The sequence below is a fragment of the Triturus cristatus genome, chromosome 9 (genome assembly GCF_964204655.1).
Source record: "Triturus cristatus chromosome 9, aTriCri1.1, whole genome shotgun sequence".
Lineage (NCBI taxonomy): Eukaryota > Metazoa > Chordata > Amphibia > Caudata > Salamandridae > Triturus > Triturus cristatus.
In genome coordinates this window covers 957,835,716-957,907,804 of record NC_140592.1, presented here as the reverse complement: position 1 = coordinate 957,907,804, position 72,089 = coordinate 957,835,716, and the positions used below count along the sequence as shown (strand labels likewise).

At 45.7% G+C, this 72,089-nt stretch overlaps 1 protein-coding gene across 1 annotated transcript; it reads right to left on the bottom strand.

Annotated features, from left to right (window-relative positions):
• Positions 1 to 42,937: 42,937 nt before the first annotated feature.
• LOC146799147 (endogenous retrovirus group PABLB member 1 Env polyprotein-like) lies at positions 42,938 to 44,476 on the bottom strand. Its single transcript, XM_085628052.1, has one exon. The coding sequence runs from the start codon at positions 44,474 to 44,476 to the stop codon at positions 42,938 to 42,940; it is 1,539 nt and encodes a 512-aa protein (XP_085484178.1).
• Between the last annotated feature and the right edge of the window lie 27,613 nt (positions 44,477 to 72,089).

Here is a 72,089-nt window from a genome sequence, read left to right as displayed (position 1 = left end):
AAGAGGAAGAAGCCCTCTATGGAACGGGGGCTAGTGACCTGTTCCTCTAAAGGGTCAATTCAGAACTATGTTCGGGCCTCCAGTGCACCCTCAGAATTGTCCCTGGCAGATGTGGCTCTGAAGTCAGGGGCCTCTGAAATTATCATCCCAGGGTCTCCTGCCGTTTCAGCAACTAAATCCCATAGCTACTGCTTTAGGCAGTATCCAACAGGCACGGAGTGCTACAAGAGCCAACGCTCACAGTCATGCCCAAAGCTACCAATTCAAAACTATGTGAAGGACGTACACATGTACAACAATTGGGTTCAGGTACCTTAGTTGCCACCATAGGCTTTAGCGTAAGCTCCGACTTGACTTATGAGCCACGTAACGGTAGCCCGCACTTGGTCACCAAAGAAAATATTAAGAAAGGAGCCAGTAACAAATTCCTGGAAAAGACAAGCAATAAAATTATGACAGCTGCTCAAATTCTTTGTTTCAAGGACCCTGGGAGCCCTCCCACCACACAATTGATCCTTAGAACTAATTCTTGCATAGCATTGAATTCACCAACTACCATTGTACCAATAGACAGGTCACGAACCCGGCATTCTATCGGATTGCATTCTATTGGATCGCTTTCTTGCTACTATTGAGGCCCAAATCAATGATACACTAAGTCAAACCCAGAGTCTGAGCAGAAAAGGGAGTAAAGACAGCCCAAACTCCAGTATGGCTTCTAAAAGAACCTAACACTGGCAGATATAAGTGCGCTGTAGAACACCATGGCTAGGCTCTTCTCTGGCAGTCCAGTAAAATGGAGCTTCAGATTGACTTACTTCAGTCACTGGCAACACACTTGGCAGACCTAGGGAGCATACTTACCAGACTGGACTCTAAAGTAAGTGTCTTTGTCCATGGTCTCCTATAATCAACAAGTTAGGAGTTGAGCGCTTTGGTAGAGGTCACCAAGGCCAGTTTTGGAAGGTTGGAGATTCCAACACAGGAAATATGCCTCGCACTGGAAGTTTCACATAAAGGGGACCCTGAAGCCTTCTTAAGAGGGGGGTTAGTCACTAAGATCACACTTCAAACTGGGGCACACAGAGGCAAGCGTAAGGCACATAGCACAAGCATGCATTGTGGAGTGGGGAAGCGGCCAGAGGCTTGGTGATGCTTTAACTACAGGAGTCCAAGATCCTGCAACACAAGCCTTAAGTACTACAGGTGTTCCTGCAGTGGCCACTCTATCAAGGAGGGCTAAGAGTGAAACAAAAAAGCAAACGAAGAAGCAACATTTATTAAATCGAGCGACCTCCAAATTATCTCAGTGTAAATCAACCAAATTATTCCCTATATTTGCGCAAGCATGTAAGGCTCAAGTAGCTACAGGTATCAGTCAAGGTCAACAACCTGCTCAGCAGGATTAGCTCTATTGCAGCATCTCTACAGGAGAATTTACCCACAACAATGGCTTCAGGGCCAGCAGGATCTGTCTATGTCTCTAGGCCGCAACCAAACATTTTGAGGGAGCATCAATGCAAACTGCAAAGGATGAAGGCCGAAGGCACGTAAGAGGCAAGCATTGGTCCAGTTAGTCAGGGTCATGATTCAACACTAGGCTCTATTACAGGGTCAGCAATTGAGAATCCTGTTCTGGGAGTAATATTCAAATATCCCTGAAAGTTAGAAAGCAGGGGGGGACAACCACCGGGGCTTGGAGTGCCATACCAGTAACCCAATAGTGAGCCACCTACAATAGAATGGGCACTGCTGATAACTGCACAACCACAACACAGTGTCTGCGATGGATGTATTGTAGTGTAGTTCCTATATCCCTGATAGGCTCTGCGCATTGGGATAATATACACTATAGATTTGACATAGGACTGAGGTCAGTATGTCTCTATCGACTACATTCAACTTAATTACTTGCGTGTGCCAGCTAACTCAGAGGTCACTAGAAACTTCTCGAATATACAGGAAGGGATTAGTTTCTGACAATTGCATAAACATGACAACTTTGTTTCCCTTAGAGTCGGAACAATCTCAGAACTGTGGAAACAATAGATAACAGTTTCACTCAGTCAATCGTGCATGCTTCGTTTCTACAGAGTTGCACAGAAATAGAGAGACAGGCGTTTCAATAAAAAGTGTTTATTGAACAGTCTTATTTCTCATGCAAGAGATATGAACAGCTACAATCGTAAGATAGGCTACGAAGTACAATATGTACAGAGTTAGCAGTAAGATAAAATAATACTGCAAAAGTATGGTTTGTAGCTATGACATATATTTATAAAATACATACATAAATAACACAGGCTAAAATATGAATACTCATGTGATGCTTCTAAATAGTTCTACCCCAGTGTACCTAACCTAAGTGTAGTACGAGGTAAGGAGTAGGTGCTGTTTTCTAAAGTATAGCTAGCTATAGCTATAGTTTGGCCAAGAGGTGCAAAAAGTTTCTCTAAGTTCTAGTCTGCTCCATACCTTAGAATGTGCGAGATTGGAATCTCTTTCCGGGACTCGATATCTAACACTCCTCAAGGGGAGTCAGAAACACTGACAGCGTCTTGTCAATGCATCAGGCTGGAACTCGATCTCCTTCCGAACTTGCTGTGGCGATCCGCAAGTAGGCAGTCGAGCTGGACTGTACGGGAACCGTGGTTTGCCAGGGAAAGTGCAGGTATATTTATACCTTGAAGGTGTTTAGGAATGCCTATATTGACGTAAAAGTTGGGCATCAGAACGTCATGAATGAACCCCTAAGGAATAGATGTTCATGCATACTAAATGAGTAAATTCCTAAAGGCTTAAGAGTCTGGTTTTCCAAGAACTTGTTGTGACGTGGATGGACGGATATAGGAGACCATGCTTGTATTTGGTTAGCATGGACAATGTCTAAATAAGGGCTGGATTTTCTATGCCTAAATAAGGGCAATATGAAATGTACCTATACAAGGGCATAAATCGGGAAACCTATATACGGAATCTAAATCTACCCACAACAGTATGGGATCCGAATCCACTCAAGTCAATGCCCTTACAGACAGTCCAGTTGAGCCACTCACAGCAGAATGCAAACTGTGGCCAAGCGCACAACGATAATTTCTCATCAGTGGCGAGAAAAGACGGGGATCCGAATCAATCTAAGCCAATACCTTTAGAGCAGGCACAGATGGGTCATCAGGGAGTGGTGGGCAACGACCCCCCCCCAAATTAGTTTTTATACCTAGATATTGTTCCAAGGGATCTCAGGAGATGCTTAATCGTGGGAACCTTCTGGAACTGTGCAGCTAAATTCCAGGTCTCAAGAACATTACCTCAGAGGGCCTGTTATGGGTGAAATTTGAACCGCTATTTTTAATCTCCAACTGGGAAATCTCAAGAACAGTATGGAGGAATGAAGCCCTTAGGGAAGTGGTGTGGGGCATCAAAACCACCTTTGTAGACTGAGGTATTGACTTGGACAAACCCACTACCCCAAAATATCCGTATGTACTACTGTACCCTCCCAATCGGAAATCTACGCAGAGTATCCTTAAAGAAACAACAGGCGGAATTAGAAGATGGGACTCTGAGGATATTAAAGGCTCCAAAGCCTTAAGGATTGTACACACGCCTAATCAAAGAGACGTGCAATTTGCACCTACAAGGGGAGTTCATCAGGAGATGGAGAGGTAGGAGAAATACATGCATAGGTCATTGGTCCATGGGTAATAGCCCTGATTATGGTGATGGTCAAACAACATGAAAGAAAAATGATATCCCCATGGAAGTTAAGCCACTCAGTAAGTGTGATCAAATCAGAGCTGAAACATGGCAGGGCTCAATAAAATCATTGAAAGCTTTGATGTTCGGGCTTACCTGGAATCAGGAGACAAATTATGCTCCCAACAAAAATGGGCCTTGGACCCAACGGCCTATTAGTGCAGCATTCCATTTGAGTCTATTTGGGTGCCTGTCGGAAGGGTTATCCATCTTTATTAAGCATGCTGTCAACATGGAAGCAAAGGTTCGTGAGAACAAAAGTAAGGCAGTTCAAATAATCCAAATCCAGGGTCTGGAAATTAATCACAAACATACAGGTCTGATCTTGGTCAACTGCTATCTTAATGTTTCAAGGAAAGTAGGATGAGAGCAGTTTAGCAATCTCCTTGAACGTCTCGATGGCCTCCGCTTAGATTACCCCCAACATGAATTTATAATCACAGGGGACTTTAACATTAGAGGCTTGGGGGAGACAAGTGGAGGAACACACAAGTCAAGAGTAGGATCAGTAATTATTGACTTTTTAAAGCTTCACAAGTTTGTATCAGCTCAGATGGCATTCGAAGAAGCAAACAATACCCAGGCACTCCCTGGCCTGGCAGTTTGGGATGGTCTGTTCCCATGGGAAACAGGGTCAAGACTGGTTTTCATGTGACCACAACCCTTTGAAGTGCACTTTAAATCTAGCCGTACAACCAGCAGATAATATCAATCAGATAGACGCTTCAATAGGAGGAGAGACTGTGAAGCTAGCAAGGAGAGTCAAGTGGCTGTTCAAATATAGTCACAAGTTAGACGCCTGGATAAAGGCAATGGAATGCACATTACATTCTAAGCAACAAGAATGAGTCCTAATGGAGTTGGAAAATCACATGGACAACCTTAGAAAGATCTTATTGGGCCTGGACCATAAGCCCAAACTCTCACAGGGGAATCGGATGCCGGCAAAGCCAGGTTTCCAAAGTAAAGCAATCACTCTGCCAAATCCCAGAGGGCGCACCTATTAAATTAATCAAATACCACAGTTGCAGCATCAAAACGGGTCAGACTGGCACACAAAAAAATGTAAGGGAGCATCAGAAGGAAAGGCAGGACAAGGAATGGGCCACAGTATTTTAGTTGTTGAAAGACTCTAATCAGGCACGTTTCTGGGCCCACATCAGCAAATTTAAAAATGGCAGTCTGTCCAGGGAAAATGGAGTTTCAGGTGCAGCCTGGGTATGGCATATTGTTGAGCAGTATGTGGATCAGGCGGCCATTACAACCAGCACTGGTCTGACTGAATCTACCTCCCGAAGGTAATTTGGCTGCCAGCAAGCCCAAGCAACACAAGCTAGATGGCCAGGCTGAAATGGTGGATCACCACAGGGAGGACAGTCAATTAGGCATAGGAAGTCTAACAAATTCCTGGAAGGTTGAAAAAATACTAACACAGCGGAAATCAGATGGAGCCCATGGCCTGAACAGCCTTCCATCTAGTCTATTCAAGGTAGCACACACAATTTGGGCTAGGGTGTTGTCAGCACTGTACAATCACTCCTTCCAAAGCGCTAATATTCCTGAAGGTTGGAGAGGACCTATCTTATGCCCCATATTTAAAAATGGAGATCGGTTGCTAGCTGCAAATTACAGACTGGTCGCTTTACTGGACATCGCCGCAAAAGCTTATGCCCGAACCCTTCTGGATCATCTTGATGGTTGGGTAGCTGAGGAGGGTCTCCTGCCTTTTCCAGTCAGGCATCAGGGCTGGATCCTCCACTATAGACAATATACAAGTACCATCATTCCCCAGGAATAGTTTGCTCCAGAAGAACAGCCTTCCCCTACTGTGTTGTTTTATAGACTGCAGTGCAGCCTTCAATAGGGTGGACAGGGCTACCCTTTAGAGAAAGTTGGATGATGGGGAATGTCTTCAAACCTTTTAAATGCAATAATTTCCCTACACACAGAGACGTGGGTACGGTGAAAACAAGTCCTTCCACGGGCAGACGGAAATTTGTTACTAATCAGGGGTTAAAACAGGGAAGGCACTAGTGGTCAGTTGCTTTGTTCCACCCAAATTAAGCTCAACCACTATGCAAACTATTCAATACGCCAATGACATACTTGTCATGGAACATACCAATAGTGGACTACAAAGGGCATTAGATGCATTGAGCAGATTCAACAAGGACAATCATCTACTGGTGAACCAGGCCAAAGCTAAAGTTTTACTACTTGGCAGCTACAGGCGTAAGAAGACGGCTACATAGCGTCTGGGCAGTAACAGAATCTACACAGCCAGGCACTATAAGTACTTAGGGGTATGGTTTAGCAAAAATATTTCAGCCACAGCCCAAATAAACAACCTTAAAAAGAAGGCGGCTGCCATTACTTACGGGATTGGTAAACTAATCCGAGTACTAAGCAGCGCCTCAGCATCCCCTATTCTAAGAGTAATGAAGGCAACATTTATTCTAACCTTACAGTATGGCCATCATGCCAATCCCGGGACACTCAACACCGCTCTGGAACAATGCTGCAGTAGAGCTGATAAGAAAATATTATAGCAACCCCAGTACACCCATTGTTCAAGATTGAGACTAGAGCTGGGCTGGGCCTAGCAACACAATCGCTTGAGTGCAAGGCATCCTTGCTAAAATAGTACATCAAGTGCAGGAAGGTGCCCAAGAATACCATTAAAAGTCTTTTAAAAAACATTTATGAAAGCCATGGTAGTCCGTGGTTCGTGCAACAAAAGGAAGCGATCCTATTACTTAATATTGAACAAGCTACTATAGAGAAGGACAGTATTCCATTCTTCGCTTGGAAGATGGCAATCAACAGACAAATAAGTTATAGCATCGGAGCAAGATGTACAAGTGGTGAAAAGCTCCATGGTGGCGTGGCCTTTAAAGGACTCTCACCAAGTGGGGAAACCACAACCCTATTTCTTGGACTCAATTAATGCAGCCACTCAGGTCCAAATACTGTACACAGGGCCGGACTGGCCGTAGTGGGCATCGGGCAATCCCCCGTGCGCCGCACAGGTGGGGGCCGTTTTTGGGCCCCTGGGGGCCGTTTTTGTTACAGGCCGTTTTTGCAGCATAGCTGCAAAATCGGCCCTGTAACAAAATCGGCCCAAAACCGGCACTCGCAAAGAGCTCGGCGGCGCCCAGAAGCCCCCAGGGGCCGGCCGAGCACTTTGCCAGGGCCGGTTTTGGTTCCCAGTCCGGCCCTGACTGTACATAGGATTACTTTATCTTTGAGACTTTAACCCACGGCAGCCTGGACTGGGCATCAATCAAGCCTGCAGGTTATGCCACAAAAGCCAAAAACATGTGTTCACTTGTTGTGCTGCTGCCCCACATTAGACCTGGAACGGACACTTTTGGTAGAACCAGTTTTGCTGTCCGAGGGAGTACGGACTTGTACGCAGGCATTACTTTAATAGCAGGTCACCTACAGCTCTGGGGAGACGTGTTAAATATGTGAATAAAGTTAAACAGCTGCTCCAGCAAGCAAAAGCAACAGTGCCACAGCGGGAACAAAGACAGACTTTAATAAGGACTAGCACCGAAATCTTTATTGTTAATCAGTTACCTCAATAGCTCACAAAAGTTTTTACTGTTAAGTAAGGTTTTACAATTGATTGTGAATTCTTAACATGTTTGCAAGGGGCTAGAAACGAAACAATTAGGATCCATTTGATGCACAAGGCACCTCAGAATTACATCAGCATTTAATTGTACTCTTAGCGCTGCTCTTATGCAAGAGGCACAAACAGCTTTCAAGGGCTAAACTAGGTTTTACAATCGCCTGTGAAGTTTTATTAGGCTCTGCAAGGGATTAGTAACCAAATGATAATATAATGCACTGGGGCACTTTAGTTTTCCCAGGAGATAAATAAAAGGCCTCAACTTAAGAATGTTTTGTTAAGAAAGGACGTCTGATTCCTTGTGGCACTCTTAGACAGCACAATGTACTTTAGAATTACGAAAACCCAGGATATATCTGCACTGAATACGAGGCACAAACAGTTTTTAAGCTTTAATCAAGGTTTTATAAATGTTAACATGGTTTGCAATAGGCTAGAATTTAAATAATTAGGACCATTGGCATAGCATGATTAGTTATTTAACGCACAAGGAACCTTAGAATAACATCAGCATTTAATTGTACTCTTAGGACTGCTCTCATGCAAGAGTCAGGTGATCAATGCGTCGGTGCTGAACAGGAGGCAAAACAGCTTTTAAGGGCTAAAACTAGGTCTCACAGGACTTAGAATTGACCATGAAGTTTTAGTAGGTTCTGCAAGGGATTAGCAACTACATGATAATATATAATTCACTGAGGCACTTTAATCTTCCCATGAGATAAATAAAAGGCCACAAATTTTTGTTAAGATAGGACGTCTGTTTTCTTGTGGCAATCTCAGATAGCACAATGCACTTTATAATCATCAATACTCAGGCTATCCTTGAGCTGAATATGAGGCACAAACAGCTTTTAAGGTTTAATCAAGGTTTTATAAGTCTTAAAAATGTCCGTAAAACGACATCAGGGCCTGTTAGGGACATGTAACTAAATAATTAACTATAAATAATCCGATCCTTGTCATTTTACCTTTGTTAGCATCATGTATTTGTTTTTTGTCACCATGGTCTTACATTGGTTCATTCAATCTACGAATAATTCTGCTTAATGGGAAGTTAAATTAATTGTCTTACTCGATTAATTTGATAGAATTTTGGATACAGGGATTATACCAAAAAAATGGGGCAATTATCAGGCCTATACATAAAAACGGAGCGATAAATTAGAGAAGGGGAAATGCCTGAAGTATTTACTGTCACTTCCCAGTTCAGCCATGATCCAAGCAATAAGATTAGAAACTGGCATGATTTCATGGAATATGCTGGCCGCAAAAGCCCTAATAAGATTCTTGGGGAAACTGAGTGGGGAGGATGGCCAAAAAAGGTCTCAGTGGTACAAGAATGAAATTGTGCAAAGTTAATTTAAATGGGCAAGAAAGGTTAGGACTAACCTGCCTACCCTTTGCACTGCTATGAAAGTAAAGTAGCTTCCACAGTCTTTATAAATAGAAATCTCCAAGTCTGAGCTAAAAGCGCTTTGCAAAGAATTGTCCAATGAAAGTGACTACCAATACCTAAGAGCGAAAAAATCTGTGCATTTTATGGTAAACGCGTAGTGGAATAAAGTGAGTTATCCATATGTGGTCACCCTACCAACTCCGTTGTTAGGAAACGAAGTGCTGAGAGTAAGAATTGGACTCAACCCTTGTAAAATAAGTGATACGATAAAAGCAAAAATGATTGATATAGGAGGGAATTGTGCTTGTGAGTTGAACACCAAATGGGATATGTTGCATATTTTGTTGGATTGCTTAAAAATCAAACAACAGTGGAGACAATGGTTACGCCTGCTATTCTTGAAATATAGAAGGATGACTCAAGGGCATGCAGCTGAATTTTTAACTGAGATGTGCTTTTTAGACATAGCATGTGCTATTGGAAGATTCATGAGGGCAGTTAGTGCAGCGTTTATTGAGAACGAGTAGGAGTGCGGATGTATTTTACAGAATTATTTGCAAAGTTTATTGGAATATATATTTTATCTGAATAATTTACTTATGGTTTTATTAGATGAAAATTATTACTATATATGTATTTGTTACCATATTTTAATGCTGTATTGTGTAAAGCCCATTGGTCTAAATTAACATATCTTTGATTGATTGATTAATTTCCCTGTGATATGTTTTATTTTATGCTGTAATTGTTAAGGTTTTTAGTTAACTAAACAACAAAACTTAAATGCCATGTTCTGTTTTTGTAGACAACCAAGTCTGCCTGTCTTGGGAATGGGGCGTACTCATCTGGTAAGGGCTGTGATGAGAATGGCGATCAAGGGGGTAACATCCATAGGCTAATGACGAACTATCCCATTGTGGCTCTCTTAATGAATGTCTTGGGGCCATATGTAGGTAGAACCGAATTTGCGATTCTCAAATTGCGTTTTTTGGCGAATCGCAATTTCAGAATCGCAAATTCCGATGTAGGTATTTTTTCGCTATTATTTAGCGAATCCCAAAAAATCGCAGAATAATATTGCGATTACCCAAATAGCGATTCCTTAATTGCAAAATCGCAAATAAGGAATCGCAAATCCGGGAATCTGCAATTCAGGTGCAGAATGATGACATCACACCCAGGAAGTGTGACTGCCCATGCTGCACCTGATTGCCAGCAGCTGTGATTGAGCCAGTAGCTGTGTGAGAGCCTGTGTGAAGAGGAGAACAGTTTTGCTCACCTTTTGGAAACAAGCCAAATGGAGTCCCAGGGGCCTGAGAAGCAGCATGATGAACCAGCAAGGAAGAGGAAACATACATTCAGTGACAGGGAGCTGGAGGTCCTCACACAGGAGGTTATCACCAGCCATGATCTCCTTTTTGGGAAAAGTTCCCTACGAGTTTCAGAGGCCAGAAAGCGCAAGATATGGAGTGACATCCAAGAGAAAGTGAATGCCATTGGTGTCACACACCGCAGTGTCGAGGACCTACGAAAAAGGTGGTATGACATGCGGCAGAGGTCAAAGGAGAGGGTGGCCACAAGACTTGCAGAGGCCAAAAAAAACGGTGGGGGGCCTTCCACTGCAACAGAACCAACGCCCCTGGAGGAGCTGGTGGAGGGCACACTGCAGCCTGAGAGTGTGAGTGGAGTGGCTGACCTGGACAGCTCCGAACACACAGACACCAGACAAGGTAAGATGCATGCCAAAACTCCCTGATACATCCCCCACCCACCCACAACCCCCAAAAGGCAACCTGACTGCAACTCCAGTACATGTCACACAGCACACACAGAAATGCATTATGGGAGACGTAGTCACATGCACTGATAACTGTGCCAGTGAGACACAGCCAGGTGGAATAGGAAGGACTCCATCATGCAGATAGTGAAAAAGACAGATAGTACCCATGTGAATTTATTGTGTAAAACTAATGCATTACAAATGCCAGACAGGACACAGAACTAATGTGTGTCATTCAATCCACAGCACCACCACCAACACAGGATAGTGAGGCTGAATGCGAGGCAACAGCTGAGATGGAGGACGAGGCAGGCCAGGAGGAGCAGGGCGAAGCCAGAACTGCAGGCACAGCACCATGCAGCCGCCGCAATATTGTACCACCACTACCACTGTTGGAGGCACAGACACCAGACACAGCAGAGGAGCAACAGCCAGTGCACAGGCAGCGTGCAGAACAGCACCAAACACAGTCCCCTGAACACTCCAGAGTAGGGAGAGGGATGAGACGCAGGGCACGCCCGTCCACCAGCACTGCTCCTGGTGAAGAGGACACGGTGTTCTCGGGCCTCGAGGGCAGCATGCTCAAGCAACAGCACCTGCAAGTAAAGGGGATATGGTCAATCCAACGGCAACTGGCTGCACAAAACCACAACATGACCGAGTTGCGCGCAGGTGTAATGGCTATGACTGGTGCATTAGAGGGCCTGTGCAGGGAGATTGCGAGGGACAGGGCAGCCCGGCGCCGGGAGAGACATCACCTACACACACGGCTGGACCTATACACCAGGGCAGTGAACCGCCAGTCAACCGCCACATCCCTGCTGGCCAGAAGATGTGTCAGCATGCAGCGCAAGATGGCCCACTGCTGCCAGGACGTTGGCAGTGTCCTGGTGCAAGTTACACATGCGGTGGACCAGATGCGCGCAACTGCCACAGGTGGCATAGGCACACTTGGTGCCATGGACACTGATGAACAGTCAAGCAGGAGCAGCATCACTCCCCCAATTCCACAGGACCGACGCCGGAGTGCACGCCAGGGCAGAGTGGATGATGACTCCAGGGAGGACACTGCGCAGACACAGCGAGGCTCAACAGGCCGTGCACGTAGGAGGTGAAGGGACACAAGGGACTAATGGCCATGTGTGACGCAACACAGTCCATGATGACTCAGTGGCTGATGGTAGTTATTGCACTGTGACATAAACATGTGCATGCAGGGACTATAAAGTCACAATGTAAGATACCTTCATTCCTGAAGATAAGGAAATAAACATCCCTGTAAGAAACCAATCTGTTGCATCGTGTCCTCATTACTCATTTAGAAGTAGTTTTGTGTGATCTCATCTCATCTCATGCGCCCGCAGCAGCACCATCACCACCTGTCGGACCGCGATGTGGTGCTGGTCCATCCTCATCTGATGATTCAGAGTCTGTCAGCTTCACTGGGGTTCCTTTTTTGGTAGCGATGTGTAGCATTGCACAGGCTACCACAATTTTGCAACATGTCTCAGGGCTGCACTGTAGCGCTCCTCCACTCTTATGGAGGCATCGAAAACGGCTCTTTAGGATTCCAAAGGTCCTCTCAATGGCACAGCGCGTGGCTCTGTGTGCGCTGTTGTACCTCCTCTCACCTGCAGTTGCTGGATTCAGGTACGATGTGAGGATGTAGTCTCGTACAGCATACGCACTGTCACCTGCGGGGCATAAGAAGATTCAGGTTCAATAGTGTCCTGCCACTGCATCACTCTACTGCCTCTGTGTGTGTTTGGCATGCCTTTACCTAGCAGGTAGCCCTCTCCAAAATCACCATTTGTGAGTCTTCGATGTAATGCACAGTGGTGAAACATAAATGAGTCGTGTGTGCTTCCAGGGTATTTGGCCACAATATCAGTGATTATATGTTGGGCATTACACACTACCTGGACGTTCAGGGAATGATATGACTTTCTGTTGCGAAATACATACTCATTATGTGATGGGGGAGAGATTGCGACATGTGTCCCATCTACGCAGCCAATGACATGGGGGAATTGGGCAATTTGGTAGAAATCCTGCTTGGTCTGATCTAGTGCGTGTGGTGTGCTTGGAAATTGTATGTGGTGATGCAGCCTCTGTACCATTGCATCCAGGAAAGCGTGGAGGAAGCGCGACAGTGCACTTTGCGAGACACCTCCTGCTGTGGCAATGACCCCCTGAAAACTCCCTGATGCCAGGAGGTGCAGTGAGCACAGCACCTGAACATGGGTGGGAATGGAGTGTGCCCTGCGTGTGGGGTGTTGAAGTGTGGGCGTCAGCTCCTCTATTAAATCCAGGATGCTGTGTGGGTGCAGCCTGTAGTTCACATGGATCTCCTCATCGGTCCGTTTGAAGAGGGTGATGCGTGCTCTGTAGATCCTTTCCTGGCGTCCCCTTCTCTGCATGGCATCCCTGATTCGCAGCCTCCTGGCTATCACGTACAGCCCAGCCATGGTGGGAAGTCCCTGTGGCATTGTGGGCCTGTTTAAATAGGTTGCACTTGGTTACCACCTGCTCAGAGTTGGTGGTAATTGAGAAGTGCTAAACTGCGATTATTGAGGAATCGCTATTTGCTAATTTTTTGAAAATCTTATTTTGCGAATTCGCAATTTGCGATGTCGGTAATTGCGATTTCCACTAATACTGGGACGCAGACTGCGATTACGCTAAAATATTTGCAGAATCAGCTTACGCGAAATTGCTAATCGCTAAATTAGCGATTCGCTATTTTATGCTGCGGACACCTTTCCTACATAGGTAAAGTCAGTTTTGCGATTGCAAACACCCAGATTCTTGCGATTCGCAGTGTTTGCGATCACAAAAGTGTTTCCTACATATGGCCCTTAGTGACATTACCACAGAGCTACTCATCGCTTAAGATGTGCCTCGTGCAAAGGCATGATACATCAAGCTCCTTCTCTTGTCGAGTTTTGCAAGCACAGGGACAGAGCGAGGCAGAGGCGATTTCCTTGCGTATAAGCATCCTAGCCTCAATAGCTAGTAACATTTTGCTGTTGATTGAAATACATTAAAGAGAAAACAGATCACAGGGCAGTGACCAGACATGGGTTGTGGGTCTACAGACCCCCTCAGCAGTAATCAGCCTACTATTCTGGCTGCTGAAGCCATGCCATAGGCGTTTTTTATTATCAAACCATTCTTTCTGTGAACTAGAGGAGGGTGTGCCACTTGACCAGTACAATGAATGCGTCCAGGTACTGATTACATCCACCATCAGCCATGTCACTGAGATGTAATGTCACATCTGATCCAGAACTCAATTTTGCTACAGCTAGGGTTGGAATGTTAAATTGACTGGATTTGCTAGGACTCAATGAAAAGGAAGTGAAGGGAGGGTTGAATTGTGAAATCTTCTCGCACAACACTCTTGTCAACTGCACATTCTGCTATTGAGAGAAATCTAATTGGGGGTGCCAGGCTCCATGCAGACCTGGATGCAGGATTCAGGTGGCCAGATCCCTTTCCTGCTCCACACACAGGAATCGTCGGATCAAACAGGCCATGTAGTGTCATCATTGATGGGTATGAGGCTGCAAGCAAAGGATAACTGTTGAAATAAAGGGCTGTCCTCCCTTATTTGTTGACATTATTTTTAGCCATCATATTAATTGCAATTTTAACGAGTATAATAATCCATTTATGTGCTGCGGTCACCAAATCATCAAAGGGCTGACATTATTCCCCTCAGCAGTGCTTATTGTTATCAACCTCAATAAAATGAAGGCCAAGTCAGCCATTCCAGGATTTGACACTGCAGATAATAAGTTGCAAAAGTTCTTGAAGCCAAGGAAATTACCCCACTTTGCTGACTTCGCTGACAAGTTGCTCTTCTTAAACACCTTTCCCTCTTGTGACCTGGCTGGTGGCTGCACAAAATACCTCCATGTTGTGATCTGTTGCAGCTTTGCTTGTCTTGTTATTTACATCAAACAGAAGACTTTTAATTACTCTGCAGCTGCCACCTCTGGTAATGTAAATGAGAAACCATCAGACTGCTTTGACTTTAGTAAACATAATCGGCCACCATCTGTCACAGGTACGTTTAGTTCCAGTCTGTTTTCTACAATTCACATCAGAAGCATTTTTTGTTGAAACAGCACCTGTTTCAGTTTATACGAAGGCTTCACAAGAGGTTAGTCTGGCCTGGAGATGAGATAAATTTTTAAACTAGCCCTTTAACCCCCTCACTACCCCACACACACATCAAAACACCCCATACGTCCAAGTCTTCAAATAACACCATGGCTTGTGAGCTAAACCTGGGGGAAAAAGTGTTTGTCAGGCTGTGGAGGACAGTGGCTCCCTCAGCCCGGTTCATGGAAAAAACATCACACTTTTTACCTAAAGTGCTGTGGCTTTTGTTTTGCTGTTTGTGTAAGGGACGGCGAGGTTTACTGGGCTCTAAACGCATACATTGAATTCTCAAAGTTTAATGTCGTACAGCGTTTAAATAAAGCAGCCGCCACGGAAGGTGCATTGTGATACTACTAGCAGGGCCGGACTGGGAACCAAAACCGGCCCTGACAAAGTGCTCGACGGCCCCCTCCGGGGGATTTGGGGGTGCGGCCGAGCTCTTTGCCAGGGCCGGTTTTCGGCCGATTTTGTTACAGGGCCATTCAGCCCTGTAACAAAAACGGCCCCCACCTTTGAGGTGCACCGGGGAATGCCTGGTGCCCGCTACGGCCACTCCGGCCCTGACTACTAGCACGATGACTGCATCATTGAGGGAGAAATAGCACATTGAAGATAGGACACGTGTGCAGTCAACTAACACTCACAAACTATGATGGTTGCATGTAATATAAAAATCAGCCTCGATTTGAAAACGCGGACCACTCTTTTACTACCTAATTCGCAAACAAAGGCAATTTTGATATTGGTTCCTAATTTCTGTCAGAGTCCAAATTTGTTCGCAGACCTTAAAATGCTCTTGTTTTATGAACAGCTTCAGCTTACTATCAATCATTCCAGCTATGCTCTGAAGTTTACAAAACAGAAATTCACCCTCATCCTTAAAAACATGAGGAATAGGTTCTTTGGGGGAAGACAGTCGAAAATTGACTATGTGTGTTGGTTTTAACATCACTCACTCCAGCCTTTGACAAGGAATCCTTAATTTCTAAACACCCTGCAGCATTTTAAGTGATAAGAAGGGCTGCATGCCCAGCTTGAATGACGACAGGAACCATTATAAAAACATGAGTTTTGATTAGAGCTCCAATCAGCTTCATTTATTGACTGCACCAAAAGGGTTCTGATCCAGCATTCAAGGAGAATGGAACAGCAAGCTGACCTTAGATGCAGATAAAGTCCCTTCGACCCAAATAGAGGCCAAGTTTACCACATTGGTGAAGGCATTAGGCATGCAGGCATGCATGTACCACCCAGGAATGCAGTAAGCAGCAAAGGACACCCAGCTACTCATTCGTTTATGGTGTATTCTAATGCCCTCTTCGGCTGCAGACTCTGGCATGTGACATCAAACCTGTGTCAAAGGGTGATTACGTCCCAAGACAATTCACTGAGGACTGTGCAAGACCTTTCAGACCCATTGCGTGTTCAGGCCCAATGACAACAAATGGCAACCCCAGACCAATGCCCAAACAGGTAGTAACAAGAAACATGCATGCAAGGAGACCCATTAGAAACTATGGTTTGTGACAAGTGGCACTCAGCAGCTTCAGATAGTGTGACCAGATAGAGTCCAACAGTTACCCTATAAGGATGGAACAAGTGTAAACTTTTCAGTACTGTTAAACTTCCAATTACTCACCCGTTACATTGTCTCACTGCCCCCCAACAGTAAGATTTCCCCTATCTTAAAGAGATTTTTTCTTGCAGTAGGCTCTGTCATTAGGTGAAGAGGTGGAAAAGCCTCTTGCGGCACACCTATTAAAGTGGATTGTGCCTGCTTTTCTGGAAAATCCATGCATAACACCCACTACCATACTGATAATAATCAACATTATCTCATACAGCTTTAGAGGCATATGTTATCTATGAGACAGGCTTCAGGAGAGGTAGGGTACTTGCACTGGCAAGATTTTACACGGGTATCAAAATGGCCTTAGCTCGTTCTTTCCGCTAACAGACAATTCGTATGAAAGATAAGCATTGGCAAAGCCAATAGTTATCGCTTTTGCGAGAGTTAGAGGTATTGGCGTTTTAAATGACAGTTTTTCACACGTGTGTTATGGAGTGGAATGGATGTATGTGGTGTTGAGTGGAGTGGAATTATGAGGGTTTGATTGGAATTGTTAGTTATGGAATTGTGTAGTGTTGATTTGTGTTGTGTGTAGTGAATTGGTGTAGTGGAATTATGAGGCATGATGTGCAGTTGAATTATGTGGATAGTAATTATGTGGTATTTAGTGTACTGAAATTATGTGGTGTGGGATTGTGTGTAATGGAGTGGGATTATGTGGAAATATATTTCGTGTTGTGGAGTGGTATGTAATGTAAGTTTAATTATGTGGTGTGCTATTGACTTTTGTGGCGTGATGTGGAATTCTGTGGTGTGGGTTGGATGTATGTGGTGTATTGTGTAATTGTGTTGTTGAGTTGAATTGTGTGGTTTGGCATCAAATTATGTGGTGTGGAATTGAATTGTATGGAGTTGAATTTTGCAGCATGAAATTGTGTGGGGTTGAGTGGAATTTTGCTGATTGGAATTATGTGGCATGGTGTGGAGTGTATTAATGTGGATTGTTGCAATGTGGCATAGAGTGGTTTTATCTGGGGTGTGTTTATGTGGAATTGAATAGAGTGTAATTATGTGGTGTTCAATCATTTTGCATTGAGTGGTATTATGTGGAGTGCAATTATGTTTGGGGTGTTGAATTGTGTGGCAGTGAATTGTGTGGTGTGGAATTGTGTGGTGCTGTGAGTCACACAATTTAAAACGCGTATCTGCACCACATTAGAGCCATTGTAGTTCTTTGATTATTTTTGGCTGGTTTTGTGGCAAAGGGAAGTTGAGGGGTGGGTGTACACACGTTTTGGTAAGTTTCACGGTGTGTGTGTGTGTGTGAGTGCTATGGGGGCAGCCGGTCTGAGTGGAAATCTAACCACAGATACTTCTAGGCAGACTAGAGCCCCCAGGATCCAGCTATACACATTCCTTAGAGGGGGTGCCACACCCCAAACACCTCCCCCTGGAGCTACGCCCCTGCGTTTATTTTGGATATTGTTTTCCAAAGAGCCAAACGATAAAACGTGCACTTGGACTAGCTTCGTAAAGAAAGGGTGAAAATATTACAAACAAAGCCCATGTATAGCTGTCATCATGTGGGGCAGAAATTAACTGTGGAAAGCAACATACAGGAGGAACACGTAAAGCTCTCATGTCGCTTTACTCCATAGTACCACTTGCCACATTTGCATACAAGCATCCTCGATTAATTGTCTCATCCCCACACGTTTCACTCACGTTTTTAACCACTTCTGAATATTAATACGTTACATTTGCTTTTAGATTATCATTGATTCCTTTTCTGAAAATGTACTTGTGGTCAGATTGATCTTTAACTCCCAGAGGGAAATACATGATATGATAATTTTATTGCACTTTAAAACTAATGCGTTACCACATTTGATCACGCATTCCTTTAGTTCTACGTTTGCACTTTGTTGTTCGACTTGTGTATTACAGATACCAAGAAAGCTTGCTATGCAAAACTACGCTATCTATTTTCTATAGGTGTCAACTGTGTGTCTCAACATAAGATACTGCAACACATAAAGACATATTTAAGTAAACATAGAACTGTGCAATGTGAGACAGCTTTATGTAGTGGCCATCATAAGTATGGGTCAACATACCTGAAAACGAGGTACACACCTGGAGACACATGCACTCTTGTACAGTGCTCACTGTTCCACTGAAACCTTAAGTGAGCTGGTGCCGGGGAGTCTTGTTAAAAACTTGTGAATGAGCCTAAAAAAAGCAAACAGCATTCAATGCTGAAACAGAGAGTTTACCTATAGTCGTAAATACATACAGAATAAGGGGTTGTGAGAGGAAGTAAACAATTAAAGGCATTTAAGAGAGGTGGACTCAGGAAGCGAACAAGTAGTTCTTTATTCAATATCCTCCAAACAAAGCCTGCTCATGGTGCTATAGGAACACCATGACAACCTTTGACGAGAGATACCATATTCAATAGAGTCAAGTGCCCCACTTTTGTACAAATGAACGAATGTGAGGTGCTTGCTGAGTTTGGACCACCTTGCTCAGGTTTCGGCTCTACTTAGCTTTGCCCTAGCACAGGAGGGAGGCCGCACTGCTAGGGAACCTCGATGCTCAGCACAGACGAGTAAACGCTTCAGAAACATAACCCCTTGGTCACCGAGGTGCTTTAAAGAGAGGAAAGTCCAGTCTGATTATGAAAGGATGTATGTTAAAGACACACACACAGCACCAGGAAACGTCCTGGCATAACCTTGATACAGTGGTTGGCGCTGCCACTGGGGAATGTACAGTGATTTTCCCCTTTGTGCTCAGTTCTACACTTTGGCAGATGCAGAGATATCTCTCACTAAATCTGGGCTGGATGCCACAGCACAACACCAAACACACTGCTGGTCAGCCACCTGAGACAGCATGATTTTAAGCCACCCCAAAGCACTTGTGCCTCACTAATATGTGCATTTGAAAAAAACACCAATGACGTGGTACAGTATGAAACAATATATTCAATGAACTAACACATGTAGGTTGTTTCTAAAAACTTAAAAATCTCATACATATATGATCTAAAACATTTGTCTGAAACAGTGTTTTTTTGCAAACGAGAAACAGTTTTTCAACAGTGTTGGTTAGTAAAATGAATTAAGGACTGTTAGAGTCGGGGATCTCTGGTTGGCGCAAGGTTGCCCTTGTGTCAAGCAGGAACCCTCTCCTCCACGTCAGGGCGCAGGATAACCCCTCGCGAATGACCCTTGCTCACCCTCTAGGTGCGTGGCGTGAGCAGCCAAGGCGATTCCTCAGGCGTTGTTGGTTAAGCACTTACAATCATACACACAGTAAATACATCAATCCCCCCAGAAACGGACACCAGACTTGGATATATAAAAAAATACGATTCTTTATGTAAAAATAGGTATATATATCTCAGCAGACTTGTCACAAGACCAATAACGTTTTCGCTAGGCCACCAGGTTATAAAGCAGGCAAATGTTCGTTGTTCGTAGTTTCAAATGGATACTTTGTAGTCTCTTGCAAATGTTACTCGTGGTTCCAGTACTCACAGAGATCGACTCCTGCGAACGGGGAAATAAGGCGTTGCGGGCCCCGAGCCCGATACTGGAACTTCTTTCGTGATGTGGAGAGTCGGCACAGGTCGGTGCGACTCTCGGCTTAAGAAGTGTTCTTGGGTCCTCAATCAGCAGGTGTGGGCACGTAGGCAGGCGCAGCCAGCGACCCTTTAGCACGGCGGTGCAGGAGGGTCTCCACAGCGGGGGCGGCGCGGCCTGAGATGTCCGGGGATAGCGAAGCGGGGTCGCAGGGCACGGTCAGTGCAGCTGGATGACCCGGCGTAGATCACAGTCGTCGGACGGCTTCCGGCGGGAGGGGTGATAGCGCGGTCAGCGCGCTCCAGTAGCAGGCGGTGACAGGGATGCAGGCGGCCCGGCCCGGGAACAGAGAGCGGCTCGGGACGGAGCGGGGCTCTCACGGGTTTGAGGCAGGCGAGTTTCTGAGTGTCACGGCCCTAGGAGGGGCGATGAGGGGCGCAGTCTCTTTCCAGCGGGATGCACACACGGCTCGAATTGGAGGACGAGCAAAAGCACAGAGAACCCACTGTTCCTGGGGTTCAGTTCAGGGGGCAAGCTCAGATCAAGCCCTTGGAGAATGTTCAAGCACAAAGTAGCAAAGTCTTTTCAGTAAGTCTCTTCCTCTCCTTTCTCAGCAAGGCAAGCAGCAGGTCAGCTCCTCCAGCGTCTTCTTCTCCTTCTAGTCGGGCAGAGGTTCTTTGTGGTAAACAGGATTCTGATTTCTTAGGAGCCAGGCTCCTACTTTTATACCATGATTCTTTTGTTCTTTAGCGCCAGGGGGCCTGGGCCTGGCTCAGTCCAGTTCTGGAGCACTTTGTTATGGTGACTCTGCTCTTTCCTTTCAGCAGCAGGGCAGAGACATCAGCCGCCCCACAGGGGGTGGCGCCGGCTTTGTGGTGGCAGAGCACAGGTCTATTCAAGAGTCAAGGTGTACTCCTCCCACCCATCCAGGTGTAATCTCTCTACCCACCACCTGGCAGCCAACCTGTCTCTGGGGATTCCCCAACCCTGCTCCCTACTGTTGCCAGGCAGAACACATACACACAGCAGAGGCGGACTGAGATGGTCAGGTCAGTAAATACTAACTTTCTAAAAGTAGTATTTACAAACCCAGGATATTAAAATAGACTTGACTACAAGAAGTATTTTATCATCCTGAGTTCAGGCATACTAAACTTGACACTTCTACCATGCTCTCTGAGTCCACTGGGGTCACAGCGTTGGCGTGATCCCGGCAGCCCATTCTGGCCTATGGAGAGCAGGTAGCCTTCAATAGTGAAGAACGAAAATGGCTGTAATTCACTACTAAGACATGCCACACACATCAGGGCATGTCCTACCTTATGCCTACAATGCACCCTGCCCTTGGGCCTACCAGAGGGGTGGCTAATATGTAGGTAAGGGAAGGTTTAGGGACTGGCAAGTGGGGGCACTTGCGCAGTCAGCGCGACGGTCCCGGACCGCGCACAGGGTCTGCGGTGGCAGACCCTAGACACACTTTACACGGCCGCTTCCGTGGGTGGCGCAACCAGCGCTGCAAGCCCACCAGCAGCATTGGCATTCACAAGCCCTGGCACCCCTGGTGCACTTTACTGGGGACTGACAGTGAATCCAATAAACCAATCATGGATATCAATTACAGGTACACTTTACTTAGGGAGCACTTGCACTGCGGCACGGATTAGCCGTGGCGCAGTGCCCTGAGCGGACAACACCAGCAAAACAGTCGAGGCACACCATAAAAAAGTGGAAGGGAAACTCACGCCAAGGTGCCAGGTCTAACAAGGACATCAAAATAAAAACTGCCTTACTCCATACATGTCCAAAACAAAAACAAATCGTGTACAGTTTTAAGGTGGGTTAGGCACAAGTGCAAGTTTTTCAAGAATCAGCAGAACCTGAAAGCCGCCACACGAGTGGACCCTGCTAGTAAAAACAGGGGAGAGGGAGGGGCAAGCAGTGACCAGAGAAGGGTGGTGGGGGTGGACAAACAGTGATGTGGGAGGGGATTTGGAGAATGTTACCAAATACCCAACACTGTCAACCAAAGACAGATATTCCTCAGAAATGCTCAGCTACAGCAGACACGTTTCACCCTGTTTGTGACTGGTTGCTATTTAACTGGAACATGTTTTTAAAGTAATGAAGATTGAAGAATTGCTATTAACAAGGAACGTCAGTAATATTTTTCCTAAAATTCACAGGATGGAGGGGCAGCCTCCAAGTCAGCCAAATCTAATTCCTTAACTCCAAGCAGTAAACGCAACACGGGCCTCTTCATTCACTCCCACAGATCAGTGTCTTGACTGACCCGCAATAGCCATGATTTGAAAGAGGGCGTGCAGTTCAAAGATAGGCGTGCGGCCTCCTGAAGCGGTCGCCTTGTTGAAACATGAAGCGCAGCAGCTGTGAAGCAGGCGCCATGCTGATCAATCAAAAGGCATGCAGCCTCCAAAGTAAAATATTAAACAAAATAAAATTTGCGCTGCCTCCAAAATCACACACACTACCTCTGCCATAAAAAAACAATAATATGAAACATGAAGCGTGGCGTCCATGAAGTGGGTGTCATGCTGATAAAATAAAAGACCTCCAAAAGCATATAACTAAAGAAAGTTTGTTTACATATGCTACCTTCTGTTTAGAAAATTTAAATGCCATCAGCTGAGTGTGTTTAGATCAAAAAGCCAAAAAACACAACATTCTGAAAGCACGAGCCAAGACCAAAAAAATAAAAAACTAACATAAATAGACCGGAGAGAATGACTAAATGTAATAGGGCAAGCTCCATGGGAAGGAACCAAACACAAAAAGGAGGGAAAAATAATGCACCACTGAAAAGCAAGGATTTCCAAACGGCACGCAAAAGAATGAATGAAAAACAATGGGCCTGCTGGAAGCCCACACAGTAGATACAGCAGGCCTTGAAGAGACAGCACATGCGCTACCTAGGCGGCACCTAATAAAGTCTCCTCAACACCTTTCATCCATCATCAGAGGAAGAACATCCTGTAAATACACAGGCCTAATGGAGTACAAATGCTCTCCGAAGTCCTCCCTCCCTTTCATGTCCCTGGAAGCAGCTACGAGATGTGCCTAAACCAATTGTATTGTCTCTCTATTTTTTTAAGCAAAGTTAATTCTTAAAATAGACGAGGATATTGGGCTGACTCCGAGAGACCTGAAGAAACATCAGACTGTGGGGACAGAGAATTGATCATTAAAGAAAGTTTAGGGAGGGGTAGGATCGAATGCAGACGCAGTTAGTACAGTGGGAAACCTGGGACAAAGATAGTGGAAGTGATGATGGTTCCCAAACACAAAGGAGAACATGAAAAAAGCAAGACAGGTGAGAATGGAAAGCAACAACTCTTTTGGTAGGGGAACCAGCATTGGAGATAAGAGTAATAAGGGCATAAAAGCTGGGTCCTCCCAAGACTTATGAAATAAGATCAGTGCAAGGGACAGTGACTATTTGAATGCATTTGTAGGCATCTTTTTAAGTAAGATTTTAGCTTATCAATCAGTCTTAATCGCTTGTGCTACAGTCAGCTAGTAAGTGACATGACAGACAGCATAATATTTTTCTTTTAAAGAAACTGATAGGGCGTGATTCAACTGATGAGCCTGTGGAGCGGAAAGAAGTGAAACTAGAAAAGAGAAGCACGCCCAGGTTGAAGTTTAAGTGTGACATGAGGAAATGGTACTTTTAGAAAAGAGTGTGTTAAAACAGTGTTGAGAACATATTGCTAAAACCGCCTCTGGGAATTAGTCCAATAACAGCAGTTGCAAAGCAGGCAATAGGAGGCCAGTGGAAGAAAGAAGGGAACGCAAGAAAGGCAAGGTGGTGACAAAGACCAGCTGAGAATATGAAAACAATAAAGATACTGTTGAACAATCTGCTAAACATGAAAATAGGTATGGAGACAGGAAACAGGTAATACAAGAAAGAATAGAAAAAAAAAATAGTCCCAAAACCATGGCGGTAACAAAGTGGGCCATGGTGCCGATGAAAGTTATAGAGTTGGGTTGCCAACAGTGTCTCTGGATGGACTTGTGGATGGCCAGGTACCTCTCACCCTAAGCAGACCATAGCAGTGCAACATGCTGTTTACTTCAGCCACCACAGCTGCAAAACCTGGTGTGGGGGGCAGTAAATCCATCAGCCATTACCCACCAAGGGAGACATTATGTGACCTCTATAGGATGGAAAGTAACCGGCAAAGCGACCAGCAAAAGTACCTGCAGAAGCTTTTGCAAATAAAGCCAGTACCTTCTAGGAATTTCATGTCAAATTAAGTACTTTAATACATTTGTGCTTCAATGACGTGAGGGCCAGAAGATTAATAATCACCTGAGTGACACAATTGATGCCCACTCCTAAGACTCATTGACATTTGGTGCATGGCTCTGCTAGTAATATTAGGCATTTCGTTTTCATAGGAGGAAGTAATCTAGTTCATGAAGGATTCATTTTATTAGAGGAAGTCCACAAGAGACACCAAAACAAATGCTTGTGGTTACATAGACACTATTTTAGAATTCTAAAAGGGCACTGTTTTGCAAAGTGGGTGTGCAAAAAACCGACAACAGGGCTTGTTTTACCACCTACCCATGAGCAGGAAGTAAAGACAGCAAAGACAAGAAACCGTATAGCACAGTAAAGGAAACTGCTTTGTTGGATCTGTATGCAGCTTTGCCTACAAGTCCAGTGAGTGTGTGGGAAGGTCACCCAAGAACAAGTTGTATTCACTCGCCTACAGAGAAGAAACCAAGGGTTTGCAGGTTCAGAGGCAAAAGGTAATGTTCAGACAGGCACAAGATGGAGGCTGACTTAGGTCAAAGGGCTTTACTTTTCTCAGCACTTTTGAATAGTATGAACATGGCCGAAGAACATGAAAGCACTTCACAACAGAGTCGAGTAAAAAACACAAATATTGAACATAAGTAAATAAACAATTGAGACTCAGGGTCAGAACAGAATAAAATTAGGTAAAAAATATGATGAATGAAAATGAAAGGTGAAAGCACTTAAGGAGGCCCGAAAGGTTGGCAACAAGGTTGGTGAAGGAAATCTGAGACACTATTAACCTGTCAGTCACAATCAGGAAGGCATATTTACTAAGTCAAAACAAAAATTGGAGATGCACCACTTAGCAGCAATATTCAATAAAGTCCTTTGAATAATAATTCTCTAAGAAACGATTTTTGTTTTGATTTGGTTGTTCCGGGTTACAGGGGAGTGCCCTTAGACAGTGGGCACTTTTTGGGGATTTGCACACAAACAATTAACTTTTGCATTTTATTATTTGGTGATTGTATTGGATTGGTGCCTGACTGGTTGCTTGTTTGGTCCACTGTCCTCTTTCGTGTGTTTTGGCATATTTACTAAGCCCTGGTGTCACCCTTGCGCCACACAAGGAAACACAGGGCAATGAAAAGGCTCATATGGAATTTAAAAAGTTATGCACGGCTTGCTTTGCCTGGCCTTGAGTTGCTTTGGAAAGAAATGTAACGCAATGCGGTGGCTTCTGCTGTGTTGCGTTACATTTCTTAGTGGTAGGTGTTCCATGGGTGGAGTTTGGATGTTCCAGTGCATCCACCCCTGGGCTTCACTCAGTACCATATTTTATAAGGTTTGTAAAGCTAGAATTGTGTGAATTAGGTAACCCTACCACAGAGAGGCGTAACGAGGAAAAATATGTTTACATCTGCTCTTTACTTCCTCTTTCTATGCACAATGCATTCTGAGGAAAATGACTCTTTGGATTGTTTCAGTGCAGGATGGCATCCCTTCCTGCACAAAATCAATCCTGCCTGTAACGCAGGCACCATTGCAGCAATGCTGGAAGAGAGCGGAAAAGCCGCATATCTTTGTAAATATGGCACTCTTCAGCTCTCTCCCATTCACTCAGAGCATCAACTTGCCTTGCTGCATTCCAAGGCATGAATTCTTAGTAAATCTGCCCCAAAATATCTATGGACCAGGAGAATTTTAAGTTATTTTTTTAAAGTTTCAAGACACAAGATAGTATGAAGATCTAGTGGAAGTGAATTTCAAATTCTTGTGGCGCTGCCAAAAAAGGCCTGCATCCTACATCATTCCTATTTCAATGCAGGAGGCTTAAGGAGAAGGAATTCTGCCTTTCTCGGCCCGTGTTGTCTATCATACATTTTCAGTATTTCCTTGAAATAGGAAGGACTAGATGCTGTAAGACCTTTAGAGATATTGCAGGCCATTTTAAATTCTGCGGTTGCTTCTGTCCTGAGAAAATACATTAAAGTTAGGGCCAGGTAAAGTGTAGAATTTCTTGCTTGCTGAACAGCAACATGATCGCCAGTTTAAGTGGGGCTAAATGACTCATGAAAGTCTGGAGAGAATTCCCAAAGTCCAGTTTGGAAAAGAGAAGTTTTTGACTGCACAGCATTATTCTCCCCAGACAACTTTCCCTACTGTGCAGCTACCCTTACAACGAAGAGTCTCCGTTCTTTGTTATTAGATTTTCGGCATTCTCTACAATGCAAGAGGTTCCTAACAAACTTAAGTCTGCAAGATAACTCCTGGTGAAACTGAGGGGGAAAAGGCGAGATGGAGCATGCTCTTTAGCTTGTCAAAACGAAAGTGCTTGAGTAGTTTATGTTGATTCACAATCTCTCATTCCTCAAAGGTAACCAATTAATGTTCAGATAAGTCTGTAGGATTGTTCAGCGGTTGTTGCTAAATCTACATTTCAGTGCATGCCAGAAGAACTGGAATACTAATCTCTGCACGGTTTAGAACTATATTCTTATTTCTACTACACCAAGGGGTATATTCACAAGAACGTTTGATAACTACCGCAAGAGTAGCCTAACGCAACTCTCAACATCACAGCCCATCGTGGGAAAATAACCCAGTGTCAACGTGGAATTCACAACAAGGCGGTACCATGCGATAGTCTGCCTAAACCGCGGACAATGTCCGCGATACAACCACCCTGATGGAGATAAAAACACAAACCACAACACCAAAAAACTTGCGATGGGCCAAGGCGCGATGAGGAAATCAGCGATAAGCAGCGCCAGGCCTGCAACATACACCTGGCAGGTGGGAAAAATCACCATAAAAGTAGAAAAAACACCCAAACACAAACTGACCAACACCCAAGCACCATGGAGGCAGCGGGACCAGGCACAGAGGACGAGTGCAACACCACAAGCACCCCAGACGACCAGCCCGGGACCTCGGGGACAGGGAAAGGCAAGGACAAGAAGAAGAGGAAGACGAAGTTCAGTCTGCAGGCGAACAGGATCATAGTCACGGAGGTGATGGAACACCATCAACAACTGTTCATCACCTCCACTGTGTGATTGGGCACCAAACTGAAATACGGCGGGACATCGTGGACAAGGTGAATGCCGTCAGAGAGCACAAGAGGACAGTGGACGAGGTCAAGAGGTGATGGAATGACATCAAGCGGAAGACCAAGGAGAAAATTGCAGCCAACCAGAAGGCAGCAATGCAGACTGGAGGTGGGGGCCCAGTGCCACAGCTCGGGATGGATGAGATGGAGGAGCTGGTGTCGACAGTCATCAGTGTGGATACTGTGGCCGGAGTCGGGGGACCGGACACTGCTCAACAGGACACAACACAACCGCAACAGGGTGAGTCACCACCAGGTACTGGGTGCACGGGTGGAGATAGCCACAGTGGCACACATGCACAATCAAGCAGAGCACAGTGCACACCCTTAATGACTCTGGGTCATCGCCCACATCTATAGACTGTCACAATGTACAAAGCCATGCTGTCTGAATGTCAACATGTACCATGCGGCTACATACATGTGGACACATTGCAATACACCATCTCCCCTTCACATAGCAGGGCCTCAGTCAACACCCCCTGCAGAGCAGTCCCAGCCACTCTTCACTGATGATGAGGAGGACAACCCCAGTATTGATGCACAAGCCCTCCAAAACATCATTGACATCATCCGCGACTCACCTCCAGGATCAGGGCATCGAGGAGACCCCACCCACCACCTAAACCACCCAGCAGGAGGCACCCACGGCCTCAGCAGTCTCCCAAGACCCCCAGGAACAACACATGGCCTTCCAATGCCGTGTGCTGGAGGCCCAAAGGGAGACAGCTGAGCAGGTGCGGGTGGGGCTTGACCTCATGGCCACCAAACTGGACACCATCCCTGGGTGTTTAGGCCCGCTCCATTTTCTCCAACGAGCCCTGACTGACAGCGCTGGAGTCCTGACGCAGAGAGAAGAACACCTGTCCGCTCAGAGGGGCACCAGCGATACCAGCCGTGAACTGGCACACATGCGGAGGCTCATGGAGGACATGGTGCGGATGGAGGCGGAAAGGATGGCAGCCACCGCTGTACATCAGCGAAATGTAGCTGGGATCTACCATGCCCTGCAGATCATCATCATGGCATTGCTGCCACAAGGCATGGCGCAGATGAATGCTGCTGCCCCCTCACCATCCACATCTCCGCCCCCTGGTGTGCCATTGCCTCACAGTACGGCAAACGTATCCACTCCGGCACCTGATGTGTCAGTGGCACACAGTGCATCAGCCAGTACGGCAACACCCACAGGTGGGGCAAAGCACACATCCGGAGACGAGGACATGGATGGGTTTGTGATCAGGAGGCACTAGCATTCATTTCCGCCACCTGGCCTGTTTCTGCTTGGTGCCGCACATGGCCTCAAGACCTTCCACTGACCCCCGATACACTCTGATGCACTCACCTTGGACAGCGACATCGACTGCCATATCCTGTTTGATGACCAATGACACGGTGAACAGACTGCGGACTGTACCCTTCCTCTTCTGCAGTACTTGTCATCCCTGGATGGACTCTGGCTGGCCCTCCATGGGCCCATATTTTGTAGTGAGCTCGGCTTTGCCCTGTACCGCTCCAGCTGAGAGAACTGTACTGGATGTGCAATAAACATCCAGTGACGCACTGCTCTGTCATGTCTTTCATCATTCATGTATGAATGTGTGGATGCATGTAGGGACAGTGATTTCCCTTGTGTCAATGATGCTCATCCTGTGGGATGCCAGTCAGAGGGTGCTACATTGCATATTGTGTCCCGGGTGCCGTGGACACTACAACATGGACAAACGCATCAGTCACTTCCATGTTCGGACATGGACTGAACCATGCCCAGAGCCCACGAGTCATTGTTGCAAGCCCTGCGCCGTTCTGGCATACGGCAGGCCAGACCACTCTGCTTACGCTCCGAGGGGGGGCCCTCATTGCTACCCGTCGCAGGCGCACTCGCTGGTGGTGTGCAGGTCACTGGTATAGTTGTCCACATGTCACAGCCACTCCCTGAGGGCAGGTTTGCACTCACACCACACCCATCCGGCACAGGCCTCACAGGCCATGTGACTCCGCCAACATAAGGGGCCAATGACGTCACATTCCCCTCTGCCGGTGGTGACTGGATGACGGATGCTCCACGGTTCTCAATCATAAAGGGCCCATGAGTTGTTGCGCACAGGGTTAGTGGCACCAGAGGCCTTGCAGCCGTAACGGGCCTACCACCATGTGGCGCTGACTGGGGTTGCACAGGGTTAGTGGCAACCGGAGCATTGTGGCCGGCACAGGCACCCCACCACGGGACGGTGACTTTGGGTGCACTGAGTCAGTGGCACCGTAAGCTGTTGAGCGGGTGTGCAGCCTGCGATGATGCCCCGTCCCGGCGGTACGGACAGCTCAGGTTATGTGTGCCCTGCTGGACCGCAGTATAGGCCAGAGCCAGCGGGCAGCGCGGGCCTACGGCCACATGGTGTCACTTCTGGGATCCCAGAGTTAGTAGCACCCATTGGGCTGAGCGGGTGTGCAGCCTGCGAGGATGCCGGGTGCACTGGATGTCCTATGCCATGGAGTAATCAAGACCCAGCACCAAACGTGAGACCTGGTGGCCTGCGGAGTGGTTCTGCATGGTGTGGAGGGTGCCATGTCTGTGGGCCCTGGGCTTGTGTCTTGCGGCGGCACATGGTGGGGCCTCCTGTCTACACGCCAGTGGCGGAAGGTGAGCAGTGAGGTCTTGGTGTGCATGGGCGGGCATGCTCCGATGGGCGGCGGGAGGGGTTGGGGTGCCTCTGCCTGGGTCTGCATGGGCGGGCTGGCGATGTGTTCTTGTGCAATTGTGTGTACTGTGCCAATCATGTATCTGGACTCTGATTCAGATGACGGGTCTGTCTCGGATGTGTGACCTGGTGTGCAGCTATACATACCGGCAAGTGGTTGGAGACACACCGGTGGCAGAAGGTGAGCAGTGTGGCCTGGGTGCGCAGGGGCAGCACTCTCTCTCTCCCCTCTCTTCTTCTCTCTCTCTCTCTTCCCCTCACTTCTCGCTCTCTCTCTCTCTCCCCCTCTCTTCTCTCTCTCTCTCTCTCTCTCTCTCCCCCTCTCTTCTTATCTCTCTCTCTCTCTCCCCTTTCTTCTTATCTCTCTCTCCCTCTCTTCTTCCCTCTCTCTCCCCCTCTCTTCTTATCTCTCTCTCTCCCTCTCTTCCTCTCTCTCTCCTTCGCTCTCTCTCTGTCCTTTGATGTGTGCAGGACACAACTTCTCATCATGATTTTTGTCTTGTAGGCTGTGACCTACGGATTGTCCTGAGGGGAGCCGCCATGTGTCTTCATTTAATTTCAGTGTTCATGTTAATAAAGTTTCATTTGTTGCTTCAAAAGTGAATGTGTGCTGCTCATTTTTGTGACAACACATGCATGTCACCAGTTGTGATTGTGCGACATCAAGCGGATTATTTTGCACGTGTTTAGGTGTAGCTGATGTGGCATGTCTTTGGTCGGGGGGTGCTGGGGAGGGGGGTCCTGGGGGTGGTGGCGGCGGGTGTTGTTGCCCTTTCGGCACTTCGGGCTGCATGTTCAGTTGCTTGCAAAAAACAAGATTAGGGAGTGAAGAGGTAGTGTCCTGTGTGGACACTGAAGGTGGATATGTCCTCCTCTAAGAATCTGTAATCAAACAAAAGGATCCACCTTTAAGGAGGGTTCTCACGTGTTTGCGCATTGGGAGGCGCAATTATATTTCTAATTGTACTTTCTCTTTTAAGACTAACATTTTAGGAATACCAATGGGTATTGTATAAAGTGCATGATATGTAGCATTTTTTTCACTTTTTGTATATAGCACACAATCACATTTGATAGCAACATAGTGAGTACTGAAGGGATCAGTTTCAGTCCTGATAAAGAAGACTTGATGCTTCGAACCACCATTTTTAACAGGTCCAGCCTCGATGACCTATTAAAGTTTCTTAAGTCCATGAGGCCAGTTCCTTTTTAAACACACTTTTTGCATTCACTCTAGACCCTTCCTCTCACTACCCCCACACAACACATAGTACTGTAAGACCAGTGCTCCTGCGTAGTTGCAGGTCGTAGCACGCCCCGTCCCGCTGCGGGGCGGGAAGACTCCCATGATGAAGCATGCAACAACGGCCCTTTTGGTGTGTGAGGGGTTTTTAAGCAGCCACTGTGCATCCAATCCAAGAAAGGAGACACACTTTCTTGACACAGTAAGACACTCTATCAAGAGAACCATCCTTAAAGGTGGATCCTTTTGTTTGATTGCATGTTCAGTTGCCCGGGTGCATCTGTTGCCCTTCCGATGTGGCTGTGGGCTGTGCTCCCTTTTGTGGTGCAGGCTGTGGTCCAACTTTGCACCAGGTCAGAGCAGGTGTTATTTTCCTGCTGCTAACGCACCTTATCGCCTATTTTGTGTTCTTATCGCTGTTCTGGCTGGTCGTTGTGAATGTTTTGGGGTGGTGTTGTTGCGGCTTTTGGCATGGGAACGCCTTCTCTGCATCTCATTAGTGATATGGGTCATCTGTGGCGATGTTTTTTGCGGCTGCTATCGCAGGTAAACTGGTGCTGTGGGCTGTTGTCACCGGATTCTGATTGGGGCGATAATTTTTATCCCAACTGCAATAAAGTGCCGTTAATTCGGCGATAGCTCCTTGTGAATATCCCCCCGAATGTCTCCCCACAGCATGCTCTCTCCCTCTGCACTATTTAAAAGGTATGCTGTATTCCTCGAGCTTATAAAGCTATTATGCTCTCTGTGGTTATTTACACTCCCCCCCCCACCACCACCAACCACGGCATTATGCAGTTCCTCTGATTTGACAGGTCTCCTTTCAATGGGATAAGTGGGTCCAAAGATTGTGATGTGCAAGTAAACACATTTTTATTCATTTTGAAACATTTAGTGAGTAGTATTTATGGCAAAACTATTAATTGATTATGTATTTTAAAATTTTAACTAGTGAAATAATTAAAGCCTACTTTATTACAAACTCGAAATTAACATGACTTTGACCTTTTCAATGACCTTGCCTAACATACATCAAGGTGAATGATTTACTGTTATAACTCCAGTGCTCGCCGATATGGACATAGCGCAAGGTTGCAGTAAAAGTAAATTGTAGCAATGGCCAGAGCTCAACTTTCCTATTGTTTGCATTCTATCGGCCAAAGATAGAATTTTGTGGTAAATGAAAATTCCTCCAGATTCTTGAGGAAACTATAAATACGGTGTAGAATCCACCAGATTAATTTCCTCTGCTATTGATTCTGTATGATAGAGGACATTCCGCCAGTGGATTCTATTCTGTATTTAGTTTCCTCCAGAAGCCAAAATATATGTTTTTTGGACTACAGTTTGAAATCAAAAACTTCCCAGACTGTTACGACCTTTTTGCCTATTTCTCAGTAACCATTTTCTGGGCTAAAGCAACATGATATTTACTTTTTTTTAAACGTAAACAGTAACTTTAGTCACTTATTGACCTGTCATGATTTTATAAAAGGGTCACCCAACCAGGGTGTTAATTTTCAAGGCTCCTTGTTAAGGCCACAATTATCCTGCCGAAATAACAGGATTTTGCATAGTGCATTTAAGCATGTTTTTCTCAGTCTAAATTCTTGAAAGCTCCAGAAATGAGACTGCTCATGCTCAATGTCGTTTCATAAGGGAGACGTTTAAGACACCAGTTACAGAGACACCAAATAATGCAGCAACATTTTTCCTGTTAGAACCCTTGGTATCTAGTGCTCAGGACTGAAAAAACTGGTATTTCATGATTAATTTAACCATCTAGGGAAGCTAGGGCTACATTTGCTGCCTAAAGAAACCATGCTCAAATGAATGAAATGGCGGAAAGTGAATTTCAATGGAAGATCACACTGACGTTCTGCAGAAGGGATGGATGCCTTTGTGCCGCTGGTTTGGAAGCCACGAGTATATGCTTGAATGCAGAGAGGGGTTTACTTTCGTGGCAAAGGTAAGGGAGAAAGTAAACCCAACAGAAATTATAGAGATTAGGATGTCTGCAGGCAAGGTGAAATGGAAGGTAGCTAACGGTCTCCATTAAAATCTTAGAATGTATGATTCAGTCACTGGAAGAGGCCTGTGAGGACCAATTAGGGAAGTGTCTGGAGAAATATGCTCTCTTAGTGGGCATTTAAATTGGTGGTCTGTATCAGTGAGATAATATTAAAGGGGAATAACAAAGATCTCAGACAAGAGGTACAAACAAACATGCGGTGGAAGGCCTGAGAATGGAATGTTTTATGACATCGTAATATTTTGTGTCATATGTCCCGTGCAAGCCCATTGGCGTTTCCCCTATGTTAGCATGAGCATGTTGCACACTGCCCTCTGCTTTGCACACGCTACTATACAAAGATATTTTGCTTTGTGCCACACTGTACTTTTACACAGAACCTTTTCATGTTCTGTTTTTTCCTGGGATTTAGTCTGCACACTATAGACAAGGTCGAATAATAATGCCTCAAGTTTTTTTGTTCTTGTCTGGCCTCAGAACCTATACAAAGCACCTTTGCAGCTGTTGTTTGGGAACACGTATTTCTGCCATATTGGTATGCACAAACAGGTAACAACACACTTGGAGAGGGATCTTTCCAGGGAAGAGATCGTGACAGCACTTGACATGTAGAACTTTCATTTGTGCATGCTAAGGTACTGGGTCAGCAGCAAACACCCAGAGATATTCTGATAAATAATAATTTTGCTTTTGTAGAAGGGGAGGGGGTTAGGCTACCTTGTCTTAAATAATGACAGCTCCTTTCATGATTTATGGACTACTTACTATGCTGACCGTATTTGTGTCAGGCATCTTCTTACTTATTGTGGCACATATACTGCATACCAGAGCAAATTAGTTAAAATAAGCATTGTAAACTTCTCTTGTGTCTCTGTCAGATCTTATTGTAGACTAGTACGAGTGTGAGAGAGACAGGGTGTGTCCTGCAACCGTGATTCCTGAGAGGGTCAGGAGTGTTTTGTTCTGGGGTGTCTAATCACTTTTTCCTCTGTGAGTGAGTAGGAGGGTGAGTGAGACACTATATATAGTCAGTCCTTGGCTTATGGGTACTCAGGTGGTAGGATGACTCAGTCCCTGCCTACTAAGGTTCAGCTGTTTGGGAACACGTATTTCTGCCATATAGGTATGCACAAACAGGTAACAACACACTTGGAGAGGGATCTTTCCAGAGAAGAGATCGTGACAGTACCTGACATGTAGAACTTTCATCTGTGCATGCTAAGGTATGGGTTCTGCATCAAACACCCAGAGATATTCTGATAAATAACCATTTTGGTTCTGTAGAAGGAGAGGGGGTTAGGCTACCCTGTCTTATATAATGAAAGCTCCTTTTGCGATTTATGGACTACTTACTTTGCTGACCGTATTTGTGTTTGGCATCTTCTTACTTATTGTAGCACGTATACTGCATACCAGAACACAATAGTTAAAATAAGCATTTTAAACTTTTCTCGTGTCTCTTTCAGATCTTATTGTGGACTAGTACGAGTGTGAGAGAGAAAGGGTGTGTTCTGCAACTGTGATTCCTGAGAGGGTCGAGAGTGTTGTGTTCTTGGGTGTCTAATCACCTGTTTCTCTGTGAGTGAGTAGGAGGGTGAGTGAGACACTATAGATAGTCCGTCCTGAGCTCATGGGTACTCAGGTGGTAGGATGACTCAGTCCCTGCCTACTAAGGTTCTATGATCCCAAGCATAGTTCTGTGACTCCCCAAAATTCCTGCACAATGCTGGCTATGATCAAGAGTTTTAAATGTATATATTTGGTTTGGTGTACTTTTATGGATTTTTTGCTAAAATCCGAATAAAGTTTATCTTGACTTGGCCTGAAAATGGATGTAATTCAGAAATGCAGAGTGCGCTTGATTCTGGGCAGTGGATAACCAAGGGCTTGCCCGCACACAGAGAGATTATCTGGGAGAGTTGCTGATTCACAGGCATGAGGCCCACCCAACAACCACTAAAGCAACATTCAACAAAACTCTACATGAAAATCTAAACATCTGACATTTGCACAGTCTGGATTTGGGCTTTGGGTGCTACCAGATGGACCCCCTCCTACTATCCTTCATTAAATTGGATCTGGAAGGCTTTCCATAGGACACCATCATGAAGTTGTGGTGCTGGGCGGTTCTACTTACACAGACATCCAATGACTCCCACACCCATAAGTACAACTAATCCATCAATAAATCATTTAATCGAACTTTTATACAGAGATAACTATTATCTTTCTCAAAGCATGGCCATATACCGTGAGTATAACATAACAGTGAGCTGATTTTGATCTTTTGCAATGGTAACATGAAATGCCTGGTCCACATTTGCACCCTTATTTAAATTCTGGATTACATACATTTTGTTAGGAAGACCCATGCTTGGCATTGTGCTCTCCTCCCCACCTTGCTTTCTATGATCAGTCTCTGATCCAGCTCTTTAATAGAATCATAGCAATTGCTGCCAGACGTGGGGTCTGCCAATTTGTCTGCCTGCACTTAAAGTAAGGATCATAATTTATGAACATCCCTTACATAACTTTAGCACAGTTCAAACAATAATTCTTTCATATACGCGTGATCCATCATTGGCTGAAACTCATCAAAGATATTCCCAAAAGTCATATCAACCATTAACATAGCAATGTAACAAGCACCACCAGCTGAATCACTATTGCCCCTTTATCCTAGATGGAGTGATTTATAATAGTGCTCACTTTGTAGACATCAGAAGGAGTAATTCCGTAGTAGCTGTATTTTTTTAGCTTTTTATTGGCTCAGCATTTTCTGCACTTAATGACCATCTTTGTTGGCTATTTATATTCACCGTGTTTGGTATTTGTTTACACAACTTCCCAAATTTAATCTTAGTCAGACACAATGAGGCAGATCCTCTCCCATACCCCGAGACTTCTTTCAAAAGACATATGTCTAGTTTAGATGTCACAAGTGTTTGTTCCTCAAAACAGTGTCAAATTTACTCGATGATGAGCTAAACGAGGAATCTATGTTGTAATGTTCAGCTGTAAAACTTAGCACACTTTTCTTCCGGACCAACCTGGCGACATGTTCTATGTGTGTGAGGAAGGCAATGTTATATTAGAGAAAGTGAAAGAGGGTGGAAATGTGATGCACTTAACGAGGGTGCATACCCATCGTACTTAGGCATCAATTGCAACAAAAATAAGATACTGTATGGAATGCTTGAATTAATTTCAGCCACTGGCATTTTTTCAGACCGCATCCCAATCCATTTTTTTGCTCACCATGCCACCTCAGTTTGGACCTAGCCGTATGCAAATCAGTCTTGACCCTACTCCTCATGGGAACAGTCCAGCCTGAAGTGCCAAGTCAGCTTCTCCCTGAACTGGAATACAAGCAACCTAGTACAAGTTTTGCCCAGATAAGGGCTAATCATCCAGTTATAGCTAGATTCTAGTGGCATAGTGAGCCTAGGACCCATGGCTGTGCATACCGATCGCACTTAGGGCATCAACTACAACAACAACAAGGTGATGGATGGAATGCTTTAATTCATCTCTGCCACTGGCAACTGCTTGGGGCTGCATCCTAATTCATCGTTTTTTGCACACCATGCCACCTCACTTTAGACTCAGCCTTATGCAAATCGGTCTTGACCCTGCTCCTCATGGGGACAGTCTAGCTTGAACTGCCAAGTAAGACCCTCCCTGAACCAGAAAACAAGCAACCTAGCAAGCATATAGCTAGGTCCAAACTGAAGTGGAATGGTTTGCAAAATAACGGTGGACTGGAATGTAACCCTGAGTAATTACCAGTGGCTGAGATAAATTCAAGCATTCCATCCATAATATTTTGCATCCTTCCGTTTTTCGCCCTTAGTGGGATTAGAATGCCCAGACGTGGGTCCTGAACACACTGTGTCACTGTAACCAAGCAGTACCCAGCTGATGAGCCCATAGCTTGGGCAAAACCAGTCCTGGGTTGCTTGTGTTCCAGTTCAGGGAGGACCTGGCTTGGCAGTTCCGGCTGGACTATTCCAATGGAAGCAGGGTCAAGGCTGATTTGCATTTTGCTGGGTCCAAATGGAGGTGGCGTTGTGTGCAAAATAACGATGGACTGGGATGCAGCCTGAGTAATTACCAGTGGCTGAGATTAATTCAAGCATTTCATCCATTGGTTTTTTGTATACTAGTAGGCCTGCCTCACTGATTGTGCCACGCACTTAAGTAGCCCTTGAAACATATCTCAGGTCTATCATTGCAGCCTGTGTGTGCAATTTTAACTGTCATTTCGATCTGACAAAGAAAACCTTTTGCCTACATCCTCCTTTTTAATAGATATGTCACCCCTTGTATAGGCCCTAAATAGAGGGCAGGATGGAATGTGTTTAAAAAGTTGGACACGTACTTTTAACTTTTACATGTCCTGGTAGTGAAAAACTCTTAGATTCGTTTTTTACTACTGCAAGGCCTACTTTTCCTATAGGATAACATTGGGTTGCCTTAGTACATTGAATAAGTGGTAACTTTCAATTGGGAGCAGATAGGAAGTTTTAATTTGTGTCAAAAGAACTTTAATGTAAAGCGCTCTCTAATGGTAAAATCAGATTTTAAGTCACAATTCCGAAAATGCTCCTGGTGCCTAATTTAGTTGTAGGATATGACATCAACAATTAGTTTGAGGCCTATGAGGTTGCTCTGGAGATGCATAGGGTCCCTGAGAAGGATTAGGGAGGCCAATCTTTGGAGGCGCAGACCTAGTGAAGGGAGTGCTGCCCCACTGGCCCTTTGGAAAGGGTTGTTCGGGAGTTCATAGTAGTAAAAGAGGTTTGGGAGTAATCAGAGAGTGGAGGTAGGGGATATTTTGAAAGAGAAATAGGATGTGCCAAATAGTAGTGGGTTGGGGAGAAAGGTTATATAATTCTTTTCTCTGCAGTGTTTTGGGAAATATATTAATATGTAGACTTATACCCATATAAAAGGTAAACATATGTTGAGAATTTAACATCATATGCATATGCATATGCAAAATAATCAGGAGATATAAAATTATACTAGATGAAGTCCTATATGTATGTGCATTGATATATATTTACAAACTCGTGCTTTCCATATTTACTGTAAAAATAAAATGTTTTTAAAAAAAAATCCATTTGATAATTGTTTTCTTTTTTCAATGTATTGTTGTCCCCAGTACAATTCCTATAAACATATTTACACATTGTGATAGATGTGTTATCATAGGGAAATAAATACATAAGCATTCAGTCATGACCATATATTTTAATAAGATATTGATCTACTTATAAATAGATATCATTATAAAGTTATATCTATATATGTATATATTTGATTGTTTTTGTATTTATTTAAATATGTGTATTTGATAGTTAACATTTACACATATTTTCTGTATAATCATGTTTATATGTCCTGATATGTGTGATCATAATAAATAGAGACTTAGAAGAATGCAGTCAAATACTTATATATTATTAATGTAATGACCTATACACATGTTAAGCATAAATATAAGGAGTGTATATGTTTTTACCATAAATAATATATGCATTTGTACATTTAACATAAATATAAGAAAAAAATATATATTTTTATTCATAAGTAGTATTTGTGCAAAGAAATGTACTTTTCTAAATACATACATATCATCAATGTATACGTCTTTACAAGCACATGTATACTTACCGTTAGGGTCTCCAGCATGCTATTCGTGTATATTTTTATTTTGGATTGGTAATCATGTAGGAAAGAGCCAGCTCATGCATAGTCTTCTGAAAATAAGATGATTGTGTTTGGATTTTATGTTTGGGTTAATGAATTCCATAGTTTGGTGGCGTGAACAAGATCCCAGACATTAGTTGACACATCATCCACCTGCATGGATTTTGGGTCAGTGGAGTTTTTTGACCTGCGTTGCACCTTCCACACCCTTGGTAATCAAACATGAAGAGGGATGCAATCACTCCACTGCACCACAGTCCCTGTGCAATGCTGATTGATGGCTCTGAGGCTTTACCTCTCAGCTGTCTTCAAGAGTCTTTATCACTCTGCAACACTCTGTGTTCTGTATTCTAAGGACACGAGGAGCGATCGTCACAGTTCTCCTCCTCCCATCCCCCTGCAGAGGTGTGAAGCAATCCATTGAGACCCATCAAATACATAAATAATTTGACACCTCTTTGATGGGTATTGACTTCCCAGAGTCTCATGGTGGTTGACAGACAGACCTGAGGAATGCTAAGCAGCCTCTGACTGGCCCACTGAGAGCATCAAAAGAGAATGGGTTACTGTATCCTACCTGAGATCCGAGGGATGGGGGCTGACAATAAGCAATCAGAGTTTCATATTGATAGCCCTTCTCAAAAGTAGTGCTGCTTGGATGTATTCATTATAGAAAAAACTTAAAGCTGGTATCCTATTTGATGGGTGATCGATTCAAAGGCACTTTAAATTCATCTGTGCAATTGACAGAGTTTAAACTCCTTGACGAGGAGGCAGTCAGTTGTTTAGAGAGGGATTTTTATCTTTTCTGTACAGGGGATGTCATTGTGCTCTTAAATCAAGCATTTCCAGTCATTTTTCCACTAAAAGACTCGTTTATTTTTATCAGATGGTCATGGTGGATGCATGTTGGGCTTGCCGCACTGACTCCATCTCATCAGAGACTCATCAGAGTCTGGTCCATCACACATGCCTATCACACAGGCCTGGCTTCCTGATGGGCACATCCCCGCCCCCTGTCCCTCTCAGAAACCTTCAGTCTGTCTCCATCACTTTTAGGCTTTGGTAGTAGGGTTACCTTCTGGCCTTCTTAGGTCCATAGGGTGTTTCCTGACAGTCCCGATTCGGCCAGGAATGAAACTTTCTGCCCAAATCTACCCCCCTCCCCCCGAGAAATTATATGGCAATTTTTCCATAATCCACATCTAAGAAAAGGCAAAAAAATTACAATTTGTATGATCAACCAAGGAAAACAAGAGACCAAAAAGAAAAAAAACAAGTCATATATGTGGCCGCAGCGGGAAGCAAGTACTCTTTCATTATTATTTTGTTGTTGTCATCAATGGCGTGACTCCACCACTTCTAATTATGACCAGTCCCCCCTGGAAAAGCATGGCAATTATATCGGGGAAATATTGCTTGAAATAAGAATTTGTTTTTTTACTGAAATCGATGCACAAACACTGATTCCTGCTGTTGATTCTGTTTTCCAGTGTTGAAACTTATAATGGTGCATTTATACTGCACCATTTAATACTAGCACCCAAAGTATTGATAATCCCATAAGTGGTATTATTGCATCCCTTGTCACACAGGACAACAAGAGTGCACTTAGGCTGCTGAGTGTTAAACCAGACCATGGGGAGAGGATGCTGCCTAACGGCTAGAACAGACGACCTCGGAGCTGAGGAACAGGGTTCGCATCTTGGCAGGGACGCGCAACATCCTGTAATTCTGGACACATCACTTAATCTCCCCCGCCTAACAAAAGGAATGTGTCCATCTGTAACAAGCAACTGGTGCTCATGTGAAGCTCTCTGATACCTCCGGGTCTAGTCCACGCTATACAAATATCCCACACAAAAATACGTGGGGAACTCATGTCAATATTTTGGAATAAACCAATTCTCGAATATAATATTAAATACATGGCAAATTCACAATATATATCACAGTAGCCTTCCTTAAATTCGCACATATTTGTTTCTCAATCAATAGCTTAAAAGTTAGCTCATGTGTTTAGAACATACACTGCTGCATGAGTCAAATTAAATAATAGCGTTCTTTCATTCTCATGGACTTCACAATTTTCATGAATCCCCCAAATCATTAAGAGGTGAACCAACTAGCAACATCAGTCTTTAAGGGAATTCTGCAGTTGAACGCACGTTTCTCCTACAAGACTACATATTTTAATGTGATTTATCAAATGTAAAGACTATTTAATACTTATGCAAATATTTGTGTTAATTAGCTTACTGGTTATTCTCCTCCACTTTGTTACCAGACTAAGTATCACTTCATTGTTGTTCACAGCTTCTATTAGCACAAGCACTGGGTTTGAACTCACATTTTTCACTGATCTGATGCCAGGGTAGTGGGAAAAAACTGTCTACCAGCTCACTACTTTCTCCTGTTCTCTAATTCATCACAGACCTGATGCCACAAATCACCAGCTCTCCTGGCAGACGTGTCTCCCAGACCTGCGCTGGTAGGGATTTGTGTCTGTGCTGATGAGCTGCTCTCAGAGAGCTGTCTCCCTGCTCTCAGATGAAGAGCAGAGAGTGTGGATGTGGCCAGAGAGAGCGAATGTAATGTGAAAACGGTACTGAGAAAGGGTGGCAGGATGCAGGAATTATATATCTCTTTGCAGAAGGGAAGGGTATTGCTGAGTCGACGAAAGGAGGCTGAACACCAGGGGCCAGATTTACTAAGCCTGTGCGTTGCCATTGCATGACACAAGGTGACGCAAAGCCACTTTGCATTGCTCCGCGTGATGTGTGTGATTAGCGGAAATCGAAAGATAAACCACATTGGAGGGAACCAAACCATGAAAAACCAATTTTAAGGAAAGGCAATTTTAAGGAAATACAAAAGAATCAAAAATTAAAGGAAATATATTAAAGAACAGATAATTTTGAGAAGAAATCTTAAATGACATTCAATCAATCAATCAATCAGGGAATTGTAAGCGCGCTACTCACCCGTGAGGGTCTCAAGGTGCTGAGGGGGGGTCCGCAGATCTGTTTAGCTGAAGAGCCAGGTCTTGAGGGTCTTCCTGAAGGTGTTCAGGGAGGGTGTTAAAAGGTAGAGGCAGTCGCAGTCGATAACCTTCTAAGTATTGCCCGGCGATAATCGCCTCTTATACCATCCGATAATTAACCAACAAAGAGACAGGCGCCGGAGACTGGAAGGCAGGAAACAAAGTTTTATTCCGTCGGAGAAGAACACATCAGATCAGACAGCAAGGTATCGTCACGAGGTGCTCTAACTGCATCTCTGAGGCCTGGCCTCTTATACACAGGTTTACGATTTTATTGCAGGTTTATCATACATGGCACATTCTTGAGATCGCTTTGATACATGAAAGAACATCCTCAGAATCCCCACTTCAAGCTCGTTCCCACACATATCTACAGTGGAAGTCCCCACCCCACCCACAGTAGGAGATGGCTATCACACAGCTGGACATTCTGCCAATTCCCGGGGGTGTGTGCGACTGGTCGGGTCTCAGGGGGTGGGGGGGCCTTGATCTACTGTAATCCCTTTGATGTGGGGTGTTTCCCTTACAGTAGGGGCAATAAACTGCATCCGCAGGGCTAGGTGATGTCCTGGGATCGGCCAGGACAATCAGGCGAAGAGGAAGGGGGTTATCAAAGAGATGTATGACCATATATGGGATATCGGTCAGGCGTGGGATGTGGTTCCATGGCAGGGTCGCGCAGAAGGAGAGGGTTTATGGCCCGTGTATGAGAGAGCGGGGGTGGCCGGCGCGCGGGTGGATGTTCGCAGCGCCAGAGGGACGCGTTGGCGATCGACAATGAGCAGGGAGAGAGGCCATGGTGCCTAAAATGGCTGCCGTGTGTTTTTGCGTGTGGTGCTGGGGAAAGACAAGATGGCGCAGATAATGTTCAGATACGAACTAAATTTCCACAGTCCTCCCTTTTAACATATCTCGCCAGCTTGCTTAGTTCGGATCTATCCCCATAATATTACGCATTTCTACTTCATACAAAGCTTTCATACGTTCGGCTTCAAAGTCCAGAGTCTTAGGACAGATACAGTTTGTAAAAAGTGAACACAGAGGTGGCAAGCATTGAATACCCAGGCAGCATCCACATAGTATCACGATTGGTATCAGGATAAACGTAAACAACCTCCACCCCCAACTTTTAAGAGTGTCCCAAAACCAACTCCCAAGCGACCATCCTTCTTGCTCCTGATGAACGTCTGCGGAAAGTCTGTGGAGGTGTTCAATCGCCTTGTAGACTGAGGGTGAGTTATCCGGTACGTAGGTACAACAGCTGGACCCAATGATGCGGCATGCTCCTCCACGATCGGCCAGAACTACGTCTAGAACGAGGCGGTTCTGAAGAGCTACCAGGCGGACGGCCTGAAGCTCAGCGGTGTTGTTGGTGAGGATGCCGGCTGTAATGTTCATTGTTGTTTCGACTGCCTGGGTTAAGTGGCGGATGGCACGGCTGTTTGCCATTGGGCCCCAAAGTGGAACAAGTCCTTTTACTGCGTCCATGAACTGTGCTCCGGTGGAGTCGGCTTGCACAATGTCTTTGGCGCGTTTCTGTCGGTGATGGTTTGCTGGAGCCACATATGTCGGAGGAAGGACAAAAGCGATGTAGCAAGTGCCTCCCCAACCTTTCGGAAGCCAGGTGTAGGCCTTAGTACCACAGACGAAGTACATATTTGGGGAGGTAACAAAGGAGGGTGGGTCAACTGAGTCCAATGTTCGGGTGATGAGGCAGGAGCTGTGGCCCACCAGCTGCGCCCCCAGGCCTTCGAGGCACACAAGTCCAGTGATGTTGATGACGGATAGGGCCACTGTTAGGGTGGCGGCCATTCGTTTCCGGAGGTAAGAGAAGGTGGGTCTGGCTGGGTTGTTGAACACCTGCATTTCAACTCGTTCTTTGGCAGGGATGTCCATGTGAAAGGAAGTGTTTGATCTCAGAGGACAGAAGGGGGCAGAAGTTTTTCCAGTTTTGTTCAGCCAGAACCCATGGTAGAAGTGTGACACAGTTTTGCTGGAAGTGGCATTGTCCTTGTAGCTTTCTTGCAGGAGGATTAGCCAGGCGAGGCAGGAACCATGGACAGAAAAAGGTGAAGGGATGAAAGGGATAGAGTGTCCAGTGGCGTGTGGTAGCAATCCACAGATCCAGCAATTAGTGGCATTGGTGGCAAGATTGTGTTGGTGGAGCAACTGCACAAAAGAGTTATTCCAGAACTCCTTACGTCTTTCTCGGAGTTGGGGTGAAAGTGAGATCAGATGGTGTTCTTTCATGGTGGTAGGTTGAACGGTGGTCAGCAATGTCTTATGAGCGGGTGCGCTCTCCTCCATGATCCAGAAGGTGACCATGAGGAGAAGGCAAAAGAGAAGGGTAATAAAAAGTGCAATAGTCTTTGAGCTGTGCATTTTGTCAGTCTTCGGGTTTTTGTAGTGGATCTTCGGACGTCCGGTTGCTTCCATCATCTTCATGTCGGGTGCTTCCATCATCTTCAAGGGACTCGGTAGCGGGCAGAACCACAGGCTTTGTTTAATTTCTCTTCTGGAGGCCTTTGGGGTGATTAGGCTACCGTTTTGAGATTTCGACTTAGTTCGTGGTCTGCTTAGCCGAGGTTTCCTCCTTTCGTCGCAGGTTATACCCTTCCTTGGATGGCACAGTGGGATCGGGATATTTCATTAGTTCAAGTGCCTCTGTATCCGGGTAGCAGCTCAGGGATGGTCGGTCTTTGTCCAGGGGTTCCTCTTGGGCGGTGATGTTGTCGGTTGTCGTCAGGGTCGGTGATATCTTCTTACAATGGTGTGCGTGCAGCCAATTACGCTTCCCTTCCACTCGAAGAGCTGTTCGGGTGGTGATTAGGACTTGCAGGGGGCCTGTCCAGCGGGGCTCCAGACTCTTGGTGCGCTGGAAGTTACGCACTAAGACGAAGTCACCGGGTTGGATGTCGTGCCCGGGGCCCCTGGAAGCATCGGGAATGGCTTGCAGCACCTGCTGATGGATAACAGACAACGTTTTAGTTAGGTTGTACAAATAGTCAGACATGAGGACGTCCGGGACGTCGTGGATGGATGTCGGTTTCGGTGCGGTCCAGAGGTTCATGGGCCGCCCGAAGACGACCTCATAGGGGGTTAAGTGGTGTTTGGTAGGAGTGGAACGCATTGATAGCAATGCTAGCGGGAGGGCGTCTGGCCATTTCAGTCCTGTGGTGGCAACTATTTTGGCTATTTTGAGCTTCAATGTGGCATTATGTCGCTCAACCAAGCCTGCAGATTGGGGGTGGAAGACCGCATGGAACTTTTGTTTTACACCCAACCCCTTTAGGATGAGTTGGATAACTTCGGCTACGAAGTGGGGGCCGTTGTCGCTCCACAGAATTCGACAAAGGCCGTAACGGGGAAAGAATTCTTTCAGCAATACTTTTGCGGTAGTCAAAGCAGTGTTGTCGCGGGTTGGGTAGGCTTCCACCCACTTGCTGAAGGCACACACGACGACAAGTACGTACTTCAAACCTTGGCACCTTTCTAATTGGATGTAGTCCATTTGTAGGACTTCAAAGGGGTGATTAGGGACCCCAAACCCTCCCCGGGGTACAGCAGTTCCTTTCCCAGGGTTGTGTTGGAGGCATACCAGGCATTGTTGGACCAGACGTTTGGCTGAGTCTGGGATCTTGTCATTGTGCCAAACTTTGGAGATGAGTTCGATCATGGGGGCAGACCCTATGTGTGCGGGGGAGTGTGCCATGGTCAGCATGGGGATCAGGTATGAGTCAGGTAGCAACCATTTGTTCGAGTCTTTAGTTCGCCAGCAACCGTCATCATCCTTCAATCCCACCCGTGCCCATTCAGTCAATTCGTGTGGTGAGCTGGCTAATTGGATGTCCCTAATCGTTTCTCTAGCATCCTTCCACTTCTCAGTTTGTGACCTGGTCACATACATGCGGGTCGTGGACCTATTTTCGGCTGTGGTTCGGGCAGTAATGTCAGCCAGAGCATTTCCCTGTCCTATAATGTCTGTCACCTTCTTGTGTGCCTGGCATTTGATCACAGCTAGCCGTGTGGGGAGGAGGACTGCCTCGGTCAAAGCGGAGACTAGATCTCCATGTAAGATGGGTGTGCCATGTGAAGTCAGGAATCCTCTCTCTTTCCATAGGAGCCCAAAGTGGTGAACTACCCCGAAGGCATACTGGCTGTCAGTGTAAATGTTTGCGGTTGTCCCCGCTGCTAGGATGCATGCTCGGTGAGAGCAATCAGCTCAGCCGCCTGTGCGGATCGCTGTGTGATGCGGGCTGTCTCAACAACTGTTCGGGCCGTGGTAACTGCATAGGCGGCTGAGGTGGTGCCATCGGGGAGCTTGATGCATGAGCCATCTACCCACAGTTCTCCGTCAGGGTCCGGGAAGGCAGTATCTCGGAGGTCAACCCTACTATTGGTCTGTTCGTCGGTGAGGGTCACGCAGTCATGTATAGGGGACGCATTGGGGTCAGTGTCAGGGAGAGGTAGTAGAGTAGCTGGATTCAGAGTGGTGCATCGTTTCAATGTGATGTGGGGTGCAAGCAGAGTCAGTTCATAACCAGTCAGTCGTGCGCTAGTCAGTTGCTGAGTCTTGGTCTGGTTCAGGAGGGTGTCAACCGCATGGGGTACTAACACAGTGAGGGGGTTCGAGAGCACGATCCCCTCACTTTGCCGGATAGAGACAGCAGCGGCGGCTACTGCTCGAAGGCAGGCGGGCAAAGCTCTGGCTACAGGGTCAAGAGTGGCAGAGAAGTAGGCACAAGGGCGTTGTTTAGGACCTATGGACTGGGTTAGAACAGACAACGCACATCCCTCCCTTTCGTGGGTGAAGAGGGAGAAAGGTTTAGTGTAGTCTGGGGTTCCTAGGACTGGTGCTGAACAAAGGGCATCTCGCAATTCTTTGAAGGAGGACTGGCATTCGGGTGTCCAGGGGAGGGGGAAGGGGACGTCTTTAGCCAGCAGGGAAAGCAGAGGTTTTACAATGAGGCTGAAGTTTGGCAACCACTGTCGACAGAAGGAGGTGAGACCAACCAGGGACCGCACTTGCTTCTGAGTTTTGGGGACAGGGGTTTCTAAGATGGTCTGAATTCGGTCAGGTGTAAGTTTCCTCCCGTCTTTGGATAGGAGGTGGCCTAGGTATGTCACTTGAGGTTGGCAGAATTGTAACTTCTTCCTGGAGACCTTGTGACCGTTCTCCGCAAGGAAGTGGAGGAGGTGAATGGTGGCTGTAATTGCAAGTGGAGTGGTGTCGGCCGCCAGAAGAATGTCATCGACGTACTGTATTAACGCCACTCCATCTGGTAGTTGGACTGCATCTAGTTGTCTCTTGAGGGCTTGGCTATAGATGCTGGGGCTCTCAGTGTAGCCTTGGGGTGCCCTACAGAATCTGTATGAACTGGCTTTTAGGGTGAAGCCGAACAGGTAGCGGCTGTCTGGGTGGATGGGGATGGAAAAGAATGCGTTCTTGAGATCAATAACGGTAAAGGTGGTGGCAGTGGACGGAATCAGGGTGAGGATGGTGGTGATGTCCGAGACCACGGGGTACTGGGGTATGACTACTTTGTTAACCTCTCGCAAGTCAACAATGAAGCGGTATGCTTTCTCGTCTCCCTCACCTTGCTTCTTTACAATAGGTAGGATAGGGCTGTTGCAAACATTACTGACTACTTCTTCTACCACTCCTGCATCGACTAGGGACTGGATGATTTCCACCAATGCCTTCTCGCCTTCGGGCGATATCCGATACTGTGGAAGCTTTGGGAGCACTGCGTCCGGTCGGACGGTTATGTGTACAGGGTCGATCACCATGCGCCCTACATCTGAGTCGGTTTTAGCCCATAGATGTGAGGGTAACGTGTCGAGTAGGGACAGGTCAGCATCGGTTATAGAGAACATACGTCGTGTGAGACAAGGCCTGAACAGATCTGGGTTATCATGCAGGATGACTCGAACTCCGTCTGGGGAACATCTGATGGTAGCTCGGAAATGTTTTAGCAAATCAAGTCCCATAATAGCATCGGGGGTGTTGGAGGAGAGCAGGAATGTCGTGTCAGTGGTGTTATCTTCTAAGTCAAAGGAGATTGGTGCTGACAAGGGGTTAGTGGAGGGCGTTCCATCGAAGCCTATTGAGGTTACGTGTGAGCCAGACAAGGGTGCCCTAGGAATCAGTCGTTTAGATAACGCGCTACGTGTCGCCCCAGTATCTACCAGAAATGGAGACTTTGTGCCCAAGACCTTAGCAGTGACGTAAGGACCTTGCTGGTCAACACGGAGTTCGACTGGATCCCTCCCTTGCCCCTGGCGGTCCTATGCAAAGTCATGGGTGTTTTCGTAGTCGGACTGCTGGCACTGGTTCTGTCGGGGGCGGTCAAAGGTGTTTGGTCTGCCTGGCCTGTCGTTGGTGGTGTCGTTCGTGTACCCTCGCCCATGTCCTCTACTTCTGGGGTCATATGCTATGTCTCTGGTGTCTCTATTTCTGTTCATTTCCAGAAGGACCGGGCACTGAGATTTCCAGTGTCCGAATCCTCTGCAGAACGCACATTGGTTCCCGTCTAAGTCTCTTCGTCCAGCGTAGGGTGCAGGTGTATGGTCTCTAGGGGGTAGCTTTCTAGGGGCGGTCTGTTGGTAATTTCCTTTAGGGGGCTCCCTTCCTATGGTCACCCCTTGTAACTGAGCTATCATTACTCTTTCCTTCAGTTCCTTTTTCTTTCTTTCAGACGCCCTATCGCTCTCATTCTTTTGGTGTTCGTAGTATTGGGCCATCTGAAGGATAGCTGCGGGTTTTGAGGCTGCCCAACTACTTTCGCTGGTCTGTAGCTTCTGGGAGACTTCTTGTGACAGACCCTTCACGTAATTCTGGACAAAGAGGTGGTGTCCGGTTGCAGTGGTCATGTCCTGGCCACTATAATCGGAAAACACTGTCTCGAATTGAGAGAAGTATTCAGACACATCCTCCTGGGGTTTCTGGCGACAAGCCGTCACTATCGACCAGTCTACCTTTCTTTCTGGGATTAGAGTTTTCAATTTCTGTACGATCTTGTCTGGGAGCTCCAATATGGCTTTTGGGGGTTTTTGTCCCGGTTCTCGCTGTTTATCTATGGTATCGAGTTGTACCCAGGTATATCCGAACGGCTCAGCGTGGTCGACTTTCCGGATTTGCTTCCACACATCAGCCGGCAGACATAACCCGAAGAACAAGTCGATATCTGCTAAGGTCATTATTGTTGAACCTAAGGCTGTACCTAGTTCGGTGTAGAAGGCAGTTGGGTTCTTTCTTAAGTCGGGTAGGGTTTTTCTAAAGGTCAAAATGTCTTGTCAGTCCCATGGCTGGTAGACCCAGTTATATACAACCCTTCCTTTCGCATCTTGGTGGTTGATGTCGTCGTGTGTTCCCTGTCCTCGTGGGGGGACCCAGTAGGGGGCGGCTTCTTTGATGGGCATCATGGTATCAGCCCTTCCTGCCTGGGGTTCAGTCGCTATGGGGGTCTCTGCTTTGGTTGTCTGTCTGTGTTCGTTAAGATGCCGGGAGACCTCGAGTGTACGAGTGAAGAGGTCCATCACATCGCCCTCTCCTCCTTCCCCAATGTCTACCTTCCTATATAGGGTCGCTAAGCCTTCTGGACCCTTATCGTGGTACCTATCCTCATATGTATTCAGGGCGTGATAACAAAGTCGTACGACGAAGTGTCGTCTGTGGTTGTTGGCATACGAGTTATACATGTCTGTTATATACTCCTCACTTTCCTTTCGCTCTACTAGTGTCCTTACTATCTTATCGAGTCCGGTTCGTTCATCCTTTGTTAGTCGATTTACTCTGGCGGAATCTTTCTTTCTCATTTCAGGGTCATCTGACGTTATTGCTAACGTTGTGTTCAGCACAAGAGGCTCGGCCGGCGCGGAGGCCGTGAGGACCGAGGCCCTGGTACTGCTTTCACTTGCGTTTGGGGGTTGTGGGTGCTGCACTATAGGTTGGGAGGGAGCGTATGGAGGGGGCATGTAGATGATCGGGGGACCTAATAGTAATTCGTCATTTGTTTGTTGCCTGGAAGGTAACTCAGGGTAGAGCGCAGAGGAGGTCCTAACAGGGCACTGGCCTGATGTTTCAGACTCTTGTTTTAGTTTAGCTTCCTTTCTCTCCTTTATCTCTTCCTCTAACTTTCTAGCGGCAAGGTGAGCTGCCTTTCGTAATTCCCTTTCTGCTTTTACTTCTTCCCTCTTTTTCCGTTGCGTTGCTTCTTTGCGCCACATGCCGATACTGTCAAGCATAGTAGGCGTTGTTTTATTACTACGTAGAGCTATTTCTAGTGTTTCTAGTTTGTGATCATCGAAGGATCCCATCAGTGGCCACTGACTCTCGGGGTCCCCCTTTGTATATTTATGCCATAGCTTGCTATAAGCTACGGCGACTAGTCCATATTTAGTGAACATGTCCTTATTAGGGGTGCCTTCCAGTGGAGCTGGATGGTTCACCTCTAATAAGCGGTCCGGGCAGAACCAACTACCAATCAGTGGGGAGAAGACAGGCATGACGGGTTACAACGGGGACAAAAGTCTGCACTACCTATCTTTTCACTGCTTGCAAAGACTAGACAGAATATCTCTATTCCACGTTATTTGCAAGCAGAGAATACCTCCAAAGAACCAATATCGAACAACTAGTGTTCGGACAATCAATCAATCAATGGGGAGATAAAAATAGGCACAACGGGTTACAATGGGGACAAAAGTCTGCGTTACCTACCCTTCACTATTTGCAAAGACTAGACAGAATATTTCTATTCTACGTTATTTGCAAACAGAGAATATCTCAAAGAGCACTATTCTTCAAAACAATCAATGTTCGGACAATCAATCAGTGGGGAGATAAAAATAGGCACGACGGGTTACAATGGGGACAAAAGTCTGCGTTACCTACCCTTCACTATCTGCAAAGGGGGGGGGGAGTGTTTCTACTCTTCCCCGTTTGTAGACAGCGAATATCTCAAAAAGAACAATCAAATAAGTAATACTAGTATTTTCAATCAATCAATCAATCGTTTCGCAATTTGTCGTGTTACACGACCTTACCCGGACGGCATGGACAGTTTCTCGTCTTCCGCCTCCAGCGCCCGATCGTCCTCTACTCTCCGTACTTGCCGCGGCACTCCTGATGGTTCCCAGTCAGGACCGTAGATCACTCGAGAGAGGTCTGCTCGGAACCAGTGAAGTTCGGATGATCGGCTGCCAGACGAGGGTCTATCAGGCAGGAGCTCTCCCGATTGCTGCAGTCGTTCACTCTGTCGTTGGGACCTCTCTCACTGGATCCACGTGTCGCTGATGGGCCCCACGCTTGGGACGCCAATTGTTAAAAGGTAGAGGCAGTCGCAGTCGATAACCTTCTAAGTATTGCCCGGCGATAATCGCCTCTTATACCATCCGATAATTAACCAACAAAGAGACAGGCGCCGGAGACTGGAAGGCAGGAAACAAAGTTTTATTCCGTCGGAGAAGAACACATCAGATCAGACAGCAAGGTATCGTCACGAGGTGCTCTAACTGCATCTCTGAGGCCTGGCCTCTTATACACAGGTTTACGATTTTATTGCAAGTTTATCATACATGGCACATTCTTGAGATCGCTTTGATACATGAAAGAACATCCTCAGAATCCCCACTTCAAGCTCGTTCCCACACATATCTACAGTGGAAGTCCCCACCCCACCCACAGTAGGAGATGGCTATCACACAGCTGGACATTCCGCCAATTCCCGGGGGTGTGTGCGACTGGTCGGGTCTCAGGGGGTGGGGGGGCCTTGATCTACTGTAATCCCTTTGATGTGGGGTGTTTCCCTTACAGTAGGGGAAATAAACTGCATCCGCAGGGCTAGGTGATGGCCTGGGATCGGCCTGGACAATCAGGCGAAGAGGAAGGGGGTTATCAAAGAGATGTATGACCATATATGGGATGTCGGTCAGGCGTGGGATGTGGTTCCATGGCAGGGTCGCGCAGAAGGAGAGGGTTTATGGCCCGTGTATGAGAGAGCGGGGGTGGCCGGCGCGCGGGGAGATGTTCGCAGCGCCAGAGGGACGCGTTGGCGATCGACAATGAGCAGGGAGAGAGGCCATGGTGCCTAAAATGGCTGCCGTGTGTTTTTGCGTGTGGTGCTGGGGAAAGACAAGATGGCGCAGATAATGTTCAGATACGAACTAAATTTCCACAAGGGGGCGCGCCTGATGTGTGCTGGTAGCTCGTTCCAGGCTCTTGGCTGCAATGTGAGAGAAGGATCTTCAGCCTGCTCTGGCTCTGTGGATGCGCTGGATTTCGGCCAGTGCGAGGTTGGAAGATCTGAGGTTTCTTTTGTGTATGTGGAAGTTGATTCTGTCATTGAGGTATTTGGGTCCGTTGTTGTGTAGGCATTTGTAGGCATAAGTGAGGATTTTGAAAGTGACTCTTTTCTCCACGGGGAGCCAGTGGAGACTTCGTAGGTGTTGACTGATGTGTTCATGTCGGGGGATGCCGAGGACGAGTCTGGCGGCGATGTTCTGTATTGTCTGGAGTTTGCGGAGTAGGGACTTGTTGATGCCGTTGTAGAGTGCTTTTCCATAGTCCAGTCTGCTGGTGATGAGTGCGTGGATGACAGTCTTCCTTCACTCAGAGGGGATCCACTTGAAGGTCTTGCGGAGGATGTGGAGGGTGTTGAAGCAGCTGGAGGTGACGGCGTTGACCTGTCGGTTCATGGTGAGTGATGAGTTGAGTACGATGCTGAGGTTCTTGGCATGGTCTGAGGGGGTAGGTGGGCTTCCGAGGGCGGTTGGCCACCAGGTGCTGTCCCATGCAGAAGGGGTGGTACCGAGGACGAGGACTTCTGTCTTCTCGGCGTTGAGCTTCAGGCAGCTGTTGGTCATCCAGACTGCGACTTCTTGCATTCCTTTCTGGAAGTTGAGTTTGGCAGTGGCAGGGTCTTTGGTGAGGGAGAGGATGAGCTGGGTGTCGTCGGCGTAGGATACGATGTTGAGGCTGTGTTGTCGGTTGATGGCTGCGAGGGGGGCCATGTAGATGTTGAAGAGGGTGGGGCTCAGGGATGAACCCTGTGGGACTCCGCAGGTGATTTTCATGGGGTTGGAGAGGAAGGGTGGGAGTCTGATCCTTTGGCTTCTTCCGGTGAGGAATGATTGGATCCATTCCAGGGCTGTTCTTTGTATGCCTGCGTCGTGTAGTCTGGCAACTAGTGTGCGGTGGGAGACAGTGTTGAAGGCCGCTGATAGGTCGAATAGAATAAGGGCTGCAGAGTGGCCTCGGTCCAGGAGGGTGCGGATGTCATCTGTGGTGACGAGTAGGGCGGTCTCTGTGATGTGGTTGCTTCGGAATCCGGATTGGGACGGGTCAAGGATAGAGTTCTCTTCAATGAATCGTGTCAGTTTCCTGTTGACTGTTTTCTCTGCAACTTTGGCTGCGAAGGGGAGGAGCGAAATGGGCCGATAGTTCTTGAGGTCAGTGGGGTCAGCTGTGGGCTTCTTGAGTAGAGGTCTGACTTCTGCACGCTTCCAGTCGTCTGGGAAGGTGCCTATTTTGAAGGTGGTGTTGATGGTGCGTTGTAGTTCGGGTGCAATGGCAGCCGCAGCTCTGTGGTAGATGTGAGGGGGACAGGGGTCGGTGGGGGCCCCCGAGTGGATGCTTTTCATGGCCGAGGCAGTGTCTTCGGACGTGATCGGTATCTAGTTGGAGATGGTGGGCTGGCCGGTGTTTCTGGGGGGCAGCGTACCATCTGTGGCACCTGGTGGATGGCCGATGAAGTTGTCGTAGAGTCGATGAAGTTGTCGTAAACTTGGGTGGAATTTAAGAATACGATGGTGTTTTGGGGTTCAGGGATAGGTAATGTTTAGGGTGATGATGGGCTTTTAGGGTTCACGGCTGAGTGGTGTTTAGGTGTGTGAGGTGTTTTTAGGTTTCAGGGATGGGTGAAGTGTAAGGGTGTTGAGGGGTTTCAGCATCCATGGATGGGCGGAGTTTAGGGCCGGGTGGGTTTTCAAGGAACAATTATGGTTACCACGTAGGGTGGTGAAGAGTTTTTAGGGTTCAGGATTGGGCGGAGTTTAGGGTGGGGAGGGGTTTTATGGATTCAGGGATGGCTGGAGTTTAGATGTAGGAAGAAGTTTTTAGGGATGAGTGGTGTATGGTATAAGGAGTTCTAATGGGTCATGAAGTCTGGTGTTTAAAGGTGGTGACATTTTTTTGTGTTCAGGGATGAGTGGAGATAGGAGTAGTGAGGGAGTTTTTGGTTCAGAGATGGTGAATCGCTGAGGTAAAAAGGACTTTTAGGCTTCAGGGGTAACTGTAGTATAGGTGTTGAGAGGGGTTTTAGGGGTCGGGGATTGATGGTTTTTAGGGATTGTGAGGGGGTCAGCGATTCGATGGTGTTTACAGGTGTTGATGGTCAGCAAATCAAAAGCATTGGAAATATTTTTTGACAATGTAAAATATATGAATATGTAAAAACGTTCCCTGAAGTACATCACTGAAATAAATGTCTCTGACCAAACACTTTCTGAAAGTAAGACCTGCAAACATTGCCTGTACACTTAAATTATAAGCATGAAAAAGCCAATTTCTACCAAAAAGACATTTTATGAATTGTTTTCTAAGAAAAGGTAAATCCCATTCAGTCTGAACATTTCCATTAAACTGTTTAGATTACATGGTTTATCAGTATTGGTATTCCATGAAATTGTTTTTCTATGAAAACACATACCACCAGCTCTTCGTGGCATAGTAAATCAGAAGTAATGCAAGTCGCTGCCTTGTGTCACTCTGCCCTGGGAAGGTGTTCCATAGATGGAATGTGGGTGGTCCCACACATCCGCCCATGGATTTTGTTGCATTCCCATGTTTACTAAACTAGTTAAGCTAGGAATGAGTCAAAATGCTATGCCTTCCCATGTGAGGCATAGCAGGGAGAAATAGGTTTATTTTGCCTCGTTTTTTCCTCGTTACGTGTGCTGTATTCTGCAGCACAAGTAGAAAGACGAAAACACATCAGAGGATTGTTTCGTGCGGGAAGGTGTCCCTTCTTGCACAAAATCAATCCTGGCTATAAAGCAGGCACCCTTGCACCATGGAGCAATGGTGCCTGCGTTGGCATTAGGCTGCACTCACTGCATCAGTGCAGGGAGAGAAAGCAGGAATGTGTTATATTTTAGTAGATTTGGCGCATTTCTGCTCTCTTATTGTCACGCAACACAGTACAGGAAGTTGTCTTGCTGCGTGGCATGACATTTTTGTAAATCTGGCCCCAGGTTTTTTAAATATGTGGGTGAGTGAGAACAGGGGATGATACTGAAAAGGGTTTTGTTGAAGGGTAACACACAGGGCTTGCTTTTTTCTAGTATATATATAAGGGATTACCAGATCAGCAGGACACCCGGTAAATTTAATTTTGAAAATACAGAACAGGGTGCGGGACTAAGGCAGGTGTGGCCATGCTTTGTAGGGCTTCCAAAGGAAGCTACTAGCACAAACACCAGATTTGAAAAACAGTTATTCACTGCTCTGATGTCCGAGCAGTGAGACAACCAGAATTATTTAACTCTGCTCTGCTATCAGAACAAAGAAAATAGTGGGCTCTAATGCGCTACCATGTAGACAATAATTCATCCCCCTCCCCGGGTCTCCAGGGACCTTGTGGTGTGGGCAGAATGGTGGTTGACTATTTGCCACTTTTGCCCACCTCTTTATATCACAGATGCTTGTAAAGGTATTGAGCACCAACCACCTCCTCTCATGTCAGAGGGTGGTCTTTACAGAACCGTGATGACAGGGTTGGTTGTCTCTGCTAACTAGTGGTTCTCAAAATGACACTGCCAGCACAACGTTGACTCTGTGATCTCAAATTGAGAGTGGAGAGCACTGCTTTGGAAGGGCAAGAGGAGGGAATGCACAGAGGTTAGTTTGTGAGGATGGCAGCACGCAGGTATATTTAATTTTGAAAGTACAACACGGATGGAGAACTGAGGCAGGTAAGACATTATCGTGCCTAGTTGCCACCCTACTCCTCCACCACTGTACTCGCCTGAGTATTTACATGCAACAAATATTTGCATGCAAATGTAGATAATTAGTTGTCTAAAACGTGCAATTTCCACCAGAACGTTCCAAGTGACAACATAGACATCTCAATCTTCCCCCTCATCGTCTATATGATGTTGCTTGCAGCCCCTCACTGGAAAACATCCCTATTATGGGCAGCTGCTTCTCTGTGAATATATGGGTTATTTGCTAGAAAGGTAAACAAGCATTGGCATACTCCATAGCTTTAGCTATTTTATAAATCAAAGTGCATCTTCATTAATTGGCAGATAGTACAAGAATACTATGGCCTAAATATAGCCCAGCAAAAATATTATCTACCAAATGAGTTACAAAAGTATGGAGTTAACATTGTATACTTTTTTCTAACTGTGCATCTGTAGAAGTTGGCCCCCGGTCCCTATTGCCTGGTCAGACCACTTTATTCTATCTTTTCCGATTACAGATACCTCCATAACACTATGTTCTCCAATTAATTCCGCTTTAAATAAAAAAACACGTGAATTGTCCTTGGTTACATCATCTGCTTTTACAGCTGAACTGACTCTTAAATCCCCTGTACTTAATACATGTCCACAGATTGCTAATCAACAAATCTCCTGCTAGATAACTTGGGCTCTGGACACTCTAGCGCCTCTGCAACCATGTGACAGCACCCGACGCACACCAACTGCAGAACGATTCACAGAGACACTTCTCTGTTTAAAAAAGGTGTGCAAAAGGTTAGAGCGCCTTTAGAGGAGTAGCTATAAGAGTGATGATAGAATTATATATCTTGAGGCACTAAAAGACTATCATAAACAAATTAAAAGAACACACACTTAATTCTATAGTCATCAGATCATCTAAGGGTTCACCTAGGGAGATCTTTCAGTTTGTCAAATGCCTCACCTCTGTTGAGCAGGTATCAGTTATCACTCCTCTCTCTACTGAATATTGAAATTTAGTGGCTCAATACTTTTCATAGAAGATAGACACTATCTATGTTTCCTTTCCTGAATCCTTCAGGAATTTTAAATGTATTCCGCCTGAGAATCTACACCCCAATGAGGGGTTTACCAACCTCAAGGCCCTAACTGTATTAGAGACTAAGGGGCAGATTTACAAGCCCCTTGCGCCACTTTTGCGTCACTTTTAACATGGGAAAAGTGATGCAAAAGTGGCGCAAGGGGCTTGTAATTCTGCCCCTAACAGTCTTCTCTCCAAAGTTAAATTGAGTTCTACTCTTGACCCTATTTCACTGACTGTTAGACTTGCATCCTTGGCATGGTTTCCCCTGACCGTTTACCTCTACTGCTTGTATTTTTTATGCTGTACTGGATTTCCTTTTTGCTGGCTTAAATGTTTTGGGCACTTTGCCACTGCTGATCAGTGTCAAAGTACAAGTGCTCCCTGTATAAATTGTTGTTACAATTGGTTCTCCCTGAATGGCATATTTGATTTACTGGTAAGTCCCTAGTAAAGTGCAATGAGTGTGCCAGGGCCTGTAAATTAAATGCTATTAGTGAGCCTGTAGCACTGATTGTGCCACCCACATGAGTAGCCCTGGCAATGTATCTCAGACCTGTGACTGCAGTGTCTGTGCACAGTTTTAAACTGCCATGTCGACCTGGCAAGTGTATCCACTTGCCAGGCCCTAACCTTCCCTTTTCTGTAAGACACCCCTCAGGTACCCCTAAGGTACCCCCAAGGGCAGGGTGCAGTGTATGTGAAAGGTAAGACATGTACTGGTATGTGTGACATGTCCTGATAGTGGAATACAGTGTATTTCGTTTTTCACAATTGAAAGGCTATCTGCCCAATAGGATAACATGGGAGATACTTTGTAACATCTTACAAGTATAAATTCTCATTGGGACAAGTTAGAGAAATGAATTTTAGGCTCTCTGAACTCAGAATTTAATAACATATCTTTTAGTTAAGAGGGTTTTTAAATTGTGTGTTGGGAAATGACACTATTAGAAAGTACACATTTTTTTGTTTCATTCTGTGTGCCTCTGCCTGTTTGTGGATAGACTGTCTGGCTTTGGAGTGACAGGGTCTCAGAATGTGCATTCACTGTAGACAACCACTGGGGGGGGGTTGAGGTGTGCCTAGCCCTTCCTGGTTGACTCAGAACTGAATAGACCTTGACTGCATGTAGAGTAGTGGGAGGAGTTTTCCTTGCACCTGAATAGGGCCTGTCTCACTTTGCACAATGCTGTCTCCACCTCCTGTGGTTATACTGCACCAGTGAAGACTGAACTTGTTTTGACCTGGCTCAGAGACCCTTGCACAAAGAAAAACAAAGACAACATGGGGTATAAGCAGTGGACCTTAAACCCCAGAACTTTAGATCACTTCTGGACTCAAGAGTAACCTTTACCTTGGAGAAGAGCTGGAGAGCTGTGAGGAAGAGCACTGCCCCTTTACTGTATGCTGTGTTGGGTTGGCCTGTAGTTGCTGCTTCTGCCAAGGAAAGGACAACGACTGTAACTTTCCTGTGAACCTGTTTTAAGAAGAATCTCCAAGGGTATGTGTGTGCTGGCCTCCTGTTCTGAAGTCTCAGGGACACAAAGACATCACCACCCAGCTGCCCTGAAATCTATTGCTGAGAGTTCTGACCTGCCAGGAGGTGCCTATTTCCGTTCTGGGCCTCTGCAGGTTGTTCATGCTGTTGGGAGCTGAAAGCAACTTGAAAGAAGCTAGAAAATCAATTTCCCATGCCGGCAGCGATGCCGCCGTAGCGCTGCGACCTGGACCGAGGCCCGGGGTAACACTTGTGAATGCACAATGCACCTCACAGCCTGCACCGCAGCTACGATGCCCTTTGACGCCTGCCAACACCTGCAGTTATCGGCCTTCCCAACGCCAGTACTCGCACCGACTCCGTCACCGCCCGCACCTGAATTCTGTTATTACGGCACTGATAACCACCAAGGGGGACTCCATGAACTCGCATTGCCTCTCCAGAACCGACGCCTCACCGCCGAAGCAAAAAACTTCCCCTGTCCTGAATATGACCTATCGCCTCTCCGCAGACACAATGCCTCGCCTCCCCCGTGGCAGCCGGGGCATCGATGCCTCACTTCCACGACACCATGCATCGTCATAGACTTCTTTATCCAAAGGTACTGTTTGTTTGGGGGACCATGTGACTGGTGCCTGACGCAGCGAACCTCGCGGTTTGCGCCGTACTTTGGATTTATTGCTGTCACAACATCGTAATAGCCCTAGGTGAAGCTATTTGTTTTCTACAAGCTTTATTTTGGAAATAACTGTTTTGAAGTGCTTTTTTACTACATGTATGTTGGATTTTTGTGGTTTGGTCTTGTTGAGTTTAGAAACTTTATTTTTCTAAACTGGTTTGGTGTCCATTTATGATGTTATCACTGTGTGCTTTTGAGTACAAATACTTTACACATTGCCTGAATAAGCCTGTCTACTCGTGCCAAGCTACCAAGGGGGTAAGCAGGAGTGCTCTAAAGTGTGTATCCCTCTTATCCTGACTAGAAGCAAGGGTTCCTATTTGGACAAAGGTACCTACTTCTGCCAATTAGAAACTCCCAGTTCTAACACCGACCATGCTGGTTCAAGGGGAGGAAGTATTTGTAATCTATTGAACCTTTCCTTCTCCTCTGGCTGAGTCCCTCTAGACTGGAAATTTGCGATGATGGTTCCTTTACTAAAGAAGCCTTCCTTAGACCCTTCTCTACTGGAAAATTTGAGACCGATAAAAATATTTTAACTCTCAGCTGACGAAGTTTATTGAAGAAAACAATCTTCTTCATGAGACCCAATCAGGGTTTAGATCTATGTTCAGTACTGAATCTGCTCTTCGTCTAGCCTCCAAATCCCTTAGATTATCTGCTGATGAGGGCAAGACCACTGCCCTGATTATGCTAGACCTGAGCACTGCCTTCAATACCATATCCTATGGTCTCCTACTTGAACGACTCTGGGGCCTCTGGGTGGGGGGCTGTGCACTTGGTTGCATTATGGATTTCCTCCAGGACCGCACCTTTCAGGTCTTTCAGCAGTCAGACACCTCAGAAATACACTCCCTGCAGCAAGGGGTGCCTCATCATCGACTTTGAGTCCGACCCTATTTAATGTCTACATGCACTCTCTGGCTCAATCATAGTTGAGTGTCACTGGGTGAAGATGGTATCCTATGCTGAATACACTCAGCTGATTATCACCTTGACACAGGAAGATGGTAATGCTGCCTTCAATTTTAAACTATGCCTGGTCGAACTGGCAAAATGGATGGACTCCAGCTGTCTAAGACTCAATGCTGGAAAGACTGAGGTCATCGTGGTTGGCAAGCAACCGTCTATTTAGCCCTCTATATGGAGGCCATCTGAATTAAGGTTGTTCCTGCTCCAAAACGTAAGATAGTAAATCTTGGCATTTGGTTTTACCTGTCACTGACCTTTGATGTCCAGATCTGTACTCTTGCTGGCTTCTGCTTCAGCATCTTGAAGATACTTCGTAAGATTTTGGAGCTTCTGACAGATCCGGCAAAGAAAACAGTTATCCAGGCATTGTAGTGTAGATGCAATGTTCTTTCTCTTGGTATTTCCAAAGGCAGAATAAGAATGATGCAGAGGGTTCAGAACACTGAGGCTAGAATGCTTCTGAATATCCCTAGAGGTTCCTCTAGGGATATTCCTCTTCGGGTCCTGCACTTGCCAAGCTCCACTGGCTTCCTATTCAGGCTAGAGTGGCTTTTAAAGCTCTATGTTTCTGCCACAGAAATTTAAAATTAAAGGGTCCTCGATATCCCTTTCCTCTCATCAAACCCCATCTGCCAAATCGCTGCCTCAGATCCTCTGGAATGGCCAGGCTTATAAAACCCAAAACGCACAGAGTTCATTTGGATGGTAGCATTTTCAGTCTCCTGGCGGCAAAGTTGTGGAATCTCCTTCCTGTCGACCTTAGAATGCAACCCTCAGAAATGCTGTTTCGTTGAAAGCTAAAGACCTGGTTCTTCAGGCAATCGAAGGTAGTCTAATTGCCATGGCTGGCTCACTGAATAGATTGAATAGATTGCTATTAGGAGAAAACCTAGCATGGGGACACTTTGTTTGGAGTAACAAGGCGCTTTACAAATTTCTAACATAACATATTAATAATAGAAAGTCTACCCCACATGGAGTAACATTTTTGAGACTGATATTTAGTTTTCAAAATTTACATTAGACACTATTTTTGCTATCGATGCTATGAAAACTATTAATTGGTTAGTTTGTGTCTGGGTGTGTCAAGGGGTGGACGTGAGAAGGAGTGAATGGTTGAATCAATGAATGAGCACATGAATAGATAAACAGGTAAGTGATTGAGTGCATGGTCGGCCGGATGAATCTAAGAGTATTTTAATGAAAGGATGAATCAAAGCCTCATGGATGGATGGCTGGGTGAATGGATGAATGTTGAATGGGTGATTAATCCTTTCGTATTTGATAAAGGGTTACCACCATATTTAATCGGTGGTAAAATATTATTGTTTTGCGACTGTAATTCGGTCGCAAACAAATAATACATACTACTGGGACTTGGTATTTGGAAGGGACATCCTAAACATGCCCCTTCCAAATACTGAATTGTTAATGCAAATTGCCGATTCGGTAACAAGTTACCACATCGCATTTTGTCTTTTGTATATTTAAATAAGCTTTTTTTGGTTGCAGACAGTCCGATTCTACAAAACAGGCCTTTTGTGACCTCAAAAAACCTTTGTTCCTCAAGCCCTTAGACTGTAAAGGCAAGTGCTCTCTGAGACTCGGGACACTACATGGCATGAACCTTCACAGTATACATTCCAAGCACCAACAGGTGGTGCCTTCCCTGTCATGTTCATCTTTTTTAAACACCTTCCAATCCCATTGCCCCTCCCTACTCACCACTACACTTCTTGACAGAATTTACTTTCTCCCCCAATCCACTACTGATTCATTGCTCCACCTACCCTTCACAATCCCATTTATTTAAACGGTTTTTATTTTCCTTTAGGTGGTGATTGCTTCTGTGCTTTCGTATAGTTTGTTGTACCAGTTCTAGCTCAAACAAAATAGAAGAAATATTGTGCAACCAAACTCTTTTCAGTGGCCCTTTGCTGTCTGCGGTAGCCTGACTGAGATCAAGCGCGCTGCACCCTGTCATGCTCATGCCCGCTCACTCGCCCACCCGCAGCACCAACGGACAAGGACGCCTGTGATCGGATCAGACATCCGATGCTGAGGTTAAATTTGAGCAAAGGATAACTTTAACATATAAGGGAGATGTTGGACTTGGCCCTTTTTGCAGGGTCATCCCTGAACTTTTTGCCTTCCTCCTGTATTTTGTCTGACCTGTTTTTGTTGGTTTTATGACTCTGGGCACTTTATCACTGCTGACCAGTGCTAAAGTGCATATGCTCTCCCTATTGTCAATTGATGTATGGATTAGTGATTCCATGATTGGCTGGTTTGGTTTACCTGTCAGACCCTAGTACAGTGCACCAGGAGTGCCCAGGGCTGGTAATCCAAATGCTGCTGGTTGGCTTGCAGCACTGGTTGTGCCACCCACAGAAGCAGCCTGTTAAAGTGTGTCTAAGGCTTGCCATTGCAGAGCCTGTGTGCAGTCTGGTACTGCCATACTGACTGGGCAAGTGCACCCACTTGCCAGTCCCTAAACCTTCCCTTTTCTTCATATAAGACAACCCTATGGTAGGCCCAAGGGCAGGGTGCATTGTAAGTATAAGGTAGGACAAGCCCTGACTATGTGTGACATGTCCTAAAAGTGAATTACAGTCATTTTCGTGTTTCACTATTGCAAGGCTAACTGTTCCCCATAGGCCAGAATGGGCAGTTTGATTATTACACCTTATCATCCTAACTGACTCAGGGAACATGGTAGAAATTCAAGTTTAGTATGTCTGAACTCAGAATGATAAAATACATCTTTTAGTGAAATTGGTTTTAACATTCTGTGTTTGAAAATACCACTTTTAGAAAGTAGGTATTTTCTTGTCTAACCATCCAAACCTGCCTCTGCTAGGTTGTGTATTCCTTGTCTGGAGTTTGAGTGACAGGGGCTGGGGAATTCCAGGGGGCTGGGGAATTCCCGGAGACAGGGTGAGTCAGCACACGGCTGAATAGAGAGAACTCCATGTAGGTGGGTGGTAGGAGTTGCACCTGGGACCTGAATAGGGCTGTGCTTTCCCTCCACAATGCTGGCTCCACCTCCTGTGGTGCGTCTGATGTCTCTGCCCTGCACTGTGAAAGGAAAGAAGGAGTCACGTCAACAAAGTGCTCCAGGACTGACCAGAACTGGTTTGGACTAGGCAAAGGCCTCTCTGCCTTCAGAAAACAACGATAAACTGTGTATAAAAAGGGGACCTAGACCCCAGAACTTTAGATCACTTTGGGAAACTAGAAGAAACCTCTGATGAGGAGAGGAACCAGGAAGAAACTGAGGAGAGATTATCCCTGAAACTGGGGGATTGGCCTGCTGGGGTTGCCTACTGCCAAAAAGAAGAGAAAGGAACTTTGTGTGTACTTTTGCTTGGAAAAGAGCTTGCCTCCTGACGAAGTCTCAGGGACAACAGACTTCAACCACCAGCACCCCAGAGTTCTTTGGAAGTGCCGGCTGCTGTTTTGGGCCTTCTGAGGGACTGCGTGTCGCAAGGAGCTGGAAGCGCGACTCACGGAGAAGAAGCGTGTCGCCGTCGCCATTGCAGCCGCTGCTGTCACATCAGTGAACAAGGGTGTCGCCGCTGTAGCTGTTGCATTGCACCCCATCACGAGAAGCGCCCACAACACCGAAGAAGCGTGTCGCTGTCGTAGCCATCGTAGCTGACGCATTGCACTGCATCAGGCGAAGAGTCTCGCATCGAGAAAGAAGCGTGTTGCCATCGCAGCCTCTGCCATCGCATCTTGGATGACGACGCTGTAGCTGTCGCATTGCACCACATCAAGAAAAGCACCTCGCATCCATGGAGAAGCGTGCCGCCATCGGAACTGCCGCTGTCGTCGCATCACTGAAGAGGGGTGCCGCCGCTGCAGCTGACGCATCGAGCCGAGATCTCTTGCAACATTGGAGAAGCGTGCCGCACCAGGAAGATCTTCACGTCTTTATTTCTTTGCACCAAAATCTTCAACGCATCACTGTCCATGCAACACTTTCGTTGCCCTGCGTGTCGTATCTAAAGGTACATTGAACTAAAAGTGTTGCATTTAAGAACTAAAGAGAACTAAGCTAAAACTACCATTTTTAAGTAACAGTATTGTGGATTTTTGTTGTTTATGGTCTTGTGGTAAATCTATATAAAGAATACCTATTTTTGATATAAAACTTGTGTGGTGTCCATCTGTATTGTTGTCACTTGATTACTGTATGTGTTCACAAATGCTTTACACACTGCCTCTGAGCTAAGCCTGTCTGCTCGTGCCAACCTACCAAGGGGGTGAGCAGGGGTTATTTTAGGAGTGTACCCCCTTACCCTGACTAGAGGCAAGGGTCCCTATTTGTCACAAGTGCATACCTGTGCCAACTAGAGACCCCCCAAATCTAACAGGAGAAAAAATACATACCTGTCATGACCCACCATTGCCGATCCCTAGCTCAGTGGAAAGGGTTCCAGAGAAGGGCCTGGAGTAAAACCCTGAAAGCAGGGTCGGGCAGCGTGGAAATCCTCAGCTTCCCCAAAGAGGGGGGGTTAGGGGAAGTGCAGGTATAAGCAATATCTATGGCCATAGTACACCCTTAGAATTCAGTCCACCAAGTAGAACTGATAAAATCTCCAACAATTGCTCGCAACTAGCCAAGAAAATCGGATTAAAATTGGATTAAATACTATCAGAAGAGGACTGGAGAATATTGTAAAATTGGGTGGAGGTGGTGACATGAGAGGCCAAAACAGGCGTTCTGGCACAGCAGAGGTAAGTGAAAGTGCTGGCTATTAAGTAAGTTTTTGAATGAAGCTACTAAGTAGAATATGCTGACGTAAACACCTCACCAAGTGCAGTAGGTGCCCCTGGAGGAGTGCAAAGGAAAAGTGCTGTGTAGTAGTGGGGATGGCGCCTGGCAGAGGCAAATTGCGGCAAGGCAATGGCCTGTCAACGGATACCATAATGAGAGATGATCCAGTAGATGAGGTTAAGGCAGCCTCAAAAGGAAAAGTAAAAAAGTCTGCATGCCAGACCAACAGCAGGACATCCCAGGAAAGCCTGCAGCAAGACGAGAAGGGTGTCAGAACCAGCTCTTCTCTTGCTGGCCGTTGACACAGGAGCAGAATGAAGCAAGCTCCCAATTCCTCATCCGAACTCCCCGGCCTCCACACAATCTAAATGCGTAGCCAGAAGAGCCCCAAGGGGGAAAGGGGAATTGGACAGAGAAGAGAATGCACACACTGGTGGACTTCCTTTCTTCTTCTTGTGTAGTCTATTTTTTCTCTGGCTCTTGCTGTTGCTCGTGAGCTGTAAATAAACAATTACATGTAAATCACCTTCTACTTCCTTTCTCTTCCTACTTTCATCTTTCCTTATTCTCTATTGTACCCACCCTGGTGCTGTGTGCCTTTGCTTCTCTTCTAAGCTACTCGTTCTTCTGTTCTTAATGTTTTTTCACTGTAAGATATAAACTTGTGTTATTATATTTCTTTCTTCCTTCCTGACCTCTCTTTTGTCTTTTCCTCTAGACTCACTTACTGGACAGAGAACGGAAGCCTTGTTTTATTTTCTTATTCTTCTTCACCTTTTATAAGTTTTTCTTATTCTCTAACTACTGTTACTTCACTGTAGTTTTTGTCCCATACTAATCTGTGTCATTTGTATTCTGCCCTCAAGAGTTTCACTCCCTAAGGTATTTATTGTCAGGAATCGGAATTCACTCGGAACTGCTATAGTGTACCTTAAACCTTTATATTCAAGACTTGAGCTGACTCTAACTCGTACTAATAGCTGGCGCTACTCTAGTACTGGAGCTGACTTCTTATTTGAACGCTGCGCACTTGCTCACTGGAACCGGTGCTTCTGCCAAACTGACGCTGTTGCTAAGTTCGGAACTTTTTCTCTGGTAGAAATTGGAACAGTCTTACTTGGGTTGCTGGCTGCCTTCGAACTCAAAATTCTCCTCAGAATTCTCGCGACGCGTAGCTTCTTTTCCCTGACTAACGCGACGCGATGAAGTAACCTCCTACTCCTCCCACAGTTCAGGTGAAGTGCGCAGCTCTCCGCGCGCCTCACTTGCATCACGCAAATCAGCCAAATCAACGAGAGCGCTAACCCGTTTCTGATTAAGGAACGCTCTGCCGCCATATTGCATTCGACTTGGACCAAATACTGTTTACACAGTTTTGACAACACGGCCACCATCATTCCTTTCTTCTTGTACTGGACACCTTTCTTGACATGTGACCTCCTTGTTGGGGACCTGACAGTACCCTCCCTCAAAGATCTTCCTTCCTTCTGGATCTTGTTTGGAAATCTTCTGTGGAATTCTGCTACTAGTTGTGGAGCATTAACTTCAGACTCTGGCTCCCAGGATCTTTCCTCCGGACCATAACCCTTCCAATCTAGTAAGTAATACAACCTTCCATTTTGCAGTTTAGAGTCTAAAATCTGTTTAACTTCAAACTCATCTCCCTTCTCAGTTTGAATTGGCTTTGGGGTCTTACTCAATCGAACTTCTGGTTCTGCCTTCTTTAATAAAGAAACATGAAAGACTGGGTGTATGCGTAACCTCTTAGGTAATTTTAGCTGATAATTTAAGGTGCTGAGTTTTTTCGCAATTGGATAAGGTCCAATATATCGTGGTTGGAATTTCCTAACCCCTTTTAATCTGATATTTTTTGTATTTAACCAAACCTTGTCTCCCACTAACAATTCTGGTTCTTTTCTTCTCTTTTTGTCTGCGTAGTGTTTGTATTTTGCCTTCGCCACTGTTAGATTTTTGATAGCTCTACTATGGACTTGTGTCAATTGTTCTACCCAATTGGATACTGCCGGAACACCCACTTCTTGGAAGTTTAAGGAATGTTGTGGATGTCTACCAGTATTCAGAAAGAATGGAGTGTAACCAGTCGTAGCATTTGTAGTGTTAATATGTGCAAATTCTGCTGCCCATAAATAATCGGGCCAGTCTCCCTCCTGTTCTAAAAGACACAATCTCAGATATTGCTCCAGTTCCTTATTCGTGCGTTCTGTTTGTCCATCTGACTCTGGGTGGAAACTAGTGGTGTAACGATTCTCTATGTTTAAACGCTTGGTGAATGCCTTCCAGAAATGAGACAGAAACTGGGAGCCCCTATCTGACACCAAAATCTTAGGTATGCCATGTGCACGAACTACATGCTGGCTGAAAGCATCCGCTAAAACCTTGGCAGATGGTACCCCCTTTAAGGGCACAAAATGCGCCATTTTTGTAAAGGCGTCCACACACACTAGAATGGAATCATAACCATGACTAGAGGGTAAATCTACTATGAGATCTAAGGTCACTGTGTGCCAGGGAAAAGGAGGGGTGGGCAAGGGCTGTAACAGGCCTTGTGGACGTTTCCTTTCTGATTTTCCCCTAGCACAAGTCTCACAAGTCGCTACATACTGATGGATATCCTTGATCATGTTTGGCCACCAGAATCGTCTGCGCACCAATTCTTTTGTCTTGTTAATTCCCTTGTGTCCTGATAAGATGCTATCATGACATTCTTTTAAAGCCTTCAATTGCATCTCTGGAGTAGGCAAGTATAATGCTCCATGGTGATAGGGTAGTCCTTCTCGCATTTCTCTTTTGGAATCTTCTTTTAACCAACTCCTCATCTCTTCGCAACTCAAGGGATCTTCTTTCTCTTGATTCTCAACGGTTTCTTGTAAAACGGCATTGATCACTTTTTCCGCTGGAATTATTGCCTGATCCAAAACCTTTTCCGTGACTCCTTCCGTCTCTAATCTAGATAGGGCATCCGCCTTTCCATTCTGGGTTCCAGGTCGAAAAGTAATTACAAAATCGTATTCAGAGAAATACAAGGACCAGCGTAGCTGTCTGGGAGTTAAAGTTCGGGCTGATTTTAAAAACTTCAAATTTCGGTGATCTGTGTACACTGTTACTACATGCCGAGCTCCCATCAAATAATGCCTCCACTCCTTGAAAGCATCCTTAATGGCCAGTAATTCTTTTTCAGTTATTGTATAATTGATTTCTGGAGGTGTTAATTTTCGAGAGCGGAAGGCCACTGGATGGAGCTGGCCCGTAGTTTTGTGTCTCTGAGATAACACTCCTCCCAAGGCCAAATTCGACGCATCCGTTTCAACAAAGAATGGTTCTGCAGGATCTGGATGCAACAAAATAGGCGCTGTGGTGAAATCCTTCTTCAATTGTACAAATGCTGCCTCTGCTTCAGCATCCAACTGGAAAGGAACTCCTTTCTTCAATAGACATGTGATTGGGATTAACTTTTTTGAGAAATCCTGAATAAATCTCCTATAGAAGTTGGCAAATCCTATGAAACTTTGGATTTCTTTAACTGAGGTAGGGGATTTCCACTCAGTCACAGCCTTTATCTTATGTTCATCCATGGTGATTCCTCCAGGAGCAAGTACAAATCCCAAGAACTCGACTGTGGTTACATCAAATGCACATTTGTCCAATTTGGCAAATAACCCATTCTCACGAAGTCTTTGTAGTACCTTCTTGACATGTTCTTCATGTGTCTCTACTTCTGTTGAGTAAATCAGTATGTCGTCAATATATACGATTGCTATTTGATCTATGCAATCCTTCAAAACATCATTTATAAAATGTTGAAATGCAGCTGGCGCGTTGCATAGCCCATATGGCATCACCTGGTATTCGAATAAACCTTGCTTAATTCTAAATGCCGTCTTCCACTCATCACCTTCTCTGATTCGGACCAGGTGATAAGCTCCTCGCAGATCAAGCTTGGTATAGATTTTAGCTTCTTTCACCTGGTCCAGAAGAGTGGAAATCAGAGGTAAAGGGTAACGGTTCTTGATTGTTATTCGATTTATTGCCCTGTAGTCTATGCACGTGCGTAATTCTCCATTTTTCTTTGGAATGAAAAACAAAGGGGAAGATACTGGAGACTGCGAAGGTCGAATGAATCCATTCTCTAGGTATTCCGCCAGATACTTCTTTAAATGTTTATCTTCTTGTTCGGTCAAGGCATAGATTCTACTGCAGGGTAAGTTCACTCCAGGTTCCAAATCTATTTTACAATCATACTCCCTGTGAGGAGGTAATTTTTTTGCTTCAACTTCATTAAAGACATCCTGATATTCTCTATACTTTTCGGGTAAAGTTATTGTGTCTATCAAACAAACTGAATTTTCGTTTTCACTTAAATGATAAGCAGGAGATCTTTTTATTCTACTTTTGCAGTCTTTGAAACAATTTTCCTTGCAGTAATCCGAGTTCAAGGTTATCGTTCTTGCTGCCCAATCTATGGTGGGGTTATGCTCCGTGAGCCAAGGTAACCCTAAGATCAATTGGAACTGTGGGGCTTCTATTAGATTGAATTGTAATATTTCACGATGACCTTCTGTGGTTTCTAGATACACTGGTTCTGTGTGACTCACAATGGGGCCTGATGACAGATTGGTACCGTCTACTGCTCTGACGGGCTCACTCTTCTCCTTTTGGATTGCTTGTAATCCTATTCTCCCTGCGAATTGTAAATCGCAGAAATTACCTGTCGCTCCCGAGTCTATCATCACTGCTATCTGACTCCTTTTCTGTTCTCGATAGCTCAGAGTGACAGATATCACCAAATGAGGAGCGGCTGCTTGCAAAGTATTTGCCAAAGCATGATTCCTTGGAGCTGAATTTGTTTCTGCAACCACCAGTCCAACTCCAGCTACTGGTGGCGCGTGGCGTTTTCCGCCGACTGCGTCTTGGGCTTTTTGGGGCAATCTCGAACAAAATGCCCACTTCCTCCACAATAGAGACACAATTTATTGTTCCGCCTTTTCTCCTTCTCCTCCTTTGTAAGAGGTCCACGGATAGTTCCTATTTGCATGGGCTCAATTCCGCGATTTGTATCATGCTCCTTATGAGGCTCATATCTGGCCCTATCAAAACGCGGTACACTGGGTCGAAATTCTCGTTTCTTCTCGCCCCTTCTCTCGCTCTGGCGAAAATCAATCTCCAAAACTAGATCCACCAAAGCGGAGATGTCTGTTGGACGATTGGGAACTTGCGCTAAGGCATCTTTTAATTCATCCTTTAGCCCCCGATAAAATACTGCTGCTCGTTTGTTCTCTGGCCATTCCGTCTCTAACACCAACTTGTTGAATTGTGCCAAGTATGCAACTAACTCTCTGTTTCCTTGTCGGATCTCTAAAAGTTCATTGTCGGTAGCTTGAGACACCTTCCGACGGTCAAAAATTCGCATGAACTCTTTCTTGAAGTCTTCTAAATTGAATAGCACAGGGTCGTTTCTGGTGACCAAAGGCATTGACCAAGCTGCGGCATCCCCACTTAGGTAGGACAGGATAAATGCCACTCGAGACTGTGCATCTGGAAACAATGCTGGTCTGCACATAAAGTGCAAGGAACATTGTGTTAAAAAGACTTGGGCCTTCTGGGGGTCTCCACTAAAGCGTTCTGGGGGTGCTAGGGGAATCACTGGGGATAAGGAATGTATTACTTGTGTGTTTACCCTTGACTGGGACGGAGCTGCTTCCTCAAATGAACCCAAAACTGGGGAAGATATCTTATACTCATCTCCCGCAACCAAACTCCCTATTCTTTGCGCCAATTCTGTGGTGTCCTTTTTGAGTTCCCTGTTTTCTTCTCTAACGGTAATTAATTCTCTTTGTATCTCATCCAAAATGTTCCCCAGCTTCTTTAAATCCAAACCTTCCGCCATTCTGCTCAGGTGCCTTATACCGCGTGGGCACTTCACTCTGTCAGAACCAGCTCTTCTCTTGCTGGCCGTTGACACAGGAGCAGAATGACGCAAGCTCCCAATTCCTCCTCCGAACTCCCCGGCCTCCACACAATCTAAATGCGTAGCCAGAAGAGCCCCAAGGGGGAAAGGGGAATTGGACAGAGAAGAGAATGCACACACTGGTGGACTTCCTTTCTTCTTCTTGTGTAGTCTATTTTTTCTCTGGCTCTTGCTGTTGCTCGTGAGCTGTAAATAAACAATTACATGTAAATCACCTTCTACTTCCTTTCTCTTCCTACTTTCATCTTTCCTTATTCTCTATTGTACCCACCCTGGTGCTGTGTGCCTTTGCTTCTCTTCTAAGCTACTCGTTCTTCTGTTCTTAATGTTTTTTCACTGTAAGATATAAACTTGTGTTATTATATTTCTTTCTTCCTTCCTGACCTCTCTTTTGTCTTTTCCTCTAGACTCACTTACTGGACAGAGAACGGAAGCCTTGTTTTATTTTCTTATTCTTCTTCACCTTTTATAAGTTTTTCTTATTCTCTAACTACTGTTGCTTCACTGTAGTTTTTGTCCCATACTAATCTGTGTCATTTGTATTCTGCCCTCAAGAGTCTCACTCCCTAAGGTATTTATTGTCAGGAATCGGAATTCACTCGGAACTGCTATAGTGTACCTTAAACTTTTATATTCAAGACTTGAGCTGACTCTAACTCGTACTAATAGCTGGCGCTACTCTAGTACTGGAGCTGACTTCTTATTTGAACGCTGCGCACTTGCTCACTGGAACCGGTGCTTCTGCCAAACTGACGCTGTTGCTAAGTTCGGAACTTTTTCTCTGGTAGAAATTGGAACAGTCTTACTTGGGTTGCTGGCTGCCTTCGAACTCGAAATTCTCCTCAGAATTCTCGCGACGCGTAGCTTCTTTTCCCTGACTAACGCGACGCGATGAAGTAACCTCCTACTCCTCTCACAGTTCAGGTGAAGTGCGCAGCTCTCCGCGCGCCTCACTTGCATCACGCAAATCAGCCAAATCAACTAGAGCGCTAACCCGTTTCTGATTAAGGAACGCTCTGCCGCCATATTGCATTCGACCTTGCACCAAATGCTGTTTACACAGTTTTGACAACATGGCCACCATCATTCCTTTCTTCTTGTAC

What these genes read in the sequence shown, in the direction of transcription:
- LOC146799147 (XM_085628052.1), bottom strand. Translation starts at nt 44,476, where the DNA reads ATGATGGAAGCACCCGACATGAAGATGATGGAAGCAACCGGACGTCCG.